The 72,089-nt window shown below is 31.4% G+C and overlaps 6 protein-coding genes across 7 annotated transcripts; 2 read left to right on the forward strand and 4 right to left on the reverse strand.

The window, feature by feature from the left end:
* Positions 1-19,358: 19,358 nt before the first annotated feature.
* LOC25498194 (40S ribosomal protein S8) lies at positions 19,359-22,476 on the reverse strand. Its single transcript, XM_013593074.3, has 5 exons — positions 22,328-22,476; positions 22,161-22,233; positions 20,670-21,000; positions 19,750-19,919; positions 19,359-19,655 (listed from the first exon to the last, which is right to left on the reverse strand). Exons 1-5 carry the CDS (start codon positions 22,329-22,331, stop codon positions 19,580-19,582), a joined length of 654 nt encoding a protein of 217 aa, XP_013448528.1. The 5' UTR covers positions 22,332-22,476; the 3' UTR covers positions 19,359-19,579.
* Positions 22,477-26,988: 4,512 nt separating this feature from the next.
* On the reverse strand, positions 26,989-27,596 carry LOC120576864 (metallothionein-like protein 4A). The gene is made up of 2 exons (XM_039827452.1): positions 27,414-27,596; positions 26,989-27,324 (listed from the first exon to the last, which is right to left on the reverse strand). The coding sequence occupies exons 1-2, from the start codon at positions 27,506-27,508 to the stop codon at positions 27,168-27,170; spliced, it is 252 nt and encodes an 83-aa protein (XP_039683386.1). The 5' UTR covers positions 27,509-27,596; the 3' UTR covers positions 26,989-27,167.
* Positions 27,597-28,576: 980 nt separating this feature from the next.
* Positions 28,577-35,381, reverse strand: LOC25498196 (peptidyl-prolyl cis-trans isomerase FKBP62). 2 transcript variants are annotated; one of them, XR_005642944.1, is made up of 14 exons: positions 35,095-35,381; positions 34,920-35,006; positions 33,181-33,441; positions 33,015-33,089; positions 32,850-32,930; positions 32,509-32,703; positions 32,318-32,410; positions 32,043-32,215; positions 29,750-29,872; positions 29,517-29,663; positions 29,306-29,433; positions 29,040-29,178; positions 28,878-28,922; positions 28,577-28,847 (listed from the first exon to the last, which is right to left on the reverse strand). XR_005642944.1 is itself a non-coding variant. In XM_013593076.3 (13 exons), exons 1-12 carry the CDS (start codon positions 35,261-35,263, stop codon positions 29,076-29,078), a joined length of 1,635 nt encoding a protein of 544 aa, XP_013448530.1. In that variant the 5' UTR covers positions 35,264-35,381; the 3' UTR covers positions 28,577-28,922; positions 29,040-29,075. The 2 variants fall into 2 exon arrangements, 1 of the variants encoding a protein (XP_013448530.1); XM_013593076.3 differs by having other exon boundaries at positions 28,577-28,922.
* A 6,467-nt stretch (positions 35,382-41,848) lies between these two features.
* LOC25498198 (probable glucan endo-1,3-beta-glucosidase A6) lies at positions 41,849-44,152 on the forward strand. The gene is made up of 3 exons (XM_013593078.3): positions 41,849-42,190; positions 42,324-43,625; positions 43,793-44,152. The coding sequence occupies exons 1-3, from the start codon at positions 42,139-42,141 to the stop codon at positions 43,828-43,830; spliced, it is 1,392 nt and encodes a 463-aa protein (XP_013448532.1). The 5' UTR covers positions 41,849-42,138; the 3' UTR covers positions 43,831-44,152.
* A 1,407-nt stretch (positions 44,153-45,559) lies between these two features.
* Positions 45,560-48,051, reverse strand: LOC25498199 (50S ribosomal protein L7/L12). Its single transcript, XM_013593080.3, has 2 exons — positions 47,887-48,051; positions 45,560-46,571 (listed from the first exon to the last, which is right to left on the reverse strand). The coding sequence occupies exon 2, from the start codon at positions 46,467-46,469 to the stop codon at positions 45,816-45,818; it is 654 nt and encodes a 217-aa protein (XP_013448534.1). The 5' UTR covers positions 46,470-46,571; positions 47,887-48,051; the 3' UTR covers positions 45,560-45,815.
* A 2,024-nt stretch (positions 48,052-50,075) lies between these two features.
* LOC25498200 (UV-B-induced protein At3g17800, chloroplastic) lies at positions 50,076-51,995 on the forward strand. The gene is made up of 2 exons (XM_013593081.3): positions 50,076-50,326; positions 51,260-51,995. Exons 1-2 carry the CDS (start codon positions 50,076-50,078, stop codon positions 51,993-51,995), a joined length of 987 nt encoding a protein of 328 aa, XP_013448535.3.
* The last annotated feature ends 20,094 nt before the right edge of the window (positions 51,996-72,089 follow it).

The following is a 72,089-nucleotide window of genomic DNA, read 5'->3' on the forward strand; positions in this document are numbered from 1 at the left end:
TTTTGACTTCTGATATCCCATTGGCTTGGTATCAATACAATTCTTCATGGCAATTTAAATACTCATTCAAATCAGTTTTGTGCTCTTGGAGGGTTCTCAAAAAATTCATGGACATTCTTATCTATTATTTGGATTTCGGTCTTATTTGTTATCTAGAAAGACCGTAACAGTAGAATTTTTAATAATCATTTTCATCAGCTTACAAGACTTCTTGAAAAGGTTAAACTCCAAACATATTGGTGGTTGAAAGCGAACTACATTACGTTCGACTTTGACTATCCCTTTTGGAGGCAAAATCATTTATGTTGTTTTCAAGCTGCTATCTAATTTTGATTATTGCTTCTTTGGTTGTTGGTAATCTAACTGTATTGTATTTAAACTTTTAATAGTTACCTCTAGCACGCCTTGTGCTTGAGAGGCTGTTTGTTGTTTCTTTAATATAATTCCCTTAGTTTATTAAATAAATTTTCTTGATATATGTTTTATGATTAGTTATTTGATTGGTTTAGTTTAGGTATAACTTAAAAACCTTTTCAATAAAAAAACATGAAAATAAGGCAATCTTTCCCAAAATATTTATCCTCAAACCTGTTCATAGTCCTTTTAGACACTTAATACTATTAATCTATAAAGAGATGGGAAGCAAAAGCATAACTTTCTTAATTATGCCAATCTTTTGGGTTAAGGAACTTTCTTTACCACATTAAAAGGATAGTCGGGACAGGTCCAAGGATATAGTGAAGCAAACTCTTGTTTTTGGCCACATCTCAACTCACTCAATGGTCTACATAGTGTTACAACATTATTGTTTTATCTTCATTTTTGTTAGAATCTTTTCAATTTCTCAAAATAAATAGAAAAAGTTGTTCCATTTAAAGAGAGATAAATACCAAAAACTTTCAATTTTAAAAATAAATAAATAATGTTATATACAAGTTTCGAGTGATTATTCCTGGATGAGTTAAGCTCATTTTCTTCGAAAACCAACATAAAAAAAAAAAAAAACTCTGCTTTAAAATGCGAATTGACTATTATTTTAATGACCAAATACGAACAAATCATCAGACAAGCGATCGAGGTCATTTGAAATTTCGATTTTCAATTGCATAACTTTTAAAATTGTCATGTCAAAGCGTATCAAAAAGTTTTTTTTAGCAATGGTTGACAGTTCTTCAGTGTTCAAAATTCAAAGTATAATAAGAAACTTACAGAAGAAGAATGCAATGAAATCAAAAGACACACGACATTTATACCTTCTAAGAATTGGTTTATTTTTTATTTTTTATAAATAGTAACTTCATGGAAATGAGTTTATTTCCGTTCCAAAAAACTGTCTACTAGATAATATATATATATATATATATATATATATATATATATATGTCTTCAAAAGATAACACATCTTACTGGTTGTTTTTTGAAGGAACATCTTATTGGTTGTTGAACGAATGATGTATATAACTCACATATTTTAATTTCTTTAATAATATCATTTTCTTTTTATCTTTATTTCTTGCTCTGTACACACTTACTTTTATTTTAATTTATGTTTTTTCAAGTCTTACTCGGTCAAATGTTTCTTGCGTCGCAAACTAAGACTTGTGATCATGAACCTATCAACTAAGAATTCTTTAAAGATTTAATTTGAGTCTTATATTGATCTTTGATGTTCATTTGTTGGAACAAAAGATTTAAACTCCAACGAATATTAGAATCCATTTAATAGTAAAACTCACTATCTAATTTTTATCTTTATCTTTCTCTAAACGGAGTCATCTATTTTTGTTTTTTAAGAAATTAAAATGATCTCAACTTTATACGAATAGAAAAGTATACATACAATTCATTTTTAGATTTGTTCACTTTTGCACCTAACTTTTAAATGTCACACTACTTTAGGTACGTTTGATTATATGAGAACATATATTGAAAGAGTTACATTGGAATCTGCCATCAAAAAATGTTTACTTAATAAAATAAAATTGTTTAAAAAAATGAGCCGTTAAATTGAACTAAATAAAAAAAAAAAACTGAGTTGTACATTGACTATATATACAAACCAATAAACTTTCTTTAGTGAATTTCTTGCAAAGCACGTTTAAAAGTTTTAAGCATTTCTGATAATGTTTTCTATCCCCTCTCTAAGGTAATTAAATTAGATAATTAACTTTTTTAGTTAGTCCTTGTTGTAATCTCTTGTTTTTTTAAGCTCCCTTTTTCTCATGTATTTTTTCCATGTTTTGCTTGTAACATAAATCTCCTTTACTATTTATAATTTGTAACAACTGAAGAAAAATTAAGTTTAACTGACACATGGGCCTTTCATTTGCCTAATTTTAGGTTAAATTGTGTTGTTCAATTGTCATAGTCAGATACTGAAATCAATGTCCCTAATAGAAAGAAGAGGGAAGAAAAATATGCCATCAATGAAATGGCTTTAGATTGTCCTTCTAAAATGACGAGCAAATGAGGCCCCACCAAAGAAGAATGTTTGAGAGATTTGTAAGGAACTAAAATGATCATTAGGGTAGGTGCTCTACTAAGTAAAGTTGTCACTTGCCACTTTTCCTTGGGGACCCCTCTCTTTCACCTTAGGTATAGATACATGAATTCTGCTCATTTCCAACTCAAATTTTAAAAATATTCATGCGTGAGTTAACCCACGCTAGTATTAATCTTGTTGTCTACAAATATATCAGCAGCTACGTGAGTTAACTCATGTAGGGTAATTTTGTCTTTTTCAGTTGGAACGAGCAAAAACAGTTTGGTGAAGAGCAGAATTCTACATACGGTATAACATGCATTTTTTTGGGCTTTTGAAAGAAAATAAATTAAAATTTCTATAGAAAAAAAAAACCATTTAAAAACAACCATAATTAAAGTCTTTGATATTCTATAAGTCCATTGTGATATCGCCACAACTTTCATCATTTGAATCGACAATGAGACTAATCTTTGGTTCAACTAATTAAGCATGATTTTTTTTTATTCTCAACCTTCGATATGGTGACTCTGTTAGGATTTGAATCTCTCCTCTTTAACGTAAGCAAGTTGTACATTATATTTTTTTGCGTAGACGAGTGTAATAGTTTTTTATTGCTTTTGTCATCGTACCTTTTTTTGTTTGACGGTTTCTCTTCATGCTTTCAAAATTTCTCTCTCTTTATTTCTCCTTTTTGTATGTGTCATTGGTTGAGCGGAACTTAACTGTCGTTCGTCTCTCTAGTTAAATATTGTTTGACACTTTTTAGATTGATTCAATTACATTTTAATCAATGTAACCAATTTAAAAAGTCTACCGGATGAAATTTACCTTCTGATGATGGTACTTTGGTATTTTTGAGGTGGCTGTTAAATAAAAAAAGCCTAAATAGTTTTTTTTTTTTTTTTTCTTTTGTTTTGGGAGAAAAATTAAAAGGGCCCAGCAGAATAAATCCATCATTTGTTTTACCAACCGTCTATTATTTTGATGCTCTACAACTGTAAGATTTTATGTTGCTATTTTTCTACATTTCAATGCCTCTCACCATCAACTACCAATTTATTTTCTCTCTTTCTACCTCAAAGAAAATTAAGAAAAATTATGTTTATAATTTCAGTCAACATCAATACCAGTTTTCTTTTGTCGCTTAAATTTGATTGCACGCTTTTGCTAGCTAACTTTTGTTTAATAGTAGTACCTTGTAGACCTCACAAAATTAAAAGTATAATAAAATTGCAACAAAACTAGATTTAATTTTTGAAAAAGAAAATGCTAATGAGAAGTTGAATTGGATCAGATGGTCAGAGATTCAAACCCCGTTATAGAACATATGAAAACAATTTATTAAGAATGAAGAACTCTTTTTTAATAATAAATGTTAGTATGTTAATTGTTATATTAGTTTTTTTTTTTTTTATTTAAACTACCTCCAACTTTTTAACTCTCAACTCAAACTAATTGAGTTACTCAACCACAATGAAATTTTTTTATTGTATATGCAAACAAAATTTAGATATTAACCACTATTTAATTGAAGTGGATAATCTATATGCATAGCATTCATATGTATTATTTTAACATCAAACCTTCCAAATATTTTTCTCTATCTCTTCAATTTTTTACCTTCTACAATTTATAAGTATTTTCAAAATTTGAAGGAAATACGTCAATTTTATTAATTCAAAGTCCTCTTATATATTGAAGTTTATAAAGACTTGACTTTGCATTTAGTAAACCATAGGATAAATTTTACAAAAAGACCTACCAGACAATTGACAAACCAAATGAAGAAAATGTCATCCATTCATGTTTTTTACTTGTGGTAACTATCGTCTGCATTCTCTCGTCATTATTATAAGTAAAAGTTCATATTTTGAATTCTTTCAATAAATGATATATGTAATCTTTAATATAGACAACATACATCATTTATTGAATGAATCTAAAATGTTAAATTTTACTTGTAATAATGATCGAAGGATGTCCTTTACTTGCAGCTAAGCGTAGTCACAGTTTATTGTTTTCATGAATTATGAGGTTTTTTGTCAATGAAGTTACCTGTTTGTATTTATTATCATGATTAGAAAACTAGTACCTTCTGTCTTATTTTATGGTTATTTTATGTCTTTTCAATTAAATCATGGAAAACAAAACGGTACTGTTGCTAGCATATGGATTTATTAGATTCAGATTTAAGCTTAAACTTACAAGATTTGTCCGACTGTATTAAGTGCGCAGTTTCTATCTTTCATAAATATTTAGATTTAGGTAGACACACACATAAATAATAAAAAGCATAAAAAGAAATATTATCATTCAATAATAAAAAAAAAAAAAAATTTGCTGCCTATAATATATTTTTTTTTTCTTGCTATTTTACTTTTTATCAATTGTGTGTATGCTTAAATCTATATTATTGAGACTTATGACTATACAAGTCTTTCTCTTTAAAAAGTATTTGATCGTAGTATATAGGTACTTCTTTCATTTATCATTTTACTATGTTGGCACACATGCTTTCATTTATAGGTGATTTGAAGAACACTCGATCTCTTGAAATTTGATTGGATATTATATTTATTTGAAGTTTGATTGGATATTATATTTATCAAACAATCATTCAATGTCCCTTGAGCTCTAGAGTAATTCATTTTAAAATTGTCTTCATCGTGCAAAATTCATTGTGCAACCGACTATATGTGAGATCGGTTGAGGTCGTGACAATTTGGTTGATTTGTTAATTCCTCGTCCAATATATAAACTGATTTACACTTGAGACAACGATCCCCATTTTGATCAAGCGATTACGTCGAGAAAGGGATTAGGTTTCTCAGTTGTGGGTTCCTAGACTACTCCAAATGGCCGTCTAGTGGAGAAGGGTGAACTACTACGCAAAAACACAAAAATAAACTAAATGAAATTGATAAAGAAAAGATAAAAGATATGTAAAGGTTTGTTTGATTTGATGTGGCAGAACCCCATTAGAGCGGAAATGGTTGTTAGCTCGGCGAATAGAACACTCATCCAATGAATGAACAAGTCTAGAACCTATAAATAGAGGCTCGCAGCCTCATTATTATTCATTTACTCAATAAGGAAGTTTTAGAGATAGAGAGTGGTAGGAGAGAGAAATAAGGGCAGAAATGAGGTGGAAACTTCGAAGGCTTGTAAATCATGCCAATTGAAGCAACATCTCGTCGTTCTCTCCTATGTCTTGTAAGTTATACATTATTTGTAACTAATTTATCTATGTGTTGGATTAAGTGTAATTGGTTATGAATCTAATGTCGTAAATACTTAGTTTAGAAGGCTATAAATGAATTATATTTCGTTATATCAATGTTTTATTTCTTTACTTATTGTTCTCTAACCATTATGAGTCAACAAACAACATGGCAAACCAAGAAGACTCAACTCCAACTCCAACACAACCTCCACAAATGAATGTTGATAGTCCAAGATGAATAGTAAATGTTCATCGGATGAGGCTCAATATAAGACAAATGGAAATGAAGATGAGAGTTCTACAAATCATGCATGTTGTTAATCCATTAGCAGGAATGGATCATGAGTGAGTACCCCCATTAGCAGGAAGATGAGACAACAAGAAAGGCACATGATCTGAAGATTGGTATTGTTGTATTCTCCCAAAGAGAAACTGAATCCCTCAATGAATCAAGGGAGCGTAACAAACCTATGCTGAGAAAATGCCCTAACCATGGTTTTTATGATAACACTCAAATTCATATATTCAAGAATGACTTACAATAGCAACATAATTTATTGCTAGATGCAATAGCAGATGAGGTTCTTTGATGTCTTAAAACCAAAGGAGCGGTGTTTTTTAGACTTAAATTAGAATAAACAAAAATTTCAAAAACACTCAAATAGTCAAAATCACAAAAATATCTTTCTTAACAAACCTTGGAATTCAAACCAAGTGACTCCTAGTTTTTTTAAAATTAAACTTCAATCAATTTTAATCATACTTAAACTTTTATTTTCAAACTTTAAAATCAACCAAAACAAATCACTCGACTTTTTACCCCCGAACTACGTGATTTTGATCCCGCTCAGATACGTAAGCAAAGGACTTTGTCTTTCCAAATCAACAAAATAACAAGAACATTTTCTTTCTTTCTTTATTCACACTTAGGCCTTATTTAGGGTGCTAATATATTCTCTTTGCGTAACCAACCCCCGAACCTTTAATCTTTAAAATATAGGGTTTATTCGAGCATTTCTCCTTTTCCTTGAAAAAAATAAAAGTTCGGTGGTAAACTAAAAATTGTAAGTCAACGCTAACCAATAATTTAATATCCGAAAATCACCGCGACACATACTTATATATAGGTAAATGCACATTTTGTTTAGTACAAGACAAGAAAATGACTAATTGAATATCCCCATCATCAACATGATATACACATGTTTTGTCCCAGAATGATATAAACAAATAAAACCATCAATCACTCCTAAATTAATCAGACTATGATTTGAATCTTTCATACCGCATCTAAGAATTGTACACCAATGTTGGACCAAAAGTTGCAATCATAAAAACATGTTAATTAAGCTTAAGTTATATTCAGACTATTAGCCCAATTTTGCATTTAACACTTTTTAATCATGCATGAATCAGCTAACCACACATTTTTTGCAAAAGAAGTTATTACTACTAATTAAAAGTAAGGATGCCAACTAGTGTTAAAATTCAAAATTGTTTTTCCTATTGTCCTTTACTCTGGACCACAATTATTGTAAATGGACCACATTTTTTTTCCATAGATAATTTTTGTATGATTAACTAGTAATAACTTTTTTGTTTGAATGGAACTAGTAATAACTTAATTATATATGGATAAGAGACCGTTAATTAGCTGGGAAATAACTTAATTGTAGTCGAGAAACGAGTCAAACAAATTCAATTATTGTTTGGAATGAGTGGGAGGTTAGTTTGTTAATATCTAGCAAAATCAAACGATGAATACTTTACAATAATGATTCAGATGTCAAGATCATCAAGAAAAACAAAGTTTTACATTTTATACTTTATTCAGTAATATCATCATTGCTTGCATCAAAAAATAATAATAACATCGTTGCTTTCTCTTTACTTTTGCTGAAGAACTTCAATAAATCAATTATTCCCGCCAAAAAAATTGATCACAGGAACTACTAATATCTGGCTAAGATCCAAGAAGATCGATGGTTGTGAATTGCTTTTTGAATGAATTAGGACTTTAGGGTTTTCTAATTTCGAAAGGAATTACAACAGTCATATTTTACATTTTATTTTTATTTTAATAAAAAAAAAACTCGTTGGCATGTTAGTTAAGTTCAATGTCAATTAACTATGACATTGCAACTTAAATTTGAGATAAAATTGGGGGGCTGAGACCACTGCATTATGAAATAAGAAAGCTTTGGAGATCAAATTGCAAAAAAAAAAAAAAAAAAAAAAAACAGAGAGAGAGAGAGAGAGAGAGAGTAATTAGCACAATCACGATATTTACGGCAAAATGTTGATTTAAAACGAAAATATTTAACTAGAAAACCTCTTAATTTTTTTAACTATAAAAACCTCCTTGATGAATTTAGCTTGTTGCAGCATGACATTGGTGATAAAGGTAATACTCAATTTCGTATAAAATTTTAAAATAATAAAATTTATTACTGAGTATTAATTTATAGATTAAGAAAAATTAATAAACAATGATATCTTATGGATTAAAGAAATTTACAAATTATTCTAAAGCTATAATATACAATGAAAATGACATGACAAGACATGTATGTTTGTTTCAAGTTTACCAAATTTATTCCTAGGAATAACATTCTTTGGAATATAAAGATGAGAATTTTATTCTAAGGTATTTAGGAAAAATATGTTTGGTTAACTTTATAATATTCATAGGGATTATAATAGGTAATTATTTATGAATTTATTCCCATCTCCATGGAACTTTATTCCCACCTTTTTCCTTGGGAAAATTTTTCTATTCCCAAAAACATTTTATACCCGGGAATAAAATTTAGTGAACTTGTAACAAACATAGGCATATATATTTTCTATCATTTTATTCCCAAAAATCAACAAATACAACTTGAAACAAACACACCCTTAGTTTGGAACATTAAATAATGTGATAAGAGGTGATTGGTAATATTTTTTAAAATTGAAGAGAAAATCATATACCCGTCAATATTCACTTTGATTTGTTTTCAAACAACATAATAACAAAGATTTGAGACTTTAAAAAAAAAAAAAAAAAAACAAAGATTTAAGACTACAAATATCAAAGAGAAAATCGAATCTTGATGGTTGAACAAAAGTATGCAAAATAAAATGGAATACTTTAAAATCAAAGAGAAATTGAATCATGATGGTTGAAGAAAAGTGTGAATAAGATGGAATACATTTGAGACAATGAAGGCAAAAAATTTGTTCTGGAAGTTGATATAATATAAAGGATAGATGGAAAATTTATTTCCATAGCTTATTTAATAAAGGATATAAGATCCTAGCAGGATCTAAAAGACTAGATATTAGAAAAGGAGGACCAAAATTATATCTTGTATATCATTGATTCAAGAACATGAGGTAAAAGAAGCGCTAAGAGGATAATGGCAAGGCAGTTGGGTCAAACGACATGTTTATTAAGGTATGAAAAACTCTTAGAGATAGAAGGATATATACAAAATTTTAGACGAGTGGAAAAAAAAACACTTTAATCATGATTTATATGAACTAGGGAGATATACAAATTATAAGAACAAAGAATATATTCAAAATGTTGGGCGAGTGGAAAAGAAACTCTTAGATATATGACAGAATAGTACGACGTCATTTGATTCATGTAACCGATCACACTTAGAGCATCTTCAATAAGAGTATCATAGCTCATTTTATTGAAAGATGAATGAGTGTTTTTTTTTTTTGGTTTTATAGAATTTCGTGAGGTACCTTAATTAAAAAAGTTGCATAATTTTGTCATCATTGGAGAAAAATATGCATAAGTTGTATAAGTATTACATGACGTTGTGAGGAGTACTTGATAATAATATAGTATGAAACTCAAAATGAATTCCTTAAAAAAATATCAATGAAAGATGCTCTGAATGTGATAAGGCATTGTTGTATCGATTGAAATATTCAATACACAATATGAAGGACATTAAGGGGTTATGCATAACAAATTGTTGACCATTGTATTTTTTTATGGATCATAAAAAATGAACTTTAGTTTAAAAGAAAACTTGTGGATGTTGTAAAGATTGAAAGTCGTGTATAGGTTTGTCAAATGTGACTTACAGCAATGAACATATTATAGTATAACTCTAGCTGTTTTTGACAATTATATAGCTCCTTGTAGAAACGCAAATCGGTGCATATATATCTATAGCAGGGGGGATGTATGTCTCAAGTTGTAAATTTGGACAAGATTTTACTTGCCTCTTCAAATCGTTGACTGGCTTAATCATGGTTTGTATATATTTTAATCATGGTTCTTATATGTTATATTATATATGAAGAAAAAAAATATAAACCTATCTAGGTATTGCTTTGACCCATGTAGTCCTTGATCTTAAAAATTGTGGTTGAGTTTAACATAATCCCACAAAATCGATTTTTGAGTTGAGGATTGTCCATACTTATAAACACATTGTTAGGCCATCTCTAGGCATGGCAACAAAACCCATACCCATGGTTAACCGTCCGAACCAAACCCAATTTGACGGGTTTTCCCCGTTTTGACTGGGTTTGGGTGAGGGTGTGGGTTTGGGTTTTCCCCGATTTCAAAACACGGGTATGGGACGGGTAACGGGTATATAGGTACCCACCCCGAACCCGTACCCAAACCCATCCCAAATACAGAAAATTATTTTACGTTGATATGCCATGTTATTTTGTTTGATAATTGTCGTGTTATAAAAACTACCATTGATATTTAAATGAACAACTAAATCAATCGGTCTAACAAATGTTAAAGTGAGCATATTATTGGATGATGCATTACAACATTTCTCTAGAGGTTGCAAAAAAACTTCAATTTTTTATTAAAAAAATTATTCAATGCAGGGACGGGGATGGGGCGGGATACCCAAACCCGTCGGGGACGGGGATGGGGTTCAATTTCTCATCCCCGTTAGGTATGGGTAGGGTAACGGGTAAGTATATGAGAATCGGGTATGGGGACGAAGAATGTAAAACCCTTCCCACCCCGCCCCATTGCCATGCCTAGCCATCTCCTATTCGATGTGAGACTCTTAACACATCCCCTCATGACCAACACAATTGGGCTTGGTTCGTGGTCATAAATGGTGGGTGGCTCGATAGCGGAAATTTGATAGCAGATGGCTCAGTGGATCTTGAAGAGGCTCTGATATCATCTTAGAAATTATGGTTGAACCTAACACAACCCCACAAAATCAGCTTGTGAGTTGAGAATTACCCCCACTTATAAACACATTGTCAGGTCATCTCCTATCCAATGTGGGACTCTTAACACTTAACCAGAATCAGAATTAGTTGTCCAAATTGAAATTGGGCTATTATATGGAACAAAGTAGAAGAGTACTAGTACTAGTGAATAGGGATGATGCAACAAATCACAAAAAATGAATTAATAAAGTAAAGTGTGCAAACATGTGTTTTGTTATAATAAGTGAATGATCAATTTCCATCTTGATCTAAATAAGGTGAGCTCCTTGTATAATTTTAGCAAATCACATTTATAACGTACCGTAATCACTTTTGTCAATTGTTATTGAATTTATAATGTTTAGCTATTAATTAAAATTAAAATCCAAGAAGGGTCGGATCAGAATTTTTGTATAAGAGCATCTCCAACTTATCTAAGCAAGTTTCATAGACTATGATACCATGTGGCCGATTGAGTTTAATAGAATAATGAATCACACGTTATTTAAGATACCATCTCATAGAAATTTAAATTAATTGTATACCTATAATTAATCACCAACTATCCCAAAATCAATTTTATGCTTATTTAAGGTACCATCATTGAGTTGTTTAACGTTTTTATCATTTAAGGAAAAAGGTATGTGAGTTGTTTAAATATGATGTGGTATTGTAGAAATCGGTTGATAGTAGTAGAGTCCAAAACGAGTTTCATAGTAACCTTTGGAAATATTTTAAGTGTTTTATTGAATTCTAACCTGAAAAATCGATCTTTATTAAATTTTATATTTTAGTTGAAATATGTACATATAGATTAAGATGTTACATGTAAGAATTGTTTTTTTTTTTTTTACAAACGTTACATGTAAGAATTGTCTTCCCTAAGAAACAGTTCCATAACATTAAAAGGCGAATATTTCAACCCACTAAAATATAGAAATTTATTTTACATGTCCTAACTCAACTAACGAAAATGTTGAAATGGCTAAGTCGGGCATCGTTATCAGGTTCGAACTCCAGTTTCTCCACTTGTTTATGTGAGTTTCAATTATTATTTGTTATTATATATATATATATATATAGAGAGAGAGAGAGAGGGATTTGTTTATTTTAAAAATACATTTTTCAGTTCTTTTGTATAAACTTATATTCTCTTAAATTGCTAATAAAAAAATTGAAGCCTTATGTAGTGAACAGTTATGATAGTGAGAAGAAAAAATTCAAGCTAAGAAGGATGCATTTTCAAAAACGATGACAATTTCTAAAAAAATCTTGCGATGAAACTATCGAAGCTATTTTTTTTATTAGTTAAAGTGAAAATGAAAACATGAAATATATATGAGAAGTAAAGAAGCCCTAAATTACTCAAAGATTACGTGATATGATTGAGTGCACTAAAAGTTAGTTAACAACTACATATTTGTTCCCTTCAGAAAAAAAAAAAAACTACATATTTGTTGTTAATGAAAATAAATTATAAGATTATAAAAATAAAAACTTAGGAGTACATGATATTATATATATTAAAGGTTTAAATTATGCCGTATACTAGGAAAAAAGGAATTACGAATAAAAATTAGACAGAAAAAAATAGATTTCTATTTTTGCCACTAAACGTTAATGATATCTGACTAAAGATCAATTTTATTTTTCTGTCGTTAATTTGCATTGATAATTCATTTTTTCAAGTATTGTTTATTAGATGTAATTATTTTTAAAGGATTTACTTAATCACTAGTTAGTTTAGACTCACATCTATGCATATACATTATTGTAGAAGAAAAAAAATCACCAATATCACAATCTCCTTTTTCATTCAAGACAGTATATATTGCTTTGAGTTTGGTCGCACTACAACTTCCTATATGTTATAGGTCGAAGACTTTTGTTAAAAGAGCCATTGTAGGAACTATTGAGGTGATGAAAGGGGTAAATTAGCTTATTTTTAAAGTCTAATGAAGCAAACATAAAATTTTACACTTCAACTGTTGTCCCAGAATAGAAGCCCTTCATAAAGTTACGAATTTACAATGCACTTGCAAATGTAAAGAAACTGGAAATTTCAAAGATGAAAAAAATAAAGGTTACCGGTGCTTTACCCTATGTAATATTGGTCATTTTTGGTTTTCCCTCCTGTAATTTTTTTTGTTTAGTTTCCATCCTTGTAATTTAAAGATTTCTGGTTTTGGACCTTCATAAATTTTCACTATACAAAATAGATGATATGGTAGGGAAGTAAATCGAAATTTGCTCAAATTAGCAAGGGAGTAATCCGAAATTTGCTCAAATTACAGGGGGGTAAACCGAAATTTGAAGATTTTACAGGGGCGAAATTTGTCATGAGGGTCCAAAACCAAAAAAAATTCAAATTACAAGGACGAAAACTAAACAAAAAAATTTACAGGGAAAAAAACCGAAAATGACATATATTACAGGGGGTAAAACACTATTGACCCAAAAATAAATATAACTGAATATGATGTACAATAACTTCCAACCCCGAATTTTTTTCAGATTAATTTGAGATTTTATTAAAAAGACTTTGAGTAAATAGGCAATTATCCCCCGAAATTGTAAGTTTCGTCAATTAGCCCATGACGTTAACAAAACTTCAATTACCACCCTGAAATTGCACAACGTTAATCAATTTACCCCCTCCGTCAAATTCTTCTGTTAGTCAACATCACGTTTTGCAAATACCCCTTGAAGTTTTGCACTTATGTGCAAAATGCCTCCCGAACTTGAAAATATATATATTTTTTTCTTATATTTGACTCAAAAAATATTAAAGACAAACAATTAACAGTTAACTTTAATACTTTAACTCTACAATATTACAATCCAAAATTTACACTTAAAATTCATAAAAAGGTCTTAATAATGCAAGAAAAATCATCTGCTGAAAACCAAAATAAAAATCAGCTGAGTACCAAAATGAAAATCATCTGCATTAGTTTTGCACAGGTAGAGGAAACCAAGTAGCATAGTTTTTATCATTTCTTAAATTAATAAAAATACATATTTGTATAGATGCAAATACATATACGTTGAATATCCAAGAAAATGAAAGAAAAATAATCAAATGATAACATGTGAACATCCAAGGCTAAATAATATAAATAGACTTGCTATATACAAAAGCCATTACTCGCAGTTTTTTTTTTTTAGCAAAGCAATATGTATTTAACCACTTTTTAGTTATTCACTTACTAAAATACTCTTTTAAAAAAATAAGTGGGTGCGTTAGCAAATGCTTAGTGGATGTGTTCTAGCAAATGCTTATAGAATTTGCTAGAACGCACCCACTTATTTTTTTTTTTAGAAGGTGTGTTATAGCAACATACACCTTAAGGTGTATTTATTAACTTTTTAGTTATAACTTGCTAAAACATTCCCATATAAAAACTAGTGGGTATGTTCTAACAAATCCCATATATATAATATCCCTATATTTATGCCTTATTTTCCTTATAGCATATCAAAGTTAATGTTATATCATGCCGTTATTGCATCAAATGCATTTTCCATTGAAACACATATCATACAACAAACAATTATTGAAACAAACATAAGAAGTTAAAGTAATGACATATAGAAAAAAAATATATAAATTTTTAAGTTCGGGGGCATTTTGCTTATAAGTGCAAAACTTCAGGGGGTATTAGGAAAACGTCATGTTGACTAACAGAAAAATTTGACGGAGGGGTAAATTGAAGTTTTGTTAATTTCAAAGGGGTAATTGACGAAACTTACAATTTCAGGGGATAATTTCCTATTTACTCAAAATACTTGAAGGGCTCTTTTGGAATTTCATGGGGTTTATAGAGGTATAGGGATTAGGTGTAGGCGTATGAAGTTGTTTTTTCAAAAGTATTTACTTAGTACCTATTTGCTTCTGCGTTTTGTAAACCACGTTTTCCATAAAATTACGACAGCTCACCACGTTAACGCAAAAACTTCAAATGCTAACTTATAGAAATCACGCAGTGTTGCTTTGGAAACCCCACAGACGTATGTTTGTGGTTGCAAACTCCAAACCAAACAGGCACTTAGTAATTTTACAACTTTTTTTTTCTTTATTTGAAGAAAAGAAATAACATTCATGATAGTAACAAGACAACCTAAATTTATTGCATTAATAACAATAAATCATCTCGTCATAGGATAAGGCTACTAAAGATCTAACTCAGGTAAAACTCTCACTTTAGATCCACCAATAAAAGGTTACATACGCGTCTTCGTAAATTTAATTCAGTTGATAAGGACAGTTCATAATATAATATATGTGTAGGACTTGATCGCTATGGGTCAGCCGAATCCCTTCTAAGACAAACAACTAAGCTCCTGAGACATAGACCAATAAAACATTCACACCTCCATAATTCCTTATGACGGCATTTTATCAACTTTTTTGAGTCCTATTTTTTTCTATATAGATGGTGAGCTTAAAAACTTACACGCCTTAATGTACGTGTTTTCTTTCTTTAATTGGTAAATTTTTGGCTATGATTGGTTTGTAGCATGCTCCATTAATCGTTTGTAGAGAATGCTGCTTTATATTCAGATGGACCACTTCTCTACTCTCTTCATTCTTGGACATGGGAATCATCTGTTATAATCTCCAATAACTTTTGTAAACTCTCTCTCAACTACACATGGGTGATGACTAAGCAAAATGTATTACTCCTTTTATCGTTACACTATCTTTAATTTGTAGGTGAATTTCTATTTTCACTTATTTTCTACACTTAAATACAGCTCAAGTTAAAAGAAATTTGTTTATCATGTGAGACCAATGTTGTATAGAAAAGAGACCATCATGAGAGTAAAGTAAGTGCAGGAAAGATGAGGATGTTGTGTTGCATGTGTAGTAGATTAAACATGATAAAATTGGAAATGAACAGATATCATAGAAAAGATGGTATAAACTCAGTTTTAAGTGTTTTGGTCATGTAGGGGAATATCTAAAGACTTTTTAGTAAGGAGAATAGATCGGATGAAGAGTAGTCAAATCATAGAGGCAAAAGAATAGCTAAAAAAAATATTAGAAAAATTATTAAGAAAGATCTAAAAATTAATGTGTTGGATATGAATATGATATCAACGTCTGATCCATGTAGCCGACCTCATTTAGTGAAATTTGACTAGATAGTTGTTAGTTGAATTGGTCAAAGATTAAAATAACCTTGGATTATGGGTGAGTAAAGCGTAGAAATTTATAATAGGTAGAGATTTTTATGTGCAGAATGTGGGCTGGTTAATTGAGTCTTCAATGTGTTGTTTTTCAAATGCATTGTATAAACATAATGGATAGCATCTGAAATAATAGTGAGGGACTCCCAAAGTATGGAGCTAATAGCTATTATTCAACATTGCAAATACAATTATTCCATGTTCTGTGTCAATCTCTCACATATTACTCGACGAAGATTAATCATCAATAAACGATGGCCGACACTTTGTACTGATAACACGATAACCAAAAAAAGTAGTACATGCAAAAAAAATCCTAAGTTGATGCATCTCCTCCACACACACAAGAGGTTACCATTTCTCTATCATTTAAAAAAGTGGTGGTCCTTTTGTGAAGCTTATTCTCGAATCCTTCAAAAGTTGTCCTTGAATCTAAGTGCAGACACACATAAGCTCTAACACAAGTACATCATGCGCGCATCAGAAAGCTAGCATTTGTATGTCTTTCTAAGTTGAAGTTGATTCTATAAATGATAGGGATGGATCGAAAAGTGAGTTTCTCGTGGTGCTCATGTTCTAATATTTCAAAAAGTTGCACTTTAACAACATAAATCATATTTGAACATAAAAAATTGAGGTAACATATAGTGTCCTTTTTTTTCGGGGGGTTTGTATTTTCAAAATCATTTCAAGTGTATGAGATCAAAAAGTGATTTGCTAAATGAGAAATCTAAAATTTGATGTTTAAATAACACGACTTCTTTAACAACCTTGTTTCTCTTCACGTTATTGTGCAAATTACAGTGACGTCCTTAAAGTTTGTTAAAATGTAATTCACTCTCCTCTAGTTTTTAAATGAATACCAAGACTCTTTATTTGTATGCTAAATGGACACATTCCATTGAACAGGATTTGGTGCAGTTGTAACAGACAGATCTTAGTTGTTCAATCTCCAATCAATAATTGAGATTGTTTTACTGTGCAAAATCGATTATAAAACTTGAACTGAGATCACATACAGCGTGAAACTGTGTGCTTTATTTACAACAGGATATTCGGGTCCTACATTCCACCCCTCTCGTTAACTCGGTTTGTAACGGATGAATTAAAACAACAGGCCACCTTTTTCAAGTGGACAGCCTCCCTCGTGTTTTTCTATGGGAACCTCCCTCATGTTAGCTATTACAATTTCATTATAAAAGTCTACAGTTAGCTCAAGTTTAACCTAAATTTGTTATAGTGATGGATGTCATTTTAATAATTCCAGTGTCAACCGTGTCTTCTTGAAGCATGGAGACATAATATTTGAACTTATATGCTTCAGTTCATTAGGTTGTAATGACATCCATATCTCATGAGAGAAATACACTAGAAAATTTGCACTCAATATTTTCCCCAGGTTACAATATTTAGCCTAAACATGCCATTCATGAAGTTGAGGTCGAAGAAGTTTAGCCTAAACACTAGAACTTATATGCCATTCGTGTAACGCCCCCGCTTGGTGGGCATGTAACGCTCAGGGCTGATGAGGGCGGGGAGTGGTCCGGTTCCTGGCATGCTTCTAGGCAAAACTGAATCACATCGGAATGAGAGGGTTCCTGAGGCCGTACAGGTATGGAACTGCATGGTTGAGGGAAAGCTTATATGAATTGTTTAGTACTACCTATATCAACAAGATGCATCTTCTTTTCGGTAGCTAATTACATAAGAACTCCACAGTTAAGCGTGTTTGACTTTGAGCAATTTTGGGATGGGTGACCTACCGGGAAGTTTCCCGGTAAACGTGCGAGTGAGGACAAAACACGCTGAAAAGACTCGTGTTGATTTGTGGGATAAGTCGGCAATCCTGAAAGCAGTCTGGGGTGTTACAAAGATGTATAACAACAAAGCTATTAAAAAACACTTAAATTTGACAAAAGCATTTGTGGGATCAGTCGGCAATCCTGAAAGCAGTCTGGGGTGTTACAAATAGAGCTGTCAAAACGGGCGGCCTGGCCCGTGTAGGGCCGGCCCTAACGGGCTTCGGGCTTTATCGTGCCGGGCCAAAAAGCCCGGTTTAAAAACGGGCTTGAAATATACTACCCGAGCCCGGCCCTACACGGGCCACGGGCTTAACGGGCCGGCCCGTTTTAAAAATTATATATATTTTTTTTTTTTAAAAAGTACTATAAAATACTCCTATAATTTTTTTTTTATAAATAATATTTTTAATATGTTTAAATAATGCCTAGAACAAAATAAATTGTAAACATTTTCGTACAAACGTCGTAAACTAAAACGGCGAGGAAAACAATTTTAAATAAATTAGATACGTTATGGTTATAGATATTTATATATTCGATCTTTAAAATTATAAATAACGAAACGAGTAAATATAATTTTATATTACATGTATAGTTGTGTTAATTCATTGAATTTTCACTTTTATTTATTACTTTGATAATCAACTAAGTAAAGAATCAACTAACTAAAGAATTATTTGAAAAATATATATAATTTATAGGATTTTTTTTGTTATGCGGGCTAGCCCTAACGGGTAGCGAACTTTTTAGGGCCAGGCTAAAAAGCCCTATTAAAATTCAAACTCAATATTTAAGACTCAAGCCCTATAATTAATCGGGCTAAACGAACCGGCCCATTTTGACAGCTCTAGTTACAAAGATGTATAACAACAAAGCTATTAAAAAAAACACTTAAATTTGACAAAAGCAAAAATACAGATTTTCAAATATCTTCGATTATTATCACAAGTCAGCAAAGCAAAGAGGAGAAGATTTATGTCATTCAATAACATGTTATGTAACTCTTGGGTTGGAAAACGAAGAACTCACTAGCAAATGAAGGGGACAATTCAGGGGATTTTCTTTCCTTATGATACGGTAGTTTAACAATGTAAACATAAGTGAAGATTTCAACTTAATTTCCTTAAATTACTATCAGTCTACAACTACCAGAAATTGAAAAATTGCTAAACATAATTTAAGTGAAAAATACAATAAGGATCAAGGTGAAATTCTAGCAAATCAATTTTCTTTATATCTTAGCAAAACTTGACTAAGATATAATACCAAAATCTATTTGCAGTAAAATTCTAAACTTGAATAATGATTACTTTGTCTGCCCGTTATCATGGACCGTGACAAAAAGTTGTGAATTTAAATCCAAATCCTAATCATCGACTTAATTCTGGCAAAACCTACGTGTAAAAGTGATCAGCTAATAATTCCAAAACAAAAAACAGTAGTAGAATATCAGTAATAAGAATAATATAGGAGCTAAATTTGCATAAATAACTAGTGGTGTCCAACTAACAGCTGCAAAACATTAAACTCCGGTAATTAAAGAGCAAAATTTGGATAAAACTAGTACCAGGTGTCCAATTAACACTCAACCAAAAAAAAACATAAACTTGAATGGTTCCAAATATCAGTATCTAAGAGAAACAAACGAAGTCATATATAAATTGAAAAACACTTCAATTAAGCAGCACTCTTTCCCTTCTTTTTCTGTAATTTCTTCATGTAAAACTCCAGCTCCTTGCCTTCAAGAATGTACCTATTGGAAATCACATGAAAAAAGTACAGTGAACAACAAAAACAAAGATGGAGTTTCCCAAAAAATATGCGGAGACAAGGTGAGTTATACATACCCATCAGCCCTGCCACATTGACCAGGGCGTGATGAAATGCAGGCAAGCAAACGTCCACCACCAAACTGCTCTTCGATGTGGGAATCAAGTTGCCTATCTTTCTGACGCTGCTCAAGTTTTCTCTGCACATGGCTACTTTTCTTAACTTCTTCAGCAACAACTTCAGCCTCCTGGGTTCAAATCAAAAGATCAGAAAATTGATATCAGTGAGATTAGGGTCAACTACTAAAAAGTAGAATGCAGGCCAATTTAATCCACAAAATGACAACTTTAAGTTGGTAAACATAGGTTATACATATAAAAAGTGGAACACAATATGAACTTTTGAGAACATGCTGTCAAGAAACACATAATATATCCAATAAAAATTATAATTTACCCATAATGATAAACATGGGTTAATCATATAAAGATTGGAACAAATCACAAACTTCTGAGAACATGCCATTAAGAAAAACAGAATATATCCAATATCAAATAAAAAGGATAACTTAAGGTACCCCTTAATGGTAAACTAAACATAGGTTTTCATATAAAGAGTGGAACAAATTATAAAGTTTCAAGAACAAGCCATTCGGATACCCATAATATATCCAATAAAAATGAAAATTTACCCCTTAATGGTAAACATGGGTTATTAATATCAAGATTGGAACAAATTATGAACTTTGATAACATGCAATTAAGATACACAGAATTAATGATAAACTAAACATGAAACAAAATGTGAACTTTCAATAACATGCCATTAAGAAACACATAATATATCCATTAAAACAACAAGTCTAGCAACTACTAACAATTTCAGCACAAAATATACAGTTTTCAAAGTTAGATATTTAAAAAGGCACACCATAACTGAAAGCATATATCATACAGCATACAAACATATATAACATGAAAATTTCAAAAACTATCACCTCTGCAGAATCCTTCTTGGCTGCTGTTTTCTTTTTCCTACCAACTTCAACACCGTAGTGCTGAAGATACCACTGCTTGAATGGTGCAGCATCAACTTGGACAATGGCACTCTTAACCAGAGTCTGAGTACGAACAAGCTCATTGTTTGAGGCATTGTAAACCACATCCAGAAGACGAGTCTTGCGAGTCACTGCCTCACTACCCCACGAGAAATTTCCGGTGTCCAATCTAAGTGCTCTCCATTTCACATTGCCACCTCTGACACGGATCCTCCTGACTGTCTTGTTGCTAGAAAGCTTAGTGTTGGCTGGCTGGCGACCAAGCTCATACCTATACAACCCCGACAAAAACATCATAAATTTAAAGAATAATTAACTAGGATCAGTATATCATCACCAAAAGAGAGTCAGCATATCCGAAAAACTATTGAAATTTTAATCTAATTAAAGGTGCAAAGAGAAGATCCTAATCACATTTAAAAGGAAAGACTGGCAACTTGTATTGATCATACTAATTTGTTTGCAGGAACTTATGAGATAGGATAGCAATGTTAGTATTAATACTCAGCAGCTCTGTTTACATTTTGTTTCTTAATTATAGAGGATCTATCATCTTCCCTGTAGGTAAACCTCCTCTTTGTATTTTTATCAGTATATCAGTATTCATCTTCATTACAATTAAAAACAAATAGACAAACTTTGTATATCATTTAAATATGATTCATCTTCATTACAACGAAAAATAGACAAACTTCATATATCATTTAAAACTAATTCAGGGTGGCAATAAATAAAGACAAGCTCATCCAAGGAAGCACAATGAGAATAAGAATTTAAAACACATTAAAACCTGTTTTGACTGGGCAATTTGAGCTTATCAACGGTTATAAGTTTTGTGAGACTGTTTAGTTTGGATTGGCTTATTTTTGAGCTTATGCAAAACAGCATATGCAAATAAATAAGCTTATGTGTATTATTCATAAGCTTGTAAAGGTACTTAATAAAAAAAAACAGCTTATCAAGAAGATACAAATTAGATTAGTGAGAACTTATGAATCAACAGAAAAAAAAAACTTATTTATTAGCATAAGCTATATTTCATAAGCTCTAAAATAAGCCAATTGAATCAGGCCCTAGGTGAACTTACGAAAACTAACTTATGACACTTTCAATAAACTTTTTCAGCTTAATTTCATAAGTTCTCACAGATGGCATTTGAAAAAATCTTAATTTTATTTGATCTTGTTCTACAAAAATAGCTTATGTAAGTACTTGTCATGATAAGCACTTGTGCTATAAGCTGTTTACCCAATCAGGTTTCAATATTGAATAACATTAATTTAAATTCATAATCTATAATCTATAGTAATTAACAATTTAAATTCCGCATTTGAATAATGAAGTACAAAATTGGAAAAACAAAAAACAAGGTGGATCTGATAATTGAAAATCAAATTAATAATTTTAGTACAGAGAGGAAAAGAGAATTACTTTCGCTTCTTTCTCCAGCTCTTCTTCTTGCCACCAGTGGCACGCCTCTTGTGCATGGAATCCCTGGAAATACCTGTTCAAAAACAACACATGAGAGCTCCAACAAATAGTTCATACACGTTGAATTTACTGAGAAACAGATCCAAGAACAGAGAAATGAATCATACCCATCTTGATGAAGCTTGCTCTCTCTGCCTCACCCTCTTCCTCTCCCTCTCTCTGTTTCTGTGTGTCGACGACTGTGTTTTGCAATAAAAACCCTAATCACTTATATCAAACCCTAGATGCAATCCATTGGGCCTACACAATGGGTATGCAGACAAAGCCCACAATCATGGGTCTATTATAAGCCCAAAGTTTTTTAACAAAGAATTTTGTAAATAAAATCATCAAATAATTGGTTTAAATCATTCTAATTTCTAGATAATAAAACATCAAAAAAGGCTTAAAAGATAAGATATTAATAGCTTTTCATAAATTACTCATTTTAAAATATAAGGGGGATGTATTGGATTAGGATTCTATGGGATTATAAAAGACTTTTTAATTATGAAAATGTCTTGTGGTATTCAATCAAGACTTTTTGCAACTTAAAAAAAGTCTTGTGGTATTCAATCAAGACTCTTTGTCATTTTAAAAAAGTCTTGAGGTATTCAATCAAGACTTTTCATCGCTTAAAAAAAGTCTTGTGGTATTCAAAATCATTCAAATTTCGAAAGATTGTTTAATAAATTGGATTTTGATGGATTTTGTGGGATTTTGTAGTGTAATTTTAACAAGAAAAAGTCTTTCATGAAAAGATGAGATTTCTTGAGATTGTTTTTCTTTTAAAAGTTACTATCTCTTTCTTCTCCTTTCTCTCTCTCTCCCTCCCCCTCCCTATTCTCTCTTTGTTTCTCTATCTCTCCATTCTCTCTCTCTCTCTCTCTCTCTCTCTCTCTCTCTCTCTCTCTCTCTCATCTCTCATCCCTTCTCTCTCCTTCTCACTATCTCATAAAAAATTAAAAATTGTATTGAGAATATTATGATAGAGAGTATGTCGTACTCAATGTTCCGCAAATCGAGTGTTAACTCTCCGAGATTACCGAGTTTACGTTTTTAGGTACAAAAATCGTGTTAACTCTGAGGTAAAATCGGTTTCTGGTAAAATTGGAAGGTTTAACGAGTTTGACTAAGTTAACATTCGGTAAACTCGTGTAACTCAACCGATTTGTAAATAATGTGTTAGAGTGTTTTTTAGTCCCTTAAAATCTTATAAAATCCATAAAATTCTTAAAATTTGAAAATCAATAGTAAAAGAATTTTTTATTGGTTTTATTTTTCTTTATTCAAACGTTAGAATTTATTTGTTCATTATTTTTATCATTCACGCTTGTAAGTTTGTTCTTTTTCCACTAAAATTCATTGAATCTTTTGAAATTTTAAAATCACATAAAATCCTTTGAAATCCTTAAAAGTCAGTGTGATAAATCCTTTAAAATCTTGAGTGTATAAAGTCTTTTACATAAAAAGTCTTTTAAAATCTCACAGAATCAATACAATCTCACACAATCTTTTAAAATCTTAAAGACTTTTTTTATTAAAATAATCTTTTAAAATCCTAATCCAATACACCCCTAAGTTAGTGAATGTTTAAATTACTCATTTAATTTATAACAATTGAATTTAAAATAACTTCTACTATTTTTCAGTAAATTTTTTTAAAAAAATGTTTTTTGAAATATAAAGTAAAAAATCGTGTTTTTTAATCCACGACAAACATGTGCATAATTTTTACGTGCTTATCCTTTTTTGTGAACCAGATATCCTTTGTTTGTAATTAGTGAATAATTCCCCGATCCCGATAGGACTACAATGGACAGAAAACCACTCCCTCGTATTTATTTAACAATGTTGCTTTTACAGGGTTGGATTTCGAACACATACCAAATGAAGGAAGTAGTTTGTGATTGATGGGAACAAGGTTGTGCTTAGTATCTCTAATCCATAAGATACAAGGGTTGATGACGCTGAGTTTGAAGAAAATGAAGTTTATGCAATTGATATAGTAACAAGTATTGGAGAAGGAAAGGTAGGATGAATATAAATTATGAGAAGTATATTTTCAATCCGTTGCAGCCCAAGTTATTTGATGAGATCTTGTTGCTTTATATTATGCATTCTTTTGGTGCATACATTGTTCACTAAATTGTATCTGTTTGGATATGAATTTAGTATAGTGTTTAGACATGGATTCTAATAGCATTTTTTAGTATCAAATATCAACCTGAAAACAGAAAATGTTATGTTCTGAAAGTTGTTTCTCCTTGTATTTTAAAGATAAATTCTACACCATACAATAGTTTAATACAGGAATGGGTGCATCAATGATGTAAGAATGCAATCGATATATTGAAATAAGGTCTATTCTATTAATTTGTTGGGATCAAAGTACCAAAATAAAAGCTTCTTTTTGGAAATTATAAGTAGCAATTTGTAAAATCCCCTAAAGTGATGTAAGATTCTTTGTTAATTCACCACAATATATATATATTCTTTGTTAATACCAGTGCTAAAACAACTTGGATTGGAGAGTTACGTTTTACGACGGGTGTTGGTAAATTAGTACTCTCTCCGGTCTTCTTATTAGAGACATTTGTATCACAATAATTAACGTATTTAGTTCAAAATTTAGATATATGGTTGAGTCATGTTGAATTGTGTGAATTGCATTGTTGACTTTTTTAAAATAAATAAATAAATAAATTTGTGAATTCGTTTTGTTGCGACTAAAATTGGTTGATGTTAGACCATGATTATTTTTGTCTATAGAACTAGTTCTAAATTAAGGTTTAAATTTGTAGTTTTTGACTCTATTATCTTTACAATCGTAGAACTCACATTTTCGAAGAGGTATCGAAAATGCAATTGACAATTTGACAAAAGAGATTATTGAATATTCTTCATTCTATTGAATTGATCAACTGAGAAGATACAATTCTAATGGTTCCCCTTTTATATCACTAAGAGTAAAAAGGAGAAGATTACAAAACAACTAAAACTGAAATAAAATACAATGCTAATGTTTCCCCTCTAATGCTAATGCTAATGGATGTATAATGCAGAAAGGTGAAAGTCTCCAAAGAAAATAGAATTATGTACTGCAAAATTGAATGAAGTGTATCACAAATATAATTCCACAATCTCATATAGGCTTCCATACCAGTATCACAAACAACACTAGAATTAATTTGAATCCTAACTAAATGAAAACCTAGTACTACTCTCAAACAAGCATCTTTGCAATAATTCAATATTGATTTTGAAAGAAGTGCATTGCATTTAAGTGTTACATAATTAAGGTATTCACCAACATATAGAAGTTTTTTTAAGCTCCTAGAACATACTGAGATGTTTGGAGGTTTTTAATTGAAACATGATCTGAGCATACAGTAAAGTTGTACAAAACAAACCTTCTTGCTTTAGTTGACACTTGACAGAGTCAATAAAAAATTAAGTTGCAACAAACTACGAGAGTTGTATTTAAATCTTGGAACGTTTGTATAGGGCAAATGAGTATTTATTAGGGCTTCAATGGAATGAAGTATACTTTAACACACACAAACCTTAATTTAGATTCCTCAAACATCTTAATTAGGAACAACAAACACTATTCTCGAGTCCCATTGATTGACTTGTATCTCATCATAGACACAATAACTCATTTGCAAACAATTAGTTTAACCAACTAGTTTTATTGAAGCACTCTTCATTTCCCAGCTTTCCTAGGAAGATTCTTTAACCTCTTTGGCACAAAGATCACAACCAATACCCCAATTTTCAAGTGAACAAACATAACTTCATAACTTGGATTCTTTGTTTAAGATTGTGACAAGAATAACTACATGAAATTTGCTCTTCATAATCAGTTTCTTGATCAGTTTATTAACTTTCATTATGTTTCCTCTTCATCTCTACTGATTTGATTGATTCTTCTTCACATAGTTAGAATTACAATACGAGAATTGGGAAAGACAAATATATTTTGATCCTTTTTTTTAGGGAATATTTTGATCATATTAAAAACATTTTTTTACTATATAATTTTTTTATGATCCAAAAATTTGGGGCCTTTGATATTTTTTTTTATGTTAATGCTTTGGTTCATAGATGAAGGAGTCTAGTAATCTAGAGTTCGATCGCGAAATAAGTAAAGTCTTTATTTCATCATAAATTAAATTGATTTTAGTAACCTCAAATTGATCTTAATAACCTGAAATTCGGTCGCGAGATAAGTAAAATCTAACCAATAATTATTTCACCAAAAATCAAATTGATACGTTAAGTCTTACCAATGTTATTTTACTGAAAATCAAAAAATTCCTAATAATCTGAAGTTCGATCGCAAAATAAGTAAAGTCTAACAGATAATTATTTCACTAAAATTAACTTAATTCTCCCAAACAATTATTTATTTGATGGAGTTCATTAACCCCTTCATCCTAATCAAGGGGTCACATTATTTTTACTATACAATTGAAAATAAGTGTCATTTTTGGATGTTTGTCATAATATCTATCAATCTCGATTCATTTTTAATTAACTTTTTGGACTGGATTTCCTACAGCAACTATCTCGTACAATAGAGATTAGGTTTTCTATCTTTAAAATAGAGTCTCCACCGTGATTGCACTCTATATGGAGCTGTTGTAGGGATCCAAACTCTAACTTTGTGTGAATTGCCAGTTGTTTTGTAATTTCTTTTTAGCTTCCTCCACTCATGCTCATCAATAGTAATTAATTTCGGTTATACCAAACAATGGTTACTCAATATAAATAATTTCCAAAATTATTAAAAACTAAATCCACGTATTCTTATTCAATTATTCAAGTACAACAACAAACCATAGGCATAACATTGAGTAATGCCATGGTTACTTAGCTTATTATAGAAACTACAAAAACCATTTCACATATGGATGAGGCTAATAGAGAAAGTACAAAACCACACAAACTCATTGACTCATTTCAACTGCGGCAAGAGGCACATGTACAGGTTGTGCCACATCTGCAACCAGTTCCAGCAACAACAGTGTTGGGACAGCTACATGGGTTACACTCACAGTGTTCTCCACATGGACATGTAGAGTGGTTGATATTTGCACCACCCTCACTATTTGTGCACCTGTATTAATTAAAGAGACTAAGATGGTTAATTTTAATTAATATTAGATGATGAATAAGATTTCTCAAGAAATTATAGTTCAAAAGGACCTGCAAGTGGAATCACCAGCGCAAGGAACTGTGCAGCCACAGCTGTTATCACAAACTGCAACACTTCTCACTACTGTTTCTCTTGTATCTGCCATTATTTTTTTTTTTTCTTATTTCTCTCTCAACTGCTTCTTAGTTATAATAATACTACTTTGATGGTTTTCAATATTTCTTGAATCCCTTATGTATATATAGATTTTGATGGAACTTAAAAGACTAGTACATGCATATAGCAATGATAAGAATATACAATGTGCCAAATGTCACCTTAAGGTAGTAAGTGGCAACCATTTCAAGTTCAATTCTTCATATGATTTCCACGTACAAACTTTGGATAAGGACCACCCTGAATGTTGCAGAAGAAGATATTGTGTGATGAATTCAAGTTATTATATGCAGAGGTAAAACCTCGTGTCTTCTAAAGTTTCCTCGTACACTTGATTTCAACACGTTGATCATATTCTTGTTTTTGACCAAGAGTTCTATTCAACACTTTGATTTACTTCATCAACGGTAGTAGATCATATTATTTTCACCTATTACTTCTCAAGTATATATATATATTTATCGCTAAACGGTCTACTATCGATTTAGAGTTTCATTTTCCACCTCATGGTTCTTATTAACTGCTCATGATTCAAAAAAACTGCTACAAATTTACCTATCCGGACGGAAAAAGCTCTAGATTTACCCATCTTATCGAATATTGATATGTAACTTCGGGCATCCCAATCATCAAGCCAGTGGCGACTGGTGAGACGCCTCTCAGATGACTCAACTTCTTAAATAAGCCGAGACGCCTCTCGAATGACTCAACTTCTTAAATAAGCCGATCGGGAGTTACGCTGTCATCCATAAAATAACAATTGAGTCGTAACACTAGATAAATTGTGATACCGGAAGTTATGATCCGATAGAATTGAGCAATGTAAGAGGCCTATAAAGTAAACTTCATGAATTCGTTAGGGAAGTCCCACTAATGATCAAGTCGTCAATGAGACGTTCGAAAAATGAACTAAACAACTACATGAATGGAACTCAATTGTTTTCGGAGGAAATAGTCCATGTTAGCAGCTCTCCAAACACCATGTTTGGCGATTTCACACTATAATATCATATATTTACTAAGAAATCAATGGAAAACAAAATATTGCAGCCAAATATGAATGAAATAAAACGTTTAACATTAAACTTTAAACAATCCTTAGCTTAGCCCGTTTTCATCACTAATAGTTCTTATACAATCACTACAGTAGATGGGGATAAATCAAATCAAAGCAAATCAAGTCAATTATGTTAACTCAAATATGAAATACGAAATGAACGTCCAACACCATTTTTTTCCAACGCCATTTTTTCCCATAATCCATAAACCATAAATGATACAATGACGATCAAAAACCCATGGAAGACAGATACTCAACTTGATCGGATTTTGTTGTCAGATACTCAACTTGATCGGATTTTGTTGTCAATAATCACGGATTCAGTAGCGTCTATAGTAGGTTTCTGCATGTTTGACACAGCCCAAAAAGTAAACATGTTTTTCAAACTTGCCTAATAAAACAAGCAGCAAAAGAATAATAAATTGGCAATTAATTAATTAATACTATAAAAGGAACATACTTGAAACATAATGGCATGCTAAAATTTCTATCAGGATCAAGCCTTTCTCAAGCCGAACATATTTCCATAGAATTTTGCCTGCTTATTATTGTACTCCTTTACCATTTGCTTCAAATTCTTGTACTCCAGCTTTACTTCCCTGATTCATATTAAGAACAGTTACATTGCAGACCATACAACGGGTGAGCAGAATGAACTATTTCCAGAAATCAAAACTAGTCTCAGTAAATAGCTAAGAATCACAGAGATTTATCCAGCGCATATACCTGTTGTCAGGGTCAACCTCAAGAGCTTTTTTGATGTCAATTTCGGCCAAATCCAAGTCAGTTAACTGCATACTTGCTTGGGCCCTTCTATAGAGGGCTTTAACATTTGTGCTCTCAATGTCCAACACCTATCAATCCACACCAAAAATTATCATTTTTTTATGCAGAGAAAGATTAGTGATTTCTAACGAATTAAGAAACAGTTCAGTACCTTAGTACACAATTTCTCTGCATCTTTGTACTCTTTCAACTTCAACTTGCAAGCAGCGTTGTTAAGATAAGAGGCAATCTTCAAGGTCTTCGACAGCTTTTTCTCTTCCTCGCTGAAGGAGGAATCATACTCTATGTACTTCGCAGCCTGTAGTCAAGTTTCAGCAACAAAAATTTTGTCACAGAAGATGCGTTAATTGAAAGAGTAAACAAATGAATTGTTTCTCAAAATACCTTGTCATATCTTTTGGAAGCTCTTTCATATTTACCGGCTTTAAACAAAACATTCCCTTCTTCTTTCTTCTTACCAGCAGCTTCAATTTTCTCCTGAGTATTCATATCCCAAGACTCCTTCTCCTGAGAGAAGAAAAAGATTACGAATACAAGAAATAGATTGCCAAAGTATACAACCAAGAATATGAATTAATCTTTTTTAAACAAAACAGCCAATGTTAATCTTGTTGGTAATTGATAGAATATATTGGGAGTGGGGATTGAACCCTTGACCTACTTATCAATCCGCTCCTTAACTCCCCCCACCCCAATATAAAACCAAGAATATGAATTATTCATTTTTAAAAGGCCAATGTTAATATTGTTAGTAATTGATAGAGTTATATTGGGAGTGGGGATTGAAGCCTTGGCCTACTCATCAGTCCAGTCCTTAACTCCCCTGCCCCAGCCACTAAACCAAGTATGTGAATTTTAATAAAACAAGTGTGAACATAAAGGAATCAACAAAGCATAAATAACTTTCTAATACATGGCAGCATGTTTGAGGTACACGATCTAAAAAATGTGTTGGTACGAAACTAGTTTTTAGCAATTGATCACATAACATTTTAATGATGACAGATCAGATCTAACCACAATAAGGGTAAATTGCTCTCTCTTATTTTCTGCTGCATCTCTAACTTCTTACGGAGCAGGGTGATCTTTTAAAACGGGCATGTCGGTTCTAACCAGTATGATAGAACCCCGAATTTGAAAGCAAAACTGTATTTATTTAACTGGAAAGTGATGAGCTCAAAGCTCTTACAAAGATGAAAACAGAAAGTTGAAAAGATAAACCAGAGTTCTGAGAACTCCTACCAGAGCTAAGCTCCTAGACCAGAGAGAACTTCTCTCCTAAACAACTCTTAAAAAACTTTCTGAATGCCTTACCTCTAGACTCCCCCCTCTTTTATAACTGAAATTCTCTTCTTAATGACTGACCCTCTAGACTTCCCTCTCTTCAATAACTGCAATTCTGCCTAAATTCCAACAATTATTATAACCGTTTGTATTCCCGCAGCTTCTACAGGCTTCTAGAGGTTGTGCTTGTGTGGATTGGGCCCAACAATTGGGCCAACACATGTACAGGAACTCAGGGTTCTATCACAGTACAACAGGAATCTCTCTTTGGAACCAGACCTAGTAGTTTACAGGCTACTGCCATATATGGCAGTGAAGCCTTATCTGTTATGAGGCTTCGAGCTTAGGTGCAGCACTTCAAATATTTGGATTTGTGCAGGGATGCGACGAAAGTGATTTAGTCGTCAACAAGATTGATGGCCGGGATGTGATGATTGAAGATTTAGAAAAGATACCATACCATAAGAAACAAATGCAAGATCACAACTTACATATATTCAAGAATGGGTCTTATTTCTTATTTGCATAGATTTATTAAAGGAACGGGTTTGGCATGATGCATTTTTCTACCTCTTACTTGACCTTGGAATGCCTGATTATAATAAGGGTACACTAATGGGTATGCTTACATCCAACGATGGAGATCTAATACACTTGCAAAGACTAAGAAAAGGGTTAAAGAAAAGTATTTTGAATGGCTTGAAGGGTATTTATTCCTTATTACAGGGTTGTGCATGGTCGATTCAGATGAGATAATAGTGACAAAGTTCATTTATCGTGAAATAGATCAGGCAAAAGAAAGGAGGATACGAAGAATCTCCGATGGTGCTAAATGGAGGTAGTTATCTTATATTTGATTGGTATTACAATTTATAGAGTTTGCTTAGAAATAATTCAACTTTTTATCTTTCATAGCTACACTCCCATGTGGTTGAAAACCCATCATGGCCTATATTTACAGTGCTCTGGATCTAGAGTTTGATGACATTGATTACAAAGATTTGAAAATTGTCCATTGACCATAAGTCATAACGGCAGTAAAAAAAATGAATAATGAGCAATTGAACAAAAAAAATATGACGGTACAGCTATGATATAAACTTTGTAATTATCTTTTTTGTTTGAAGAAGCCAAATTAACCCGCCAAAATTGGCACCGGAGAGAAACGAACTTGAGATCTTGAGAGGAGCACACTCGAAGATCTCAAGCCAACACCACCAGGCCAACCTGAGTGGGTTAAACTTTGTAATTATCTTACTGTCCACTGTCGTCAGTCTCTAGCATTTTACAATCTAGTTAAAGTCGCAAGGTTATGGCTTTTCTAAATAACAAAGTATATAATACAAGCAATATTAAAGCATAGCTTAAATGTACCACTCTATTATTAACTTACCTTCTCATATGACACTAGCTCAACTTCATAATACACGGTTGAATTAGGAGGAACAGCCAACTCCTGCTGGGACTGTGATGAATCAAATGCATACTCGGGAGCAATAATCAATAATGCTACCTCACCCTTCTTCATAGTCAATACAGCTTTATCAAGCCCATCAATGACTTGTTCTGTTCCAAATTTCAACACATCAAACATTAAAATAACCAAAAGAAAATACTGGACTCAGAAGAATAGGTATTGGGTAAAAATTTATGCAGATCTCAAGTTACCCTCATCTGTTTTGAATTCAAACAGCTTCTCTTCTTCATCATGGCCCTTTTCAAAAAAGACAGTACCATCTTGCAGTTTACCAATTAGTTTCACTAGGAAGGTGCAAAATGACGAAAAAAATATTATTAGTAAAATGTACTAAATACGTAAGTAAAAACAAAAGTCATCCTTCACATTGATTAGCGATTACATTTTACGATGGCTCCTTCATTTGGACGCTCATATCCTTCCCCTTCCTTGAGGATCTTCTTTATGACTTTCTTGTCACTAGTCACATCTGAAACAGTCTTCCAAGAAACCAACTCAAGTGTAATCTGCAGTGATGCATTTGGTGGAACTGCACCTTCATCACCATGCGCTGGCTTCCCCTTCTCACCAAATCCATCTATGATACAACAAAGAAATGGATAATACTTTTTGAATACATAAATAATGATAATAATATTAATAATAATAAATAGAAACAAGGAAATATTATGAAGTATGCTGTCACAAGTATAAAATGCATTTGATATTCTGTACACAACTTACATTGAGGCTTTACTAACAAAATCACTTTCTCTCCCTTCTTCATGGCTTTAACAGCCTTTGAGAATGCAGGGCAATAATGACCTATTATAGATTAAACGTAAATTTCAGATACCGACATAAAAATACAAAAATGTCTATTATAAAAATTTACAGGCATTAACTGACCCTCACTGACAGTGAACTCCACTCCATCAGACTTTGCTACAGCCTTTCCATCCTCCAGACGAACCTCATAATTAACTGCGTTGATAATGGGTAAAATGAATTAAATAGTTAAGAAACTAACTAATAATACAGGCATCAAAGAAAAGAAACTGGGTTATATATATACCCAATACTTCATCAGGATCCTTGGGGTTCTCCCATTTCTCCCCCTCTTTAAGTATCCTCTTAAATATACCACCATCTTTACATATGTCCTTCACACTGGTCCAAGACAACATCTCAACATCAAATTGGAGCGTCGCATTAGGAGGAATTGTCGGAGGTGAACCAGATTCACCATAAGCTAGCTCGGGAGGGATGGTGAAGAGTGCATTTTCACCTTTCTTCATGGTTTTAATACCTTCATCCCATCCTTGAATTACTTGCCCTGCAAAGCGGTTACACGAATTCCATTGCAATTTTCAAATATTTAGCCTATCAAATCATATTACATATGAAATTCACTAAAACATTGTGTGCCATTACTTATACTAGTTAAATATTTTATAATTATCAAGATATTCTGAAGAACGCTGATTTTAATCCAAGATACTTCATGTTGAACTCAGCTAAGCATGTAAGAAAAAGTATATAATGAAATGAAAAAATTCATTATATTAAAAACACAAATTACTCGACACTTCTTAAGAAAATAACAATTACAATAGGAAACATTTAATAGAGTAATATCATCAAAACCCAAGTAATAGCTTTGGTCAATGATCAAGTTTCAAATATACCCTAATCTTTTATTGATCCACTCCTATGTTGTCCAACGCTGGGAAATCGCACACAATCGTGGCATCGCTGAGCGGGCTTGCCGTCCACTGCAATGTGTTTTGCAGGCGAGCCACATCCAACGTGTGGTTGTGCACAATCGTGGAGCAGACTTGCTGTCCACTGCGATTTGCAGGCGAGCCACATTTTGCACTCTTCTCTGTAACAGACTACCAGTCGTTCATCTTTACGTTTCTGATGACGAATACCGTTATTTCTAGCGAAGGCTACAGTGGCAGAGACATAGACTGAGGCTGCAACTGAAATGTTCTCTGCCCACTTCGCACTTGGTTTTCTTGTGGTCTCTCTTCTTCTACTAAATCCTTGTTTTCAGCTTCACCTCTCTGTACTTTGCCAGTTTGATTACTTTTAGAACTTCAATTAATAGTTAAATTATATAGCATTATAATTTTTAATGTTAGTGAGAAATAACAAAGGTTAATTATCATTGTATTTCTATTTTTGAGTATTAATGTTTGGTTTGTATACTGTTTTTTAGTCTTCATAATAACAACTATCCCGCTATCTTGAGGCCAAACGCTCTGCGCCACTATCCAAGATTAACAACATAATTTCACTCATCATATAATCTCTTTCTTTCTGTGTTCTGTAGATGAAGTAGGAAGCACTAGTATAAACTCACACATACAAAGTGGAAGATCCCAAGTTCGAACGCGGGAAACCACGGAAGATAACCAGCCTAGTAACAATGTCGATATTCCTAGTTGTGTTGGGCCTTACACATCATTTAATCTCTCTCTTTCTTAATGGAAATGTAAAATAATTGATTATACAATGATATAATTACAAAATAAGTAGTTAATGTAACAACTGAAATTTTAAAATGACTAATAAATAAATATAAACAAATTTTCCCTAAAAATGGACAACTTTTTCCTAATAAAGTATATTTCACATTTGTCATAAAACCTCTTCATTAGGAAAATAAAAAATACACTATAATTATAGCTGCTTCTCAAAAAGCTTCAACGAAACCACACTAAAGCCCTAAACACAAAGATCCTCATAGATTTTCACACAATTAACATAAATTGAAGCTGGAAATAGAAGTGAAAAGACATAACTAACCTTGTCCAAGCGTGAAGCTGAAAGGAGAATCTCTATCACGACTTGAATCAAATTTAGTTCCATCAAGCAAAGTTCCAGTGTAGTGAACTATCAAAATTAATAATAAATTAATAAATTAAAAGTGAAAATTGAAAAACGCGAAGCTGAAGAGATGAAAACAACGTCGTAATGGTACCTTGAACTTCATCACCGGATTCAGGAGTATCCCAACCTTCACCAAGTTTGAGAAGCTTCTTCTTGAGACCACGATCGCCGACTTCTCTCTCATCGCCTACCTTCTCTTCTGGAAGATCGAAGTCTTCGTTCATTTCTTCAGCTTGTGGAATTTCGAAGTCGTCGTTCATCGTGTTCAGAATCTTGCACTTGTAGAGAAGGAAGATGGGTTTTTGATCTTACTTTGTCTGTGTGAGAGTGAGATGATAGAGTTCTAAAGGGAAAGACTTTGCTTCAGATTGGTGTCAATAGTCAACATTTTTTTCCTTTCTTTAGTTAGTTTAATTTAATTGGTTTTTTTTTTTAGAAAATTTTATTTAATTGTTACTATTATTTTTGTTTGTAATTTTAGGTTTAATTACATAAATAGTCCTTTAATTAATTATGAAATTCCATGTTGGTCCTATAATTAATTTTTGCTTCAATTTGGTCTCATAATTTATCTCAGTTAGTCAAATAAATTCAATTCCGTTAACTTTTAACCCCTTTAAACTACAATCATTAGATCATACATGTGTTTAGATCTAACAATGCACTACCAACACCTAACTTTTTTCTCCTTTCTTCCTCTTCTTCCTTTCCCCTTTTCTTCATCTTCGTCAACTTCATATTTCATAAAAAAAAAATCAAATGAACTCAGAAAAAATTCAAAAAATAACATAAAAAATGTCAACTCAAAATCATAATCAAAATCAAACCCAAAAATACAAAATTCTGCCATTCTATATTCTTGACCCCCCACTCTCTAATTTCTTCTTCAGATGTACATGGTATATCTCTTTCATTCCATTTTTGAATATAATCAAAATCCCTAAGATATCCCAATTTTCCCTTTCTCAAATCGTAAGAAGAAGAAGCAATCATTCACCCCACATCATGGTTATCACCTACCTCTTGTTCTTTTTCATCTAATTTCGTTTATTTTTCTTTTTTGATTTATTCTTCTGGGCACTCTCAAATTAACCTCACCTAGAAACCAAATTAATTCCTATTTTATTCTCAATCTCTCTCGTGTTTTCATCTACTGTCACAGTAGTCTCTTCTTTCTTCGTAATGCTTCGTAATGACCCTCACAACCTCTATCATTAAGGCGTAACCATGTTTCAATTGATGGAGCTCAAAATCATGCCCAACCCGAAAAGGAAGAACCTCTGAGGGAGTAGCAGAGATTGAGGATTTGTCAATTTTAATCAAGGTTGTGGGTGTTGCAGCTCTTGAAGCTGAGACAAACAGTGATGGCGGTGATTTGAGATGGAGGGTATGGTGTTTGAGATGAAAGGAACAATAGAAGGGAATTAGGTGAGAAGATTTGGGGGATGTTGTGAATGGGAAGGAGTAGAATGAGGATGTTAGAGAAGATGCTGCCATGGTTGTTGAAGTTAAGGAGTGATTGCTACTGTTGTTGTGCAATGCTAGTGGCTATTATATGTTTATTTGAGCTCAGGCACAATCGGTATAGTCTATCAATTTTGGGTTCAATAATGGGTGGAATTTTGTGTTTTTTTTTGTTGCTTATTTTTTAGTTTGGATTATGGAATAATCAGAAAGAATTGAGAATGGAAAGATGATCAAGAAAATTATGATTTTGGGTTAGAATTTTTAATTTCATTTTTTGGATTTTTTTCTGGGTTTATTTGAATTTTTGGATGAATGTATGAAGTTGATGATGATGAAGATGAAGAAGAGGTGAAAGGAAGAAGATGAAGAAAGTAGAAAAAAGTTAGGTGTTGGTAGTCCATTGTTAAATGTAAGGCTTAATTGCACTTTTGGACCCCTATCTTTTCAAAAGTTGCGGTTATGGACCCCTAACTAATTTAAATACAAAACAGCCCCCTATGTTTTGATTCTTTGGCAGTTTTGGACCTCCATGGCAAAAAAAATAATAAAAATGACACGTGACACCTCACTTAGGGTGCCACGTCAGCTTGACCGAGTCAACAATGGACTTGGGGTCCAAAACTGTCAAAGAATCAAAACATAGGGGGCTGTTTTGTATTTAAATTAGTTAGGGGTCCATAACCTCAACTTTTGGAAAGATAGGGGTCCAAAAGTGCAATTAAGCCTAAATGTAATAAACATGCATGATCTAATGGTTGTAGTTTAAAGGAATTAAAAGTTAACTGAATTGGATTTATTTAACTAACGAAGATAAATTATGGGACCAAATTGAAGCGAAAATTAATTACAGGGCCAATATGAAATTTCATAATTAGTTAAGGGATCATTTATGTAATTAAGCCTTTAGTTTAATTGATTTTTTTTTTTTTTAGAAATTTCATTTAATTGTTATTATTTTTGTTGGTAATTTTTTCGTCCGTCAATGTCAATTTGATTGTTGAATGTGTAACAAATAATCAGAATAATCGCAATTTCAAATAATTTTGTACTTTTCATTTGTGACCCATGTTTCTTATGAGAAACTCATATATTTTAGACAAAATGAACATGCCTCCACATGTCTTTGACCTTTGACCTTGCCTCCTCAACAATTTGAATTTCTTCTGTCGAAAATTGAATGATTTTGAATATGTCAAGACTATCACAGTTTATCGAAGTAACTTATTTCTGGATTAACATCAAGAGATAAACTTAGCTTCGACTATAAAGTTTTCCTGTCGAAAACAAATATTAAAAATACAGGTTAACAATATGATTTAATTTAAAACCTATACATGCTTTGTCAAAAACACTTTCTTAAGATCCTGTGATTTTTTTAAATGTTTAAGTGGATTTTACAAAGTTGCTTATGTCAATTTTTTTTATTGAGATACATTTTTTTTTAAAACACAACTTTTTTTTCTTTTTCTTTAATGATCTTATTTTGTAAAGATTCTTTATTTGTTTGATTGAGAATCTTTTATGAGTTTAAGAAGTTTTTCATTCATGCTTATTAGTTCTTCTTTTTTATAAAAAAAAAAAAAAAAAAAAAAAATCTTCATGAGAATCTTTATTTATTAATTCAGATTCTTTATAAAAAAGATTATCAAATAGATGTTCAGTTTTAATATAAGAAGAACATGGTTTAAGGATTACCTCTTTATTGTATGGATTTGTCATTAGACATAGGTCTACTTGTTCTTCTTCATATGTTTGTTCTTCTCGGTCATCCCAAGTAACCATCATGAATTTTTGTTCAAATTAGATGTGCTTGATATTTTTTTGTATAATGGACATTCAGATTTTTTTTCTTTTTTAAAGAAGACATTCTGATTTGTAGTGTCCAACTTTTTAGCATCCATAACGCATGATTTGACTTTTGTCAACTTCTGATTTTGAGTATTCTTTTCTTGTCGAAAAAGATATTTTGTTTTGATCTCGTCTTTGTACCAATCTTTATAATTTTCTGGTAAGAAATACAATTCGCTCTTGATCATATTCTTGTTGTTGATTATCAAGATTCATTTCTTCTTCCGGTTTTAGTGACTCTTGATTTGTTTAGAAAGAAATCATTTTATTTTTGTTTGAATATTTATCCTCTTTCAGTAGAACTTCATGTGCTTTTAGAGAATCAATCAAATCTTCTAATATGACTTCAAGATTTTGAAAGACATCTTAGCATTTTCCTCACTCTTTCATGATTGGTGAAATTTTTCTCAAGAGAGCGCATTTCATTCATAATGATAGTGAACCTACCTTACATTTCATCTATGGTTTCAGTTTCTTTTATTTCAAATAGTTCAAATTTGTGTACTCCTATGTTGATTTTTGTTTCTTTCACATGACTAGTGCCTTCATGATAAGTTTTTAAGGTATCCCAAATTTTTATGACGGTTTTGCATTCTAGGTATGAACTTATCGCCCAACGAAGGGCGCCGATGTTCACCTATGTAAACACAACTTACAACTGGTGAGCTGTTCAGAGGAGCTACCGGTGGAGCTCCAATAACGCTCTAAAACTTAACTTTAAATAGACTGCTCAAAATATCAATTCGAGTTTGTAAATGCTTCACAAGTGTCCCTTTTTTATAGTCCTCTATTTGTTAACCTAATGGCCCTCTCGTTGGTCACTCAAGCCCATTAAGTTGTGATCTAGAGCCTTTCATTGGTTGTTCGGTTCGATTACGATAGTGTGTGAACTTGTTTTAAACTCGTTCGTACAAGGCGCGTGAGTTGAGACACGCTTTTAGAGACGTTGGTTATTCGTACATGACATGTAAAATCAGGATATATGTAACTTATGTCACTGCAATATGCAATAGGTTGTGATACACACGAATAGAACCACAACAAGTTTATCTACATATCCTAATTTGGGGCGAGCTTGACTTGGTTGGTGTCACTTGAACAGTCAAGCTAGTGTTGAGTGAGGGCGAGCTCAGCTGGCATGACTTAAAGAGTCAAATCAGTGTTGAGTGAGAACAAGCTTAGCTGACATGACTTGAACAGTCAAACCAGTGTTGAGTTGGATCTCGCTAGCTAATCAGGTCAAGATATTAAAAGCCAAATATTATATCTATAACAGTCAAGTTTTTTTTTTTTTTTGCTACAATACCAATCCAATTAATTTATAAGTTTTCACTTAGCAAAATTATATCTTCATAATCTATTTTTCCATAAACTACATTGACAAGCTTATACATATTACAAAAAAGCTCATTTATTTATATAAATTGTTTTGAATAAGCTCAAAATAAGCCTTATCCAAACAGACCAAAGATATCTTTTTAGGCTTTAATATGTTTTTCGTCCCTGCAAATAGGGGTCATTTAAAAAATGGTCCCTATAATCGTTAATCCTAAAAATCTACCCTTTCAAAAGTTAATCAATTAAAATTTCGTCCCTTAACCCACTTGATGACTGCCACATCACCAGATTAGCCTCATCTCAGACCACTTTGAAAAGACCAATATACCCCTCCTTCATTTCATTTCCCCTGACTTCTATCATTTTCTCTTTCAAAACGGTAATGGCTTCTTTTACCAGATCCAATTGTGTTGCTTTCCGTTCCGCCACTTTCGCCGTTGTCGGTAATCTGGATGTTGATTGTCATGCTGGTTTCAATTTTCCTTCTTTCTTTGATTTTTCTGAGTTGAAAGTGAGAAGGTGATGAATAATCATGATTAGATGATGAAGGAGGAAGGAGGTTATGGAGAGGTTGGTGGTGGTGTCGTGATGCAGAGAAGAGAAGAGGAGTGAAGGTTTTGAGAAGATGACATCATGGGTATTTTTGTCCTTTCCCATGCTATTTTGCTAATTTGATGACGTGTCAGTCATTAAGTGGGTTAAGGGACGAAATTTTAAATGATTAAACTTTGCAAGGGTAATTTGCCAAGATTAACGATTACAGGGACCAATTTTTAAATGACCCCTAATTGCAGGGACGAAACATATATCAAAGCCATTTTTCTATTTGGAATTTTACCTACCAACTTGAGAATTTTTGCAGTTATGGACCGAAAATTTGTTGATGTGGCAAATTTACACAATTTGTCACAATAACAAATCTCGGACATCAATATATTATCCAACGAATCTATCTACAACACGGATCTCAACAACTTCAATCAGTGTGAGATCTTGACTATTCACTTTGGATCGAACGATATAAAACGGAAATAGATCATCTCCTGCGCTTTCCGTGCTGCTCTCGATCCTGCTCCTAATCCAAGGGTGAGGAGTTTCAAAAGAAAAACTAAAAAATAAAAAAGCAGCCTTAAAGGAAGATCAAGGGTTGATATTGCAGCATAATTGGAAGCATGAGAGGATCCAGATCCATATAAAACAATGAGAAATGATATTTATACAACCATCTTTTGACAAATTTTGCGACAACTTACTCTCTAATACTCACATTATGTTTTTACTTTCTCTCTCTATTGTTTTGATTTTCTTCTCAATACCCACTATTCTTTATAAATTTATGGTTGTTCCAAAAGTTGTCGCTTAATGATTATTCAAATAACAGATCTCTAAAACAATTAACACATCTATGGAGTAACCGAGTTTTATCCAAACCAAATCCTTGTACATAAATCCAAACTCGAAGGAATGCTGATCTAGTTTCGCAAAGCTTCTTCATCGATATGTAAACGAGTATTCGTTCCTGTCCGATGCTAGACAGCTGTGTCGGTGTTTAGCCGTGACCGACGGGATGTGAATATTGGATTTTCACAAAGCATCTCTTTCTCTGCCACGCATCCAAAGTAAGTTTGTACTTTCTACTTTTTTTTCTTCATATAAAATTTCCTCGGAATCTATGCCCTATGGTGAAAGTACGTAAATTATTTACACGCACATGATCCTTTTTTTTTTCACTCAACGGCTAGTTTTTTTTTCTTCTTTCTTCCGTGCTCTGCCCCATACGTACGGTGTGTATGTAACCTTTTCAGGCTCACCAACCTACTTTTCCACTCCTTCTTGGAAACTCACCCAATGCTCCTTGTACTTTGCCAGTAGTGTTCGCTAATCTTCAACAAATCCATAATTTACAGAGTAAAATATGTCTAGTACTTTCATAGTAATTGATGATAAAAAGAATAATTAGCATTCGTTATTAATTATACATTTATATAAGTTTACATATTAAACTAATTCTTTTAAAAATAAATGCAATTGGTTAGATCAATAAATAATGAGACAAATTGGTATCATTAATGATAGAACCCCACAATTTTTTATATCTATTCTTTTTCATTTCCTCTTTTCCTAATTATTTACAATTTTTATTTTTAGACAAGTAAAAAGAGTCAATTATTCCCCCAAAATATAGTCGTTGCACTTGCATTGTTCAACTCATTAATGATAAATTTTCCCACTTTATCAAACCACAAAGTCTCATTCCATCTTCTCATACACGACGCAACCCACCCATTTCCAGGATCCATCCATCTCCTACTTTATCTTTTATCTTCCCCAAAAAATAAACAACTTTCTCATTTCACTCTTTTCTCTTCTCTCATCAGCAACATTGAAAATAGAAAGTAGAAACAGAGTATCAAACACACATGACATGACCACATAGCACACCTTCTGAAAGAGTGTAAAGAAAAACATAGCAAAAACTAAAATGGCTTTCTTTTTCTTCCTTCTCTTCTCCATTCTACTCAACAGCATTTCAAGTAAGTAAAAAAAAAAACACTTCTTAGTTTCTTCATTCTCATCTCTATCTCTGCTCGTAACTGCAGAGACTAATATTTACCATATTGATTTTATGGATTAACTTATTTTTTCTTATTAATGTTCACTTCACAGATAGCTCAGGCTTCTCATCACAACCAGGAATCTGCTACGGTCAACTAGGAAACAATCTACCAAAACCCTCAAAATCACTCTCCTTAATCAAATCCTTAAACGCCAAACGCATCAAAATCTATGACACAAACCCACAAATCCTAACAACCTTAAAAAACACAAACATCCAAGTCTCAATCATGCTCCCAAACGAACTCATCACAAACATCTCATCAAACCAAACCCTCTCCGACCAATGGATCAAATCCAACATTCTACCTTATTACCCACAAACCCTAATCCGTTACCTCCTTGTAGGCAACGAAATCATCTCATCCACACCAAACTCCACGTGGCTTCACCTCGTCCCTGCGATGCGTAGAATCAAACACTCTTTGAAAAAATTCAGAGTCAAAAGAATCAAAGTTGGTACTTCTTCTGCTATGGATGTTCTAGAAACTTCTTTTCCACCTTCAAACGCTGCGTTTCGTAAAGATATAGCGGTTCAAGTTATTAAACCGATGCTTAGGTTTTTAAACCGGACTAAATCTTTTTTCTTTTTGGATGTTTATCCGTTTTTTCCTTGGAGCTCCGACCCGGTTAATGTTAATTTGGATTATGCTTTGTTTAGAGAGAGTAATGTTACGGTTAAGGATCCGGGTTCGGGTTTGGTTTATACGAATTTGTTTGATCAGATGGTGGATGCGGTTTATTTTGCAATGGAGAAACTTGGGTTTCCGGATATTCGGATATTTATCGCGGAAACGGGTTGGCCTAATGGTGGTGATGTTGATCAAATCGGTGCTAATGTTTTTAATGCTGCTACTTATAATAGAAATTTTGTTAAAAAAGTTATGAAAAAACCGATTGTTGGGACACCAGCTCGACCGGGTTTGATTCTTCCGAGTTTTTTATTTGCTTTGTTTAATGAGAATATTAAACCGGGTCCGGGTACGGAGCGGCATTTTGGGCTATTGTATCCGAACGGGTCTAGGGTTTATGACATTGATCTTTCGGGGAAGACACCGGAGGTGGAGTTTCCAGCACTTCCTCCGCCGGAGAATAATGAGCCGTATAAAGGGAAGATTTGGTGTGTGGCGGTGCGTGGGAGCAATGTGACAGCGTTAGGGGAAGCGTTGACGTATGCTTGCTCGCAGGGGAACCGGACTTGTGATCCGGTTCAACCCGGGAAAAAGTGTTTTAAACCGGATTCGGTTTTTTGGCATGCTAGCTATGCGTTTAGTTCTTACTGGGCTCAGTTTAAGAAGATTGGAGGAACTTGTTACTTCAACGGGCTTGCTACTCAAACTGCAAAGGATCCAAGTAAGTACATTTTTAATTTTAATACTAACGATTGCAAGATTTTGTTATCAAATGTTTTTTAAACTAAATATATTACCATTAAATTGAAGTACTTAAGCACATGATCCAGTTGAATTATACTTAACTACTTTAATTTGATAAATGAAAAATGTAATCTTTGTTTGTAGGTTATGGATCTTGCAAGTTTCCAAGTGTGACACTTTGAACGTGAAGGAGGAGATGTCTTCATCCTCCAGTTTGAATCATTCATTAATTGACATTTCTATAACAGGGAATTTTAATTTGGAATACTTTTATTGTAGTTTGATGTTGCTTTCATTTCATCAATGTGAGGTTCATCCTCTAGTAACATTCAACCCACAAAGGAGGAATGAATGATTATGAATACTCGCATAGCAATGGTAGCCAATATTTGACATCATGATACTGGAATAAAGTCATGTAGTACAATGTTTTTATCATTTTTATTTATTGCAACACTTGGATTCCTTTGGATTGGCTAGCACAATAAACGGTAATTTTTATGTAAAGTTTTAATTGTTTATCCTAGCTAGCCAAACATGACAGTGTTTTCCGTATGTATGCAAAATTGAATGTCTCAAAACTTTCATATATGCCAAATTGTTTAATGCCATTGTTTGTTTTTCTTGAAAAGGAAGTGAGAAATTTTTCAAGTCCCAGCACAAGCTCCAATTTATGCACACTTTTGAAAGTTGTACACTTTTTGGTTTTTATAAATATATCGCTGTAATTTTCAGAAAACAGACTATGGCCAAGAAAAAACTGTACTAGTCATGGACGTGGTATATTCACAAGAACTAAAAAAAAAAAAGTTGTCTACATTGGTTAAAAATTATAAAAACATATCGACTAAAATCACACATTATTCTATGAACAATAGAAAATGGCTGAGATATCAAATGTGAAAAGTTGTGTAGGATTCAGATATCACACTAGAAAATGACCTTTCTTGTGTAGAGGTAGACCATCAAGGACCATGAGACAAGTTTTTGGTCGGGTTTCTATACCATGTGGTAATGTTTCCTTGAGAATTGAGATATGTTTGACTGCCACATGACAAACCACTGCTTATTGGTGGTCCACGAATTTCGAATATATTAATTGTAATTTATTTTAGAGAGTTATATGGATTTTTGTTTGAATGGAAGAGAGAGTTTTGAGTTATATGGATGATTTTTTTTATGAGAGAAACAAGTTTAATGCATTTCATTAATAATCAAGAATTCAATACATGATGGGATGTTATAATGAATACGGAAACTAGCTTCCGACAAAGCCGTCTTAGCTAAGCTATGTGCAACTCTATTTGCTTATCTCCTAATAAACTTCACATCATAGTTCATAAGATCGGTGCCTAACAGGTGTATACATTTACTTACCAAATAGAGCATGATTTGCCTGCTGAACCCAGTAAATGAAAAAGAGTATTTCCTACAGGTAATAGCTGAGTTCCATCTCATGGCATTGCAAATATCCAAAGCTAAATAGTAAGTATATACACAATACATACACTTATACACCTAGAGTATAGAACAGTTACCAGTGAACTGCAGAAAATTGAAAAGGTTCGTGGGTAATTGCTCAACTATATCAATATCATATCCCCGTTAGTAAATAGAACCACCCTGCAATTACCTTAAAATCTAAGGGGTATGCTGTCAAGATACTTGGATTCCATGTTGCCATGGTCACTATTATATACCAATTTTGTGGAAAGTAAAAAGCTCAGAAAATGGTGCTTGTTCCCCCGGTTAGCGCTTTTCAAGTAAGGTTCTACTCCTACCTACTATGAAGGTTCCTTGCTGGTTCAAATATTATAAGCAAGCATGGCTGCGCCAATATAAGATGGAAAAAAGTCCAGAAAACACTAATTTTCTTCTATAAAGTACAACATATGCATGTAAACCAATATAATATCAGAAGCATGAATACTACTTTTATTCCATTGGGAAAAATAAAGGATAATGTTTCATAGCAACTTCTAAACAATATCAGAAGCATGGATACTACTTTTATTCCATTGGGAAAATGAGCACACCTTGAAACACAACACTAGCAAAATTTGCGGTATCTTTGGCTAATAATAATGAAATTTTCTTAAATTTCAGCTAACTTCTAAACTCTTTGATACTAGATGAAAAATTTCTCTAAGTAACACAATACATCACTTCATTCCATAACGACAACTGCACCTAGAGCTTTCAATTTCTCTATTATCTGATCTCCTTCTTCCTTTGAAACACCTTTCTTAATAATAGAAGGTGTTTTTTCCACTAAATCCTTTGCCTCCTTCAAACCTAAATCAGTAAAACCTCGAACTTCCTTGATGACTTTAATTTTGGAAGCTGCTTCATAGGACGTCAGTTTCAATTCAAATACAGTTTTTTCTGGCTTTTGCTCCTCCTTGGCTTCTATTGATGCTTTTGCTGCCATTCCAGCCAAATTTACAGATCCTGGTTTCATAAATCCCACATTGGGCATCTCCTTTATCCCCATTTTTTTCATCAGAGTGAGACCCAATTCTGCACCTTCAGCTAGAGTTAGAGATGCCACTTCATCTACAAGCTTGAAAACTCTTTCCGATGGAGGCCCACGATGATCAGTAGGATCAAATGTTGCAGGATCAAAATCAGTTGGGAGACTTCGTTGATCAATTTCAACTTCTTCTACATCTTCCTCCTCCTCTTCCCTTGCAGCTTGACCTAGGTTTCTTGTAAATACATTTAATGTTCTAGCATTAAGCCCTAGAGTGCTAGCAGTAAGAGGTTGTCTATACAACAAACTATTGGGTAAACAATGCCTTATTCTTAAAAGCAAGCTCATTATTAGCTTGTACGGTTTCTACCTCTCTCTCTGAGGATGGCAAATCAGCTCTATATGACACACATTGCAGTTTCCGAACTCCTACTCCGATACATAAATATCCTGAAAGCAGAATGAAAAAATAATTTTTTTGATTAAAACATTATTCTTATCCAAAACTTATTGAAATACTGCGTATCTTATAAAGATCAAATTGTGCAAGTGTCCTGAAAAATTGCATTGCACAGCTTGGAGTAAATTAATAAAAAATTTAAAAAAAGATAGAACCAATGCCACACATATTCTCAGGTTATGGATGGTTTCATAATAGTGTACAATGCTTGAAGCCTAAACGATTTAGAAACCACTCAATGTCAATAAGGGCCGGTTTCAATTGACTCAATTGAGCTTATCTACTACAAACACTTGTTTATATTGTTTTCAGCCTATTTCAATAACCTCTAGACAGCTTATGAAAACAGCATATAACATATATGAAGAAAAAAAATCGACTTCATTTCTATCTCTTGCTATAAAAATAACTTATAGATAAGCACTTACATGATAAGTGTTAATGCTATAAACTAAGTTGTTTATCCAAACAACGCCTAAACGGAGGCCTACTGCAAAAGGCTCCCACTAGGTGGAGTTCGGGGAGGGTAGATGTATGCACTACGGAGTCTTTACTCCCACAGGCAGAGAGGCTGTTTCCTCAAATCCAATAGTGTAACAAAATATGGAAATATAAGAATGACGAGCTGATGGGAAAACACACGAAGCTCAACAAACTCGTTAATACAACTTCCAAATAGGCGTGGGCGTGGCAACGGGGCAAGTCAACAGTGTATTTTGCCTTCCTCCTTCCCGACCCAAAGTCACTAACTACTGAAACTAACAGCAATCCTATCCACATCTCCACTAGAAGTGGAATCACAGAATTCAGGGGTCGGGGGAAAACTGCCCCACTCTCACTCCGGGCTTCTCACTATTTTTTGTTCAATTCCTAGACACCTTGTTCAGCTCATATGTTATAAGAGACAGAGACCAAATAATATAACAAGCATATACTAACTTAATCAATAGACATTGAACCTAATCAATCAAGAAACATAAAATCAAATCATGGTACAAGTACAAACACGTAAACTCTTACAAAAATAAGAACAAAACAAATTTCATTGCATATAAAAATGAGACTAACCATATTTATTCCATGGAAATATCATTGTGTAAAAACAGAATACTTAAAGTTTAACAATCAAAGAGTACCAATTGAATAAATTCATGGAGCTAGGTATGAATGATTCATCAAATTACAGCAAAATAATAATTAACTTGAACAAGGACATTGAAAAATTCTGGAAACGAAGCACAAGACAATGAAAATTACGTGAATCAGAGCGTACAGAGAGAAAGAGATTACGGAACAAGAGAAAACCTGAAGAAAAATAAGTTAGTTGGTGAGGAAGATACAGTTCGGCGGCGAGCTGAGACGGGGAGATGTGGCGGCGGGCGGTGGGGAAGATTTCGAAAATGAAACACTACATCAGACAATGGAGATCGAAAAGGAGTGTAACTGAAAACCTAAAGTTTTATTTTTTTTGAACAAATTCGATTAATTGATTTTTGAATTTTTTAAAAACAGAATAAGCTTATTAAAAACAAATTAATTAATAATTAATTTTTGTGTTTTTAAAGAGTTTATTTTGTATACATTTTTTTTAAGAAGCAAAATTGGAATTTTAACAACCAAACCTCTTTATTTGCCTTGTACAAGGTGTGCTAGAGAGAAGCAAACAGAAAAATCAACTTAGAGAAAGACTTGTTTGGGCACAAACATTTAGACATATCAGTTTCATTTAGAAAACTAAACTAAACGAATAATGCCTTTCTTGTGTTTAGAAAAATGGTTTAATTGCACTTTTCCCCCCTATAGTTTGTCAATTGTGCGATTTTGCACCCCATAGTTTTAAACGAGCGATTTTGCCCCCTATAGTTTTCCCCCTTTCTGATTTTATGGTCCCCATGACATTTAGTGCTGATATGTCTGTTTTTTATCAATTAATGTGTGTCACGTGTGTAATTTCATTTTTTTAAAAATAAAAAAATGGTATTTTTCAGATTTTGAGAGAAGGAGGCACATGATATTTCTTCTTAAAATCTGAAAAATCACGTGCTCCTTCTCTCAAAATCTGAAAAATACGATTTTTTTTATTTTTTAAAAAATGGAATTACACACGTGGCACACATTAATTGATAAAAAATCAGCACTAAATGTCATGGGGACCATAAAATCAGAAAGGGGGAAAACTATAGGGGGCAAAATCGCTCTTTTAAAACTATGAGGTGCAAAATCGCACAATTGGCAAACTATAGGGGGAAAAGTACAATTAAGCCTAGAAAAATCTTTGAAAAAACCAAACCGAACTAAATGATCTGAAATATCAAACGGCGTAATCGAGACAAAATCTAACCAATCGTACACAACAAACTAAATTTGATGCAAAAACCACGACGAATACCCAAATATCACCAACCTCGTCAAGACTACTAAAACCAACTATATAGTCACCTTTAGAACATATGATGAGGCCACAAGTGCCAACAATCGATATGTTAGCAAAACAACTACCGTTTGTAATGACTTTAACGTAGCTCAAAACAAGACGCTTTCAACAATTAAAATTCATAATTTGAGAATAAGGTAGTATTTTTATTTTTTGATAATAGAGAAGAAGGTAATATATGTATTAGAGTTAGATTTATATTATTTTATTACCAAAAACATTGATCATGCAAAAAATAAAAAAGATGTGTTTAGAATGTGCACATCAATCTCAAATCGTAACAACATTTTTTTTTTATGTTGAGAGAATCTTATATCGTAGCAGTATTTTCATCAATACACGGAACTTATTTGAATTGATTTATTTGACCTTATCTATTGATTTAAGTTTTATGGGATTGTTTGGCAGAACTTAAAAATAACTAATGACATTTTTTATAAGTTTTTTTCAACTTATTTTCATAAGTTCTCTGAAATAACTTATGAAAAAACTTATAGCATATACATAACAACTTAATTTTACATTATCTTTTGCTATCTTAATAACTTATGTAAACTTATAAATAAACACTTATCATGATAAGCGTTTGTGCTATAAGCTGCAAATAAGTTGTTTATCCAAACACAACCATGGTCCAATCTAAAGAAGATTTTGTGTTTATCGATCACACAACAAATTTCTTTCCTTCTTTAAAAAAAACAACAACCAATTCCTTAAAATTTCTTCAAAAAAAAAACCAATCCCTTAAAATTCGAAACTTTATAAAACAACCTATACCTTGTTTTCCAAGCAAATCTCACTTTATGTAACAAACCTCTCACACCAAATAAAAAGAATCTCAAAGTGTTTCTTCTTTTTTATTATGATCCTCCACAATTAAACACAACCTAATTCAATGGAAATTGTCTTGCACCAGCAAAACCACGTTAAAACCCTAGCCATGCTCCCATCATCATCACTCTCTTCTTCACCAAAACCCCACTTGAGAATTTTCACCACAAAGCATAATATGAATGTGAGTACTAGTGTCCTTTTGCAGCATAGACCAAATATTATCAAGATGAAAGTGAATTCAGATAGTGATTATAACAGCGGCAACAAGTTCAGAAGACTTAACGTGCCTCTTACGCTAAAGTCTAGGGTTGGGAAGTTTCTGAGCGGTGTGATGCAGGACGTGATGCGGGAGCAGGACAAGCCTCAAAAGTTCTACCGTGCTATCACGGAGGAGTTGAAGCTCTTGAAGGATTGTAGAGATTCTGCTCTTAAACAAATGCTTAAGATCGATTCCTGTCTGGAAGACATGTTTCAAAGGTTAGTTTGTCACCGATTTCAAATACTCTTTTGTTTGTTATGTTTATTTTGTTAAAATAATATGTTTTTCATAGATTAGATTCTTGTTATGTGTTTAATTATTATTTGTTAAGGGTGAACTGATTGTGATCTATGTAGCACCGACACATTAATTGAATAAATTTATTGACGTGTTCAATGGGTTTATGTTTAACAACACGCCAACACAGTGTCGTGTCGGTCACAAAAGTGACCTTTCGTTGCGATACGAAAATGAGTTCATATATTAGTGGAAAAAAAAAATCAACAAACACACACCAGTCATAGTTTATGAAGCATGGACACATGCACATACACGGGTACCAAACGTGACACTGACACCGACTACCCTGATAATAATTTGACAAAATCAAATAATTCAACATAATTAAATGTGTCGATGTCGGACTTCGATGCGTGTTCGAGACCGAGCCAATGAGTGTTAATGCTTCATAGGTCATAGTCCAATCCAATAATAACAAAAACAATCACAGGGAAAAAATACCAATAAAATAATTAAATAAGTTAATTATGATATGAACTAAGCCCATAAATACTCAACAATATTTTATGTTTGATTAATTCAAATTTCATATGCAAGTCCAATAGGATTGAAAATCCAACAAATTTTACTTTGTATTGAAGCTACTCATATTTGGTCATATTTGAGTAAGCTAAGATTGTGCTCAATTTTCTTCTAACTGTTATAGGCCAACAATAGTAAATTTATCAGAAGGTAAACAAACTTTAATTTGATCTTCAGAAGGCTTGACATGTTCTGTTTCATTGGTATTTTCTCTTTGGTCAAACCTTGTATGTCAAGTAATAGAAAGCTTTACTAATTCATAGAAAATGCATCATACTATACATACTTGCACATATATACAAATTCATATCGACTATTCTGAATATCAGGAGGATTGCAGAATTAGAAGAGAAAAAATGTAAACTTGCTATACAAGATATAATGTATCTTCTCATTATATTCAAGTTTTACGCGTTTGATGTATCTTTGGTTCCAAAGATTTCAAAATGCTTACGCAATGGAAAGCTTGAGTTGCCTGATATGGAAAGAAAGCTAAAGTATATTCAAAGCTGGGAACTTTGGGACACCATAAGGGAAATTCTAAATTTGATAACTTTTGCAGCTGATAGTTTCGGAATGAAGCTCATCACCAAAGATTTGTTTGCTAAAATGTATGTTGCCAGCATATTATATGGCTACTTTTTAAAATCGGTTTCGTCAAGATATGAACTAGAAAAACGCCAATTTTTGTCTGACCATGATCTTAATACTGGACATGGATCGAAAAACGTGTTCCTTGGTAAGCAAGAAATTGAAAATGGAACTTTGAAAGATTATGTAAAGGGCTTTAAGCGACCTAGATTAGTGTTGGATGGTTGTAAATTGAGATATAAAGAAGCTTTGCAACTGATAGAGAGTCATACTCAAGCCCTTTTTGAGCATAATAAGGAATGTGGTTTGAATGAGTTTGATGATGATGATGAAGAAGATGATAGGTTTATTGAAGCTTCATTTTCTAGTATAAAGAGACTACTATGGGAAGGTCTTGCTTTTGGATCTTTTCTGTGGATGGCAGAAGATTTCATTGATGGAATATATAAGCTTGAAGAACGTGAAGCCAAGTGAAGGAAACATGTTGGAAAATAGACTCGAACAATTCCTCCTGCATAGTATATTCCTATGAGTCGTATCATTTCATCTTTTTATTTTTTTGAGGAGTCATTTCTTCTTTTATTCGTTCATTTATATACCTTTTGATAAAATATTATATTTATGTACCAACGAGTATTTGGATGGGATGGTATTTGAACGGGGGTTTGAATCTTGCATTCGGCGTGCAACAACGTTAAAACTCTTAGATAGATCGTTCATAAGATTTGAGAGATTAGTTTTTACAGTTGAGATGTCGGGAAATACTTGGATGCCATAGTTTTTTTGTGTCATTGGTGACATAGGTTCATTTTAGATGAAAGAGAATGATTAAAATAAATTATTTAGATGAGAGAGAATGAGTTGTTAAGAGAGAGATAGACACAAAGTTACCATGGCACCAATGGCACCAAAGAACTATGACACCCAAGTGCTACCCTGAGATGTCACACTGCTGCATCCATAATATTGGACTCAAACTCAGTCTGTCTCTGGTTAAGCTGAAAGAAATCTCTTTTGCATTTGTTTTATGGAAGCTTATGTACATTTGATTAAAATCAATTAATTATCATTTTTATAACAAATAGCTATTTGTGACTTTGTCTTTTAGGCAAATATTATTTTATTGTTTATAAGTATCATATTAATTTTTTGGGTTAAATATGTTTTTGGTCTCTATAAATATACCAACTTTTCGTTTTAGTCCCTCTAAAATTTTCCTTCAACTTTTAGTCCATATAAAATTTTCCATCTTCATTTTTGTCCCTCTTTTAAAGTAAACTCATATGTAGAATTTATATTTTTGAATAAAATTTTGCAGAAAAATTCATCATATTATAATAAATTCTCCCAAAAATATTTAAATTTTTTTAACAAAACATGAATTTAATATGAACTTTTATATTTTTTATTGTTAAAAATTCATATTAACTTTATCTTTTGTTAAAAAATTCTAATTTTTTGTTGAAAAGATTTTTACAATATTCTACACATTTCTGCATAATTTCATTAAAAAAAAAAAATACTAAAATTAACTTAAAAATAGGGACCAAAAGTAGTGATTAAAAATTTTATACGGACTAAAAGTTGAAGGAAAATTTTAGAGGACTAAAATGAAAAGATAGTATATTTATAGGGACTAAAAACATATTTAACCCTAATTTTTTTATTTCTTTCAAAAAAGGTATCATATGAATTTTTTACGTTGACCAGAAAAAAGTATTAAATTAATTTTTTGCATTTTGTCATAAAAAATATTCAATATATTAATTATTATGAGTTATAAAAAATTAAAAATAAATTCCCTAAAAAAAATCAAAATAAATTCAATTTTATTTCGTAGCTTGAAGTGATTGCAAAGATCCAGATAAAGATGAAGGATTTAGGTGTGGAGAAGAGACGTTCTGGGTATAGCTGGACTGAAATCAACAAGGAAATTCAATTTTATTTCGTACCTTCAAACAGTTTTGATGCTTTCCTCAAACTTTCTCCTCAATCTGGCGAGGAAAGTTTTTTCCTGTGGGACCCAGCAAAAAGTAATCCGTCCTTCCACTTTCTGAGATAACCAAACTATGGAAGGGATCTTGGTTTGTGAACTTTCTTTCCTACCACAATCAATCCTTAAACTTTCTTTTGAACCAAACACACCCTTAATGAGATCTATATTACTTTTGATTGACTCATCTTTGTAAATGTGGAAGTGAAGTTACCTATGAAATTCTAGGCTGAATTTCTAAACTCATTTTTTTAACAACAAATTTATTTTTTAAAAAATTTATTAAAAAAAACACAAAATAGATTTTGAATTTTTTACAATATCAATAAAATAATCTCTAAATAAAATAACTTTTATTTTAAAGGATCTCTTAATCCAACTAGTTTGCATGTAAATTAAAAATATATTTAATAGAAACAGTATATTAATGTTGATATTTTGAAAATAATCACGAGTTTTCAAAATTTTATTATATTAACTTTCTCATATCGTTACATGAAATATTTCTTCTATGATTTTTTTTTTAAAGGAATTTCTTCCATAGTTATAAGCATATAAAATTCACAACGCAGTGCAAATAATTAACAATGTTTTGCATAAATAATTAAAAAAAATTAATACAAACACAACATTAATGTTGATAGGTTGAAAACAATTATGAGTTTTCAAAATTTTATCATATCAATTTTTCTACATCGATACATGAAATTCCGTTTCTGTACATGTATAAGCAAATCTCCAAAAAATGCGGTGCAAATATTTAACAATATTTTTATATAAAATGAATTTTCAAATTACTACATTAATGTCGATATTTGAAAATGGTCATGAATTTTCAAAATTTTATCAGTATATGTATATGCTACACAGAGTATCAGTGGTATCATGCATGTATCTGCTGCTAGGCTTATTGCCCATTTTATTATAGATATAATTAGAAAGACATGTATTTGCTACAGAGACTATTAGTAATGATGTCAATTGTTTTTGTCTTAGTTGTTGGTTATTATTTTTAGGCAATTTTGGAATTTATTTTTGAATTAGTGCTGTGATTAATTTTGTTTTTTATTGACCTAGGTTTTTTTTAACAAAAGAGCTCTAGGAAAAGAAAATGTGATGACAAGAAAAAAAAATGTTGACATGAATATGTTGAAGACCATGTTAACAAAAGTTAGGAAAGACAAAAGACAATTCTCAAATGAAGAAGTTGGAACAGCCATGGTTGACATTCTTGGGAAGAATGTAAATGATCTTCCTGATACTACTCTTATGGCCATCCTAGCAAAGTTGGAAAACCAACCAAAGTGGACAAAATTTGTTAAGAGTTTGATGGGATTTAATTCAGAAGGACATATTGTAACACCCCGTTTTCCCGACTTAAAAATTTCATTTAATTAATCAGAGTAATCATCAAATAACGGAATGCTACACTTCTAAAAATCATAAAACAGATAATTAACAAATTATCTTTCAACATAATTAATTCAAATACTTCGCAGCGGATTAAGTTCATCATCATAAATAAGTTTTGGCACGCAGGCCTCATCAAAACGCATTATAAGTTCAGTAAATCAACATCAAAACATAGCATGTACGTAAAGGAAAGAGAAATAGCCACTAAAGACCCTCTCCCGTTACGTATCAGAGCCCTAAGACACTTGAGCCACCACTCCTACTAAACTTTAATACCTGCAAGTTACCCATACGAAGGGCAACATTTTCAAGCAGAAGGGGTGAGATTCACAATCAATAATAATAATATATAATTCATCAAATACACCTAACAACTTAAACTCCATCAATTAGTAATAATAATTCTTTTAACGACTCCTAAACCATATCATGTACTCATCATATCAACAGTCATAACTCGATATCATAAACAATCATCACAACAGCATCATTTAACTTCATAATCAACATCTTAATCATAATCATATAACATCATACTCATAATTCGTATACAACATGACAACTTTATAATCAATGACATAAACAACGTAACAACATCATATTCATAGTTCATATACACATAACAACATCATTAATTCGTATTAACATTCTCCACTAAGCACCTTATTAACAACTCATGAATAGGGGACAACTTAGCAACTATACGTAACATCATCATTTCATAATAATAATTATTCATCAAACATTCCATTAGCAATTCATGAATAAAAGACAACTTATCAACTTAACATAACCATCATCAAGTACATTTAACAACTCATAGATAACATCACATAATCATCATCACAACATTCATAATCATCATCATGTAACAATTAACAACTCATAGATAACATCACATAATCATCATCACAACATTCATAATCATCATCATGTAACATCATAACAACCTCATATTCAACACCATAAACAGTCATCATAACATCGTAATCAATATCATAAACATCTTCTCATAATATTATAAACGACACAACATAATCATCACATCATAACAATATAAACAACTACATATATTTTACAATAATGTTCTTACTTCTTTAACTTTAGTAACAGTTACTAATTCAACCAACAACGACGATAACTACAATTATCCAATATATGTATATATTTCATAATCAACAATATCATCAATAATAGATATCTAACTCATCAATTAAATCTAACACCCTGTCATAATAATAATTTATCAATATATAAGTATATCATCATTAACAACATCAACAACAAATGGTAATTAAAACCAACAACAACGACTCATGCGACAACCCGACTTCACCGCTAAGACTCATGCAGGACATGACAACTCTACTAAGACTCCTCAACAAATGCAACTATGCATGTGGTACCATATCAGAGCCGAAGCCCTCATCGTTATAGAATGGTTAAAACATTCTTTTATCAGGAACATGAGTCCTCATCATAACATCGTTTTGAACAACATAGTGTTCCATCGTTTTTGAACGACAAAGCGTTCCAGGACCGAAGTCCTCATCATAACATCATTTTTATGCTTATGCAACTGACTTCACTTGTGTATATCTACATACAACTCAACGACAAATGCATATGTACTTATATGACTTATGACTCCACTTGTGTATATCTACATACAACTCAACAACAGCAACGACAACAACAAATGTACATAATTAATTATGACATACTCCACCTCTTAGTCAACTATGACATAACGACTCTTAATAGCAAGATCCATCGACACATTCACAACAACATATATATTCACCCACCATATCATAATACATCAATTCAGTAAGCAATCATGTTCTTGGTAAACAATGCAGTCACATATAATCAATAATAAACGGAAACATGGCAGCACTCAAACATTCTTAAGATATAACAATATCAAATGGTAATCAACATCAACTTAAACATCTTATATAATCCACATAACGAATATATTTCACATTAACCAACATTACCCAACATTACCCAACATTAGGTTAAATACTCTTAAACACCTTAATTGAATTCATAATACTTCTAGTTTCGAGGTTTGGAATTATTCCCTAAGTTTTGGATTAACTTAGAAACGGTTATGCTGAATTTTCATAAGATTTTCCTAAGACCTACTTGGAGTATTTTCATCATAACTTCTAAACCAAAAATCATTTTAAAGTCAAACAAAAGCCATTGGAAAGCTAACAAAATTATCTACAACTTTCATGTTTACACCAAAGGCCAATTCAAAATAGAAACGTGTGAAAAAGACACAAGAACGCGAAATAAGAAATGCTGTCAAAAGGCACTTCGCTTAAGCGAACGAGGTTTCGCTTAAGCGAACTACTTATAGTAGCTGTTCGCTTACATCTCGCTTCCGGCTCGCTTAAGCGAACAGTCATCGTTTGTGCATAATTTTTCACGGGTTTAACCCATTTTTCACCCCAAAACTCCCAATTTTGATCTCCCAATGCCCGAACATGTTTCCAAAGATTGTTTATAGGTTCATTATACAATTAGGCATCTAAAGGAACATAAAACATGCATCAACAACAACAATTACAGATCATTCCACCATCATACACAAATTCATCAATTCATCCAATCACTCATAATTTTCAATCAATTTATGATCACAGCAGCAACAAAGATTAAGTTTTCATTCTGAACATTATATTACAAGAGAATTAACATGATCATTACCCATTTCCCTTCAGAATCATCATCAAACCCTAACCCTCAATTTATCTTCCAAAACTATGCAATTAGGTCAATTTTCAGAAATTATAGATTATGATTATCGAGAGAAAGTCTCACCCTTACCTTAGTTTTAGAAGAAACGCACAACGGCCGGATTCTCTGACTATACTTGTTCTTCTCTCCCCCTTATTATTGGTTTTCTCTCCCAAAACTTGTTTCACGTAAAACTGCTTCTGACCTTTTCTTTTCCTAACTCCCAAAACTATAACTTCCCCTTTTTCATTAAACTCCCTTAATTTTTATTAAATCCTAATTAACTCCCACACTCTAAAATAATTCTATTTCTCCACTTATTCTATTAAATAATGAAAATAACCATTTAATAAAATACACCACACCACAAAATCAACATAAATCATTTAAAATCATATAAAAGACTTTAAATCAACTAAAAATAATTAAATAACAATTAGGGCGTTACACATATGGCTAAGGAATTATCTTGCTTATGAAATTTATTTCAAACTTTGAAGACTTCCGAATGGAAATTCAAGGGCAATCACATGACACCTCATTGTGTCATCTATCTAATTGATAGGATTGCTCCATGAGGAGATTGCAAACTACACAAATTTGGGTGATACAACTGTGTTGAAAACTGGCTTACAATTAATAACTATGTTTCTACACCAATTCTATGAAAAATACACTCTGAGCACTAAGGCTGAGGATTTAAGACATAAATGGGTAGTGGGTGTAACACCATATTTTATTATTTGAATATTTTATTGAGTTTAGAGTCTATTTTTATGACTTATGTGATTTATATGATTATTGTGATGTGTTGTTGATTTATTAAGTGGTTTATTTTATTATTTAATAGAATATGATTTGAAAATAAAATAAGATTAAGCTGTGGGGGCTGTTTTGGAAATTAGATGAGTGATATTTTGTTATGATATATGTTGGTATTTATTAGTATAATATATTTGTTATTTGGTGTAGAAATATACATGTTATCTGATGTAGAAATATATTATGTTATTTGGTGTGGAAATATTATGTTATTCGGTGTAGAAATATATATGTTATTTGGTGTAGAAATATATATGTTATAAAAATATTTTATATTATATATATATATATATATATATATATATATATATATATATATATTAGAATATAATATTGAGACTTGGAGGACAGATTTGGAAATAAGAGAAAATAAGTAGGTTAAGGATTTATATAAAAAGAGGAGAGTTAGAATTAGAAAATAAGGATTATGTGAAACCTGTTTTTGGAGAAAAAAGGAGAAAACCAAGAGAAGAGAAAAGTTAGAGGAGAAAAAGCGCTAGAGTCCTTCGTCGATCAATCTAAGGTAAGGGTGAGACTAGCTTTCTCTAATAATGGGTTGTATAATTCTGAAAAAAGGGGTTTAACCTTGTAGTTGGTAGTTTTGATGTTATAGAAATTAGGGTTAGATTTCATTCATAATCTTTTGTATAATCTCTTTTTCTTCTACCCATAAGTGCCTATTTGTATAAAGTGATTATTGTGGATTTAATTGGTGAAATTTGTGTTTATGTTTTGATGCAATGTTTGGGTATGTAAATTTGATGTTAATTAAATTATTGATGATGAATTTATATGCTCAAGTTATGTATATATGTATACTTGTATTTTTGCTCAAAATTGGTGAAGTATGATGTTGTTTTTTTTTGATGATTTTCTAAAATAATGTTGAGTCAATTTTTATATGGTTTTGAGTCTCTTTTGATGTATCTAAATGTTTAGACAAACTTTGGGATTAAATTTGGGCATAGGGAAGTTAAAATTGGGATTTTGGGGTGAAAAATAAGTTTTTCCCGAGTTGCTGTTTGACAACACGTCCTGTTTCATGTTCTTGCGTCTTTTTAACACGTTTCTGTTTTGAATTGGCCTTTGGTGTAAACATGAAAGTTGTAGATAATTGAGTTAGCTTTCCAGTGGATTTGGTTTGACGTGAAAATAATTTTTGGTTCTTGAGATATGATAAAAATACTCCAAGGATGTCTTAGTGAAATTTTATGAAAATTCCGCATAACTATTTCTAGGTCAATCCAAAACTTGTGGATTGTCTCCAAACCTCAAAACTAGAAGTAACAGGAGTTTAATTAAGGGGTTTAAGAGTATTTAACCTATGTTGTGATGGATCTAACTTGGTTTGACGTGAATATCTTTGTTGGATGATTTAATTATTATATGAATGTATATGAATATGAAGATATATGAGGTTGATTTCTTATATGAATGTACTTGTTGATAACTATGATGTTATTAATGATTAATGTTGTTGGTTAATGTGGAATACATATATTTATGTGGAAAAGGTATGATATAGAAAATAATGTTGTTATACAATTCAAGTTGTTATTATTAATGATGCTATGTTGTGAAGTTGTTGTATGTTGTTGTCTCTGCTGTATTGATTATTAAATCATTAAGTTGCATATGTTAGTCAAAATTGTCAAGTTATAAGTTGTTGTTCCAAGATATTGGAGTGATATAAATTGTTGATGTTGTTTAAGTTGTAAGACGTTGAGTCCATGCATACTCATTTAAGTTGAGGGCTTGATGCCTTGTAATGTATATTTATACATATTATGTTGAGGGCTTGATGCCCTGTGAGCCTATTTACGGTCAATACGTTGGGGGTTTGATGCCCTGGATTGGTACCACATGCATGATTAAGAAGTTGAAGTTGCATATGTTGAGTTTAATTTTAGAAGTCGCAATGTCGTTGTTGTTAAGTTGTCATTTGTCAATGAGTTGTTAATAGAGAACTAAGTGAAGTATTAATATTTATTAATCGTTGTTGTTTATGTCGTTATGAGATGATGTTTATGATGTGTTGTATATGTTGTTCTAAGATGATGTTTATGATGTGATGATTTATGTCGATTATGAAATGATGTTTATGATGTGTTGTCTATGTTGTTAAAGATGATGATTATGATGTGATGATTTATGATGTTATATGATGATGATTATGATTCGATTATTATGTGTTATATGATGATGTATATAATGCGATGAATATGAAGTTAATAATGATTAGAAGTTGATTGAGTTATTAATGAAGCATTATGAGAAGAGTTAATGTTATTAATTGATGAAGTTTAAGCTGTTAAATGCATTTGATGAATTATATGTTTATTATTATTGAATGTGAAATCTCACCCCTTCTGCTTGGAAATGTTGTTCTTCGTATGGGTAACTTGCAGGTAATCAAGTTTAGCTGTGAAGTGAGTCGATTCTCTCACGTGTGTCTTAGGTGCTCTGATACGTAACGGGATGAGAATTTTGTTGTTGCTTTATATTCCTTACGTATTATTTTATGAACTTTCATGAACATGTTGTTGAAATAACTTTAAAAGATTTTATGTTGAGGCCTTGGTGCCAAAGATGTTTAATTGTTGAATAAATTCCGCTGCGATGTAATAAATGATATGTTGTTGAATTTGAAGGATAAATAGTTATTTTATTCTGTTTATGATTTTATGAAAAGAAGCGTGACATTCCATTTATGTTGAAATACTCTGATTTATATGTAAAATTTTCAAGTTGGGAAAACGGGGTGTTATAGTGGGAGGAACAAGATCAGATCCTTCAATGGATGTTGAGAATAGTAAAAAAGATCTGGTATTGTGGTTGACCGTTGCTACTTGTCTTCTGAACTTGAACACTGAATTTGAACACAGTTTTTTTTTTTTTTTTTTTTTTCTTCTGGAGATGTTGCTGAATAATGAAGAAATACAAGTGCAGTTACCTCCAGAGTTTCTTGGCACTCTCATGGGGGGTTTTCTGAGAAGATAAGCATCAAAATGAAGATTAAGGTGATTGCAAATGCACTAGCTCTGATCCATAATTAATCCTCTAGTCATTGTGGAGCTGAATAGCAACCCCAATGAAAAGAAGACAACTCCAACTTCTTCTATTTTCCTTGAAATGAAGTGTTGCAAAACAGAGAGCTTTGTTTCCTACAACTATTTGCTGCTGATGAGAATCTTGAAGAAGACATTGAAGGAACTTCTTCAAAGAAGTAGAAAATAACTTAAGGCGATTCATGATGTGCTTATTCTAATCCAGAATCCTTTAATTAAGAGTAACCTTTAGAAAAGAAGACAACTCCAACTTCTTCTATTTTTTCTTAACAACATAAGACAAAAGCTATATAATATGAATGTTGATACTTAGTGTATATGAATGTCTATGTGTTCTTTAACTTCTATGTTATAGTATGTATGCAACATAAAAGTATAGCTGTTCTTTAGTATCGATGTTATGGTGTGTATGTAACCGAAATGTATAATGTACACACACAGATATATATATATATATATATATATATATATATATATATATAAGAATTTGTGTTGTTAAAATGATTTAGAAAAAAATAGTGATAATGTCATATCAACATAAATAATGGAATGTAGATGAAAATATATAAATATTTAGAGGAACTCTAATTTTGTTTATAATAATATATGTTAATAGTTAGAGAGTAACAATATGAGGTACCTGTTTATTTACAAAATTGTGTTTTATTTAACATACGAGTTCAAAAAGAAGAAAGAAAAATACAAAAGAATAGATGAATAAAAATGAATGAACAAATAAATATTTAATATTGATGGCGTTCCTTCTTTAATTTCAAAGTGGTAATTGATTCAATTTATAATTTGTTTTAAAATAATAGAATGTTACAAATTTTATATGACTATATATATAAAAATCAATTATTTGATAGAATATAGATATACAATACATAAATATAATAACGGTTTAAACATACAATCACTTTGTATTTTTAATATATATAATATTAATTCTCATATGGGATGCATGACACAAAGAGTTATATTTAATACACGAAGAATGATATAGATGTGTACTCTTTGAAATAAATATTTGCGATTTGGTTATGTAGTTGGTGGTGCTGTTTGTGATTCAAATACATTACTCTGAGAATCATATTCAACTCATGAGAATGAGAAAAAAAAATCAAATGTGTATGATATAACTAATATTCAAAACTAATTTTTTAGTTTAAACTAAATGCTATATTACTTTTGTTTTTATCTTTTCTATAATTAACAAAACATGCATTCACAAGGGTTTGGTAGGTTTCTAAAATGATATTCACTTCATTAAATAATTCAAGCAAGTTATGAATTAATTCAAAACAACATTAAATGTTGTAATGACTATTGTCTAGTTTCTTATTAGGATTTAAGTTGTTTATTTTTTAGGTCATTCCATACTAAATAAAAATAATAAATTTAGATTTTTATCGAGACTGTTCTTTGTTTAGTTTTGAGAAAAAAGTTGGTGGTGTTATTTTGTGATGTTTGCCGTGGTGTTTCTTAAATTTATTTTTGTGTTATGTATTTAAGGATAATTCTTTATTTTGAATGGTTGTATATGTAGTTCTACCAGTGCTATTATACATTAATCATTAATGAATTTACCTTCTCTTTTTTTATTAAATTTTCATCTTTACTTTAGACCTTCAATTTTTTGTTAAAGTTTTTTCACAATAATTCTAGTTATACACTTCATACAATTAAACACATATATTTAAAAGGACTAATTTGAGAATTCTGTTAAAAATCAAAAGTGGTATTTGACCTAATGGTAACTTGAGAATTCGTCAAAGACCAAAAATGATATTTGGCCCAATGAATAATATTAAAGTTTAGAGTTCGCAAACGACATACAATTAAACACACATAATTTGATAACCTCCTAGTGAAAGTAATATAAAACTTGCTAATTCAAACATCTTATTATACTTTATACACGCTTATTACCATATTCCTTCTCATTCTTTGCTCTATTTGATTTTTTTTTATCTACTCCATTTTTTTGTGTTCCAAAGACAACGTAATGGCGTCCACTTCCCCACAATATATTGTTTGAGATATCATCTTGGTTAGTTCAAGTGAGAAATATTTTTCAATAAAATAAGCTCAAAATTAGGGATGAGAATAGGTCAGGTCGGCCTATAGGAGCCTATGGCCTAGCCTACGATAGGTCAGGCCAGACTTTTTTCTTAAATAGAGAAGACCTATATTTTTCTTGAAGCCTATTTAGCTTAAAAGACCAGACCATATGCCTCTCAAAAAGCCTATTAGGCCGACCTATTTAAGTAATATGAATAATATTCTTTATTATTATATTATATTTTTGTACTTTAATTAAAATATAAATTTGTAAACTTTTTCAATAATTTAAGCTTTATTAGTATACATTAAATTTTTGCATATATAAATGTATTATTATAAATTAAAATAGAAATATGATACAATTTATAGTCGAATTTCCTAAAACCTCATATTGATTATCAAAGGAGAGTTTAATTTAATTGAACTATTAGTTCGTTAGTCCATTTAAGCTATTAATTCTAAGACAAAACCTCTAATTAACTCAATGTATTTGTTCTGGTAAAATTAAAGAAGTGCAATTTTTACTATATGAATTTCGAATAACTATGAATAAGTCTGTGGAGAAGGTTTTGCTTTTATTTTCATAACTTTTTCCACAAATTTGATTTATAGTTGATAGTAAAACTCATGTAGCAAACACGCATTTCTTCAATCTCACTAAAGAAATACATTGAGTTGAACCCGTGAATTTTCTATTGAAAATTTCTTACTATATACCCAATATCATTAAAACCCTTCTTTGCTCCTTAATTTATACCATCAACATTATTGTTATTCTATCCTCAAAATTGATTCAAAGAGGGTTGGATACTTTGATGAGGAGGTGGTTTCACATGGTGACAAAGACCTTAAGTTTAAATGGACCTCTCTTTATGATCACAATACGAGTTCATCTATTAGTGAAAAAAATCAAGAAATCAATACAATTCAAATTGGTCATAGTCCAATCCAGTAATATCAGAAGCAATCACATATGAACAAAACCTAATAATGAAATAAGTTAATTATAATATGAAGGGTTTGGTCCTTTTAAGTTTGACAAAAATACTGAGTGCATCTTTAAGTTTTTTAAGTTTTAAATATGTCCTTCAAATTTTTTTATGTTTCAAATATGTCCTTTAAATTGTTAATTTAATGCATTATTTGAACTTTTTTAAGTTTTTAATTTTAAAATATGTCGTTAAAAGGGGAATAAGGACATATTTGAAACTTAAAAAACTTAAAGGACTAACATGGTATTTTTGTCAAACTTAAAGGATTAAAAAAAATATTTGGCCTAACATGAACTAAGCCAATAGACACTGATCAATTTTTTGATGGCGGATTAATTCGAATTTCATTGGATATCATGTGACTTGTGCTAGTCCAATATGATTGAAAACCGAACAAATAAGATTTAATTTTTATAATCATCAATGATAGAAAATAATTTTTTTTTTTAAGAAAACAACTCATTTAATTATTAATTTAACAATTTAATATACCAATGCATTAAGTTTTTTGGGTGTACAGCAAAATTTACATATATTAAAACTACACATGTTTGAGTGAGACAAAGATTGTGCTGAATTTTCTTCAAAACTGTTATAGGCCAATGGTTGTGAAAATAATAATAATACCCACACAAAATTTTTGATGGAAAGTAAATTTTATTACAGAGGAGAGGTAGAAACTATGGTCTGTTTCTTGATGTGAACATTTTGGTCAAACCTTATATGCCAAATAATAATACATAAACTATAAAAACATAAAAAAAAAAAAAAAAACAAAATATCGATTCCTTTTCTTGAAAGTGCATCATATTGCATATAATTTGTAGGGTAAAATAAGTGAATAGTCCCCATAAATATATACCAACATTTGATTTTAGTTCCTTTAAAATATTCTTTAGGTTTTTTCCCGCATATTATATGATACTTCTTAAAATCAGTTTCGTTGAGATATTAACTAGTTAATGCCAATCTTTGTCTCACCATGATCTTCATATTGGTCATGGAATTAGCCTTTTGGCACTTTGCGGAACGAAAGACGTGTTCTTTGTAAGCAAGAAAATGAAATTGGAGATTTGAAAGATTATATAAAGGGCTTTACGACCAAAGTTAGTGTTTCCCGTTGGATGGTTGGTTGTGAATAAGGTTTGGTGCATGTTTAGTACTCGGGTGACTTACCTAACGGTGAGCCACCAGATTTCATAAAAGTTATTATTTGTAGATTTTGCAAAATCACAGTGAATCATCGTGATTTTGACAAATCCAACCTAATACCAAACATGCACTTGATTGAGCTGTATGTTGATGATAAGTTTATTGAAGCTTCATTTACTAGTTATCAACTCTGAGGATGAAAAAACAACAATGTTGAGATTGACTAAAGAAACAAACAAGAAGGGGTATTCATAATATCAATTGTAACATGAAAATTTTTAAATAGAAAATTTCACTAATTCGACTCAGAGTATTTGTTTGGGTGTCATAGGCAGAACATTTCATCTATATTAATTTTGACCAACTATAAATTAGATTTGTGGAAAAAGTATCACCCTTACTTTTATAACCTTTTCCACATGTTTTATTTATAGTTGGACAAATTCATACACTAAAGACGCACTTCCTCAATCTTGCTCCCAAGTACGTTTGACTTGAAATAATGAATTATTCTATTTATATTTTTTCTTATGATAAGCCTAATATAAAAATAATCTTTATTTGTTTCTTCATACCCTCAAGATTGTTGTTATTCTATCTAGTATCACAGTTAGAAATGTTTTTAATGAGGGACCCACTATATATATATATATATATATATATATATATATATTCTCTCTCTTTCATCATAATTGGACATGTAATAGTGGTGGTTTATTTTACTTTTGCTCACTAGTAGGGTTCAAAGTTAGCATGATTATTATAGATTCTTCTGTTTAAATAATGAGTATTTTGTACCAAAAAAAATATAATAATAATGAGTATTGCTATATGTACAAAAAAAGGGGAAGACATAATGCAAGAACACTTGAAAGCTCCCTCTCTTGTGCGGTGCTACCTAATACTAATAAATTGGTTAAAATTAAATATTTGTTACTTCAATTATTTTTAAGATTAATTTTAGTTCTATAAGTTTTATTTTATGTGCAAGAAATTTAAACCATTTTTTTTTTTCATTTTATTTTGGTTTCTTAAGTTATAAAAGTTAAAAATTTGGTACGATTTTGGTATGATAAAATATAATCTTTATTTTATAACACCGTGGTCTTTAATTTTAGTTATAAATGACACAAATCACCAAAATAACTAGTATTGTAACTTAAAAGATTAAAGTATACAATGTTTGAAATCTTAACGAATCAAAGTGTCTAATAACAAATACTATCACTCCTCTAAAAATCATAAGAGGGATGAAAATGTAGTTTTAAAATCATAAGAACTATTCAAGGTCATTATTTAATTTTGTAATGCTCCGTAATAACAAATACTATAATAATAGTGCTAACTTCTTTCAAGAGTGTAGTGTGGGATTGGAGGATGATGTAGTTTTTTGGTTTGAAAGATGGTTGCTAAATAGATGGGTGTGGGGAATGGCTATATTGGTGTAACAATCGTAGCTACTGGTTTGCATTGTGAGTGAAGATTAAAGGAAAATGGGAAATTTGTTGGATGGACTTAGAAATTGGAGAGGAGGAAGCATTTGTTTTTGCTTCTCTCCTTCTCCACATTTACATTTTTTCTTTGTATCTTGAGTCCCCTTTTTATTCTTCGCACGAAAATGGAAAAATGAGAGAGTAGAGAGACATTTGCTTGAACGCATGATGGAAAGCTAAAAACAAATTTGATGTTCAAATTTTGTTTTAAAAAAGACATTGTTATTTCAACAACCATTTAGTTGACAATTTTTAAAACAACTATAAATTTACAAAGAAAATTATATATTGATACGGAAAGCAAAATAATAGAGAGAGAAAGTATAAAAGATAAAGTAGAATAAAATAAATAATGAAATGAAAAGTGGAATAAAGTTGGACTTTAAATATTTCGATGGTTAAATTATTAACTTATACATTACACGTCACCATATTGTGTTATACTCTTATTGACATGGTTTCTTTACTTACTGCTGCATGGAAAGAGGGGAATATTACATGTACCCCACCATGTTTTTGATAATGGAGTGGTTCTTTTACGAGAAGATTGGAAAATACTCCAACTAATTAGTTGATAAATGTATTGGCAAATACTTTACATGAAATAACCATGTTTCTCCACAATTTTTTTGAACAATACACTATGGATTCTAAGGCTAAGCATTTGCGAAACGAATGGATAGTAGGAGAAACATATCCATTCATAATTGTTGAAGAGAATTAAAAAAATGGCATCTGACATTGTGGTTGATTGTTGCTATCTGTGTGGATCCTCATGAGGGTATTGGAAAATATTCCAAATCGTATAACAACATCGATCAATTCGGTTAGTTTCTTTGATGCCTACTCTGTTGAATGTGAAAAAGTAAACATTTACAAAATGTTTGGATTTAATGGATGAAGGAAAATGAAAATGTTGAAGAGAATATGGTATTGTGATTGACTACTGTTACATTATGCTGCATTTAAACAACAATTTTGAGATGCTTTTCGACACTCTAAAAAATGGTTATGTTGAGAAGAAATCACATTGCAGGTGAAGACAGTTGCTGATGCACTTCTTGTTTTTCTCTTTTCGAAAACTTTGCAAGATAGAGTTAACTAAAAAAAAAATCATTTGTTACAAGTGGTGAAGTATAGGAGAATATTGAAAAAGTTACAAAAGAGAGGAGTGAGATACAACAAGAGCTTCTTCAAAGAAAAATAGAATAGTTTATATAGTAAAATGTAAGTAAATATAAATTTATATTTATTATAGGTTTATTAATAAATATGTAATTTCTTTTCTGAAGTTTATTTTATTATTTAAAATACATTATATATTATTTTATTAATATAATATTTTAATAAATAGCATAGGATAAATTATTATTAATTATATTGGCACAATTTAACTTCTCTTCAAGGTCTTAAGTTTGAAACCTTAGAAAAAAATTAAGGTGACATAGTTGGTCATTTTACAAAGGTTAGAGGAGAATCGAACTTGAGACCTTAAGAAGAAGCACACTCCGAGGTCCAAAGTCAATACCACCAAACCAACCCAAGTGGATTCATAATCATAAAAAAATTAATAATACTTATTAAGAAGAAAAGGGGAAAAATAAAAATAAAAATATTTTTTTTATTAAAGATAAGGAATGTAGATGAAAATATATAAATATTTAGAAGAACACTAATTTTGTTTATAATATATGCTAATAGTTAGAGGGTAACATTTTGAGGTGTCTGTTTATTTACAAAATTGTCTTTTATTTTACATATGAGTTAAAAAAAAAAAAATACAAAAGAATGGATGAATAAAAATGAATGAACAAATAAATATGTAACCTTGTTGGTGTTTCTCTTCTACTTTCAAAGTGATAACTGGTTCAATTTATAATTTGTCATAAAATAATATAATGTTACAAATTTATATGATTATATATATATATATATATATATATATATATATATATATATATATATATATATATATATATATATACACACATTCACACATTGCATGCATGAACTCAAAGAGCCATATTTAATACATGAAGGATGATATAGATGTGCACTCTTTGAAAAATATGTTTATGGTTCATTATGTACTTGGTGGTGTTGTTTGTGATTGATGCATGACTTTAAAGTGTGCAATATTCAACTCATGAAAATGGGAGAGAATCAAATGTGTGTGATATATATAATATTCAAAATTAATTTTTTAGTTTAAATCTATATTAATTTTGTTTTTATCTTTTCTATAATTAACAAAATATGCATTTACGAGAGTTTGGTAAGCTTCTAAAAAGTTTCTCTTTATTATTTAATTCAAAACAACATTAAAAATTGTAATGACTATTATCTAGTTGAGCAATGCTATGGACAAACTCGCTATCACACTCTATTGAACAAACTCCCACTCATTGGTCCACATCATAAAAAAAAAATTAACCTATCACCTTTTTACCGGTTATGCACGTTCACTGCAATTTTTATTTTATTTATTTCAAATCATCATCGTCATCTTCATTGCACATTCTTTCGACCGCCCCTTTTCTTGCTTTTGTTAGACAGGCAGAACCGATAACTGGTAAAGCATCTTAAAATGTTAGTGACATGGACCAATGAGTGGGAGTGTGTTCAATAGAGTGTGACAGAGAGTTTGCACTTAGCATTGCTTTTGTCTAATTTCTTATTAGAATTTAAGTTGTTTACTTTGTAGGTTATTCCACACAAAATGAAGAAGAATGAATTTAGATTTTTATCGAGACAATTCTCTATTTAGTTTTGAGAAAAAAAAAGTTGGGGGTGTTATTTTGGGGTGTTTGTCGTGATATTTCTTAAATTTATTTGTGTGTTATGTATGGAAGATATTTCTTTATTTTGAATAATACAGTAATCATTAATGAATTTACCTTTCTTTTTTTTATTCAATTTTCAGCTTAAAATTTTCATCTTCACTGTAGACTTTTAAGTGTTTTGTTCAAGTTTTACCACTGCAGTCCTTTTTACAAGAAATAAAAATATTAAAAAATTTGATCATCTATAATCTACAATATAAACAAATAAACTCGACTCGCCTCTGTTAAAAGTATACATGACATGATATTGTGCATTATACAATTAATGATTATCTCAAATTTTATTCAAGCAGCTTGATCACGTCCTAAAAAAACAATTGTGTGTGTAACATACCATTTAATTTCAAACCAAAGTAGACACGTTTTAACTTATGAAGAACATAAAAAAAAAAAAAAAGTTTATGAAGAACAAAGGTTGATCAAATTAATTAATCGTGTTTCAAAACAAAAACTTTCTCATTTACACAAAATATTGTTTCTTTCTTACACCATCATGCCTTTGTCGTTTTTCAATATCTTAATCAGCTCTAAAATAATAGCATCGGCGGCAGTGGCGGAACTGAGGGTGGCAAGGGGGAGCGACCGCTGAGAACGCGCTTCATGTGGGTTTCAGAAGACTTTATAATCTGAAGATGCCCTGATAAAAAGGGGGAAAATCTAGAAATGATAGTACATATTGCAATAAAATGTATAATAGAAGGTAGTTATAAATCACTTGTGCGAAGATTACCAAGTAGCTACTAGTTGTTAAGTTCTATTTTCCAAATAAAGAATCAATCTCAAGGCAACAAGCAGCTACATGTCTTGTTTGTGGAGATAGACGGACAATGGAACATAGTAGTGCTGTTTGTTTTATTATGTTTAATGTTGTTTTATACTCGCTCTGATTCAAAATTAGTGTCATTTTAATCAAAAAAATTTGTTTTAAAATGAATCTCACTTTACATTTTCAATACAACTTTAATTTTTTTCTTCCAACTTTTCTTTCACACAATTTTCAATGCAACTTTAATTTTGTCTTTTCCTTATAAAGTAAGGGCAGTTTAGTAAAAGCGTTATATCTAATGATTATTTCATTCCATTTCTTAGTCTGTGTGCCAACGACACTCATTTTAAAACGGAGGGAGTAATATTTTTTTACGGTTACTAATGTTGTTTTATAATGTTTAGTGTTCTTTAAATTCTCATGCAAGTGGGAGATGCACAAATAAAATGGTTATATTATGGCTTATGCTTTTCTAACTATCATCCATAATTTGTTATACTTTTCACACAGTTGGAAAAGTTAAGATGAAGATTCAAAGAATCGATTATATTTTCAAGAGGAAGGCCGTTGATATTCAAAGAGATGAAGTTATAATTTCTTCATCCGAACCTGAACAAGTTCATGAGAATTCAAGAATTGAAGAAAATGAGTCTCGTCCTTCAAAGGTCCATTGTTCTGAATCAATTATTGATGATTTCAAGTCACTCGGAAAGCGTAAAGTGCATCTTTAGGTATGTAATGATCGACTTTATATATTATGTAGTTTAAATTTTAAATGAACGGTTTTTGGTTTATTTTGAATGATTTATATATTATATTTTAGTTTATTTTGATGGCGGGATGACGGCCACCCCAAATATTTTTGTCTGGCTCCGCCACTGACCAGCGATGTTATATAATTGTACCTTTTGTGATCTCAAAATCCATATGATCATAAAATTCTAGCTCATTATCGTTTTTGTATACGCTTTGCAATTGTATTATCTATTTCCTATTAATACGTCACTAGATTCTCTTAATTAGACTTCCCATCTCATCTCATGCACGTCTTGATTAAAAGGAAGACATGTTTTTAAACGAAACAAACATATGACAATCCTTAAAAAAAAGCATTTACCAATGAATTATATAAGTCATAAAATTTCCCTGATGAGGTGGATCATGTTATTCCATCGCAACAAAATGTGTTTTTTTTTATGTGTGTA

This window comes from Medicago truncatula, chromosome 7 (genome assembly GCF_003473485.1).
Source record: "Medicago truncatula cultivar Jemalong A17 chromosome 7, MtrunA17r5.0-ANR, whole genome shotgun sequence".
NCBI lineage: Eukaryota > Viridiplantae > Streptophyta > Magnoliopsida > Fabales > Fabaceae > Medicago > Medicago truncatula.

Coding starts and splice junctions, on each gene's coding strand:
- LOC25498194 (XM_013593074.3), bottom strand. Junction 19,920..20,669: donor CCAAGAAGGATTCTGCAGAG/GTGATAGTTTTT, acceptor ATTTGAACCCAG/GAGGCTGAAGTTGTTGCTGA. Junction 19,656..19,749: donor CAATGTGGCAGGGCTGATGG/GTATGTATAACT, acceptor GATTTCCAATAG/GTACATTCTTGAAGGCAAGG.
- LOC120576864 (XM_039827452.1), bottom strand. CDS start 27,508: ATGGCAGATACAAGAGAAACAGTAGTGAGAAGTGTTGCAGTTTGTGAT. Junction 27,325..27,413: donor GCTGGTGATTCCACTTGCAG/GTCCTTTTGAAC, acceptor TAATTAATACAG/GTGCACAAATAGTGAGGGTG.
- LOC25498196 (XM_013593076.3), bottom strand. CDS start 35,263: ATGAACGACGACTTCGAAATTCCACAAGCTGAAGAAATGAACGAAGAC. Junction 32,931..33,014: donor GGAGTTCACTGTCAGTGAGG/GTCAGTTAATGC, acceptor AATCTATAATAG/GTCATTATTGCCCTGCATTC. Junction 32,216..32,317: donor TGAATTCAAAACAGATGAGG/GTAACTTGAGAT, acceptor AATTTGGAACAG/AACAAGTCATTGATGGGCTT.
- LOC25498198 (XM_013593078.3), top strand. CDS start 42,139: ATGGCTTTCTTTTTCTTCCTTCTCTTCTCCATTCTACTCAACAGCATT. Junction 42,191..42,323: donor TCTACTCAACAGCATTTCAA/GTAAGTAAAAAA, acceptor TTCACTTCACAG/ATAGCTCAGGCTTCTCATCA. Junction 43,626..43,792: donor TCAAACTGCAAAGGATCCAA/GTAAGTACATTT, acceptor CTTTGTTTGTAG/GTTATGGATCTTGCAAGTTT.
- LOC25498199 (XM_013593080.3), bottom strand. CDS start 46,469: ATGAGCTTGCTTTTAAGAATAAGGCATTGTTTACCCAATAGTTTGTTG.
- LOC25498200 (XM_013593081.3), top strand. CDS start 50,076: ATGAAAGTGAATTCAGATAGTGATTATAACAGCGGCAACAAGTTCAGA. Junction 50,327..51,259: donor CTGGAAGACATGTTTCAAAG/GTTAGTTTGTCA, acceptor TCTGAATATCAG/GAGGATTGCAGAATTAGAAG.